We start from the raw sequence: 71879 nt of genomic DNA, 5'->3' as shown, positions 1-71879 counted from the left end.
TTATGCCACTATGTCATTGAACACTGCAAAAGAGCTTAGAATCTGCACTATGTCATTTTCAATTCTGCCTAGGCTGGCCTTGAACTGCTAGGTTGTAGATCTCCCGTACATTAGCCTCTGAGTGGCTGGGGTCACAGACAACTGCCTCTGCAGGAACTAAAACAAGCTTGGTTTCCTTCCTTGTCAGCCTTCCTTCCCTCCAGCCTCCATGCAGTGTATTTTGTGTTTCGGCTTTGTTTTGGGTGGTGGTGTGTATGATGTGTCTGTCTGTCTGTTGATCTGTCTGTCTAGGGACAAAATCCAAAGCCTTGTAGACACCAGGCAAACACTTTCCACCACTGAGGGCACACCGAGGCCATGTTCTTCACAGCGGCTTTCCTTCCTCACTACTGAGGAAATGTCTCCCTTGTGCAGAAAGCACATGGAAATTTACTTCACTGGGCTAAAGGCCAATTTCTCTACATAAAATTGATCCGCGTGAGGGGTCAGGCAGACTAAATAATATAGTTTCTTATAATCCAAGCATATGCAGAACTCTTAGAAGTTTAATTGAGAAGAATCGAATTTGTTCTTTTTGTATTTGAGTAGACAGATCTGTAAGAACAATAAATCCTACAGAAGGGAAAGAGGAAGAGGAGGAGGAAAAGGAGGAGGAAGAGGAGGAGGGAGAGGAGGAGGGAGAGGAAGAGGGAGAGGGGAGAAGAGGAAGAGGGAGAGGAGGAAGAAAAAGGAGGGAGGAGGGAGAGGAAGAAGAGGAAGAGAATGAAGAGGTGAGAAAGGAAGAGGAGGAGGGAGAGGAGGAAGAGCAGGAGGAAGGAGAGGAGGAGGAGGGAGAGGAGGAGGGAGAGGAGGAGGGAGAGGAGGAGGGGAGGAGAGGGAGGAGAGGAGGAGGGAGAGGAGGGGAGGAGGAGGGGAGGAGGAGGGAGAGGAGGAGGGAGAGGAGGAGGGAGAGGAGGAGGGAGAGGAGGAGGGGGGAGGAGGAGGGAGAGGAGGAGGGGGGAGGAGGAGGGAGAGGAGGAGGGGGAGGAGGAGGGGGAGGAGGAGGAGGGAGAGGAGGAGGAGGAGGGAGGAGGAGAGGAGGGAGAGGAGGAGGGAGAGGAGGAGAGGAGGAGGAGGGGAGGGGAGGAGGGAGAGGAGGAGGAGGGAGAGGAGGAGGGAGAGGAGGAGGGAGAGGAGGAGGGAGAGGAAGAGGAGCTGCCGCCAACAGAGGGGCTGGAGAGTTGGCTCTGAATTAAGAACACTGCTCTGGCAGAGGGCCTGGGTTTGATTCCCAGCACCCACATAGTCACTCTGAACATCTGTAACCCCCAGGGGATCTGATGACCTTTTCTGGCCTCCACAGGCATCAGGCATGTGCAGACAGATATTCAGGAAAACACTCCTACACATAGCATTTTTCTTGTTTTTGTTTTTGTTTCCAGACAGGGTTTCTCTGTGTAATCTTGGAAGTCACTCTGTAGACCACACCGACCTCAAACTCAGATATCTGACTGCCTCTGCCTCCTGAGTGCTGGGATTAAAGGCATGTGCTGCCACTACCCAGGTTTAAAAGAATAATTTGAAGCTAGTAGAAGAAGTGCTTAATTAAAGGAGGCAGTAAACTAAGGATGGGGAAAATGAGAGGACAGGAGATCAGAACACCCACGTGCATCGGAACCATATATAACTGGTTGGCACTGGAGAACTGACAGCTAGCCCTGTGTTGTATGGCTTAGAGGAGGCCAGGAAAGGTCTAGCCAGATGCCTTTGAATGTGAGTACATACTGAGAAGAGAAGTTTTCACAGCCATTAGAATATTTGGCAAGAAATAGCAATGGGTTCAAAGAAAAAAAACTAAAGTGATATAATATATCTTCCAAAAAGTCATATGAAATAAAGAGGGAAAGGCTGGAAGGAATACAATCACAGTTTACAGCTTGGATAGGCTGTGAACAGTTATTGTAGAGTTCTAACAATGTAAGCTCAATATGGATTTAACTGAATTGTGATACAATTTATGGGAGATGTGGAAAGACAGAGTTCTCCACTATGGTCTAGGCAAGACCTTTGCTCCCTGCCACTGTTCCTATTCACCGTCCTAGAGCATGACTTTAGCCCCTAGTTCTTTCTCCCACCCCCACCCCCTGCTTAAAATCTAGGTCGCCCAAACAATGGCCATTGAGCTTTGAGACCAATTCCTTTCTTCTAAAAGCCATCCTTGTACTATCTCTGAAGACTACAGAGGTGCTTCAACTAATGTCCTATAAAATATTTAGGTATCTTACATAAGACTAGATACTGATAGGAGCTTTTATGATGAGGGAGAGGAGGAAGGGAGGGGGCAGAGAAGGAGGGAGAAGAAGGAAGGGAAGAGAGAGAGAGAGACACACACACACACACAGAGAGAGAGAGAGAGAGAGAGAGAGAGAGAGAGAGAGAGAGAGAGAGAGAGAGAGAGAACGATACAGAACATTTGTGGCAGTCCAGGTCAGCCTAAGGAGCAGTTGGTTCTCTTGCTTCCCATCTTGTCTGACACAGCATCTCTTGTTTGGCTGCTGTGCTGTGTATTGCAGACTAGCTGACCCTAGAGCTTTCTGGGATTTCTTCTGTCTCTGCCTTCCACATCCTTAGGACTGCTGGAGTTAAAAGCATGACGAGCACCACCCATCCTGGCTGGTAGGTGAGTTCAGGGGATTGGAACTAAAGTCCCCAGGTTTGCGTGCCAGGTGTTTTTACCCACTGAGCCATCTCCCAGGCTTTCAGGAAGATGTAGTTGAGTTTCATCTACAAACTATATTGAAAAAACAAAACAAATAAACAAACAAATAACAACAACAACAACAAAAACTGAAGTAAGCAAGTTGGAAGGAGTGGATCAAGAGAGTTAAATCCACACCTAGGAGAAGAGTAACTCAGTAGGTGAGGGCTAAACTGACAAATCCAAACAGGGCAAACTTAAGATAATTATTAGGATATAGGAAGATTAAGTGATGAGCCGGAAGTACTAAAAGCTGACAGTGACTGTATGTGGGAGTGCGTTGTTATTATTACAGTCTTGTCAGGTGGTGGCGGCCCACACCTTCAATCCCAGCACTCAGGAGGCAGAGGCAGGTGGATCTCTAAGTTCAAGAGTCAACCTGGTCTTCAGAGCAAGTTCCAGAAGAGCCAGGGCTACACAGAGTAAGCTTTGTCTTGCACAACAAAAACAAACAAACAAACAACAGGAAAGCAAACACTACTGGAGATAAGAATAATTTTTCGAGGCCAGTCTAGTCTATGGAGTGAGTAGAATTCTTTTTAGATTCTGGTTATGCAACTTGGCTCTCCTTCTCTTTCACCTCGATGTTCTCGTCTGTTCACCTTGTCTTAATCTGCTTTCTCCTCACAGTGGCCTCATATCTTTACTCTTTCCTGGCCCAAACTTCCACTCGCCACCCCCGCTTTGTCTCTTTTCTCACCCTAAGTTTCTCTAAGTCTTGACTGACACCCACCTTCGTAAACATTCCAAGCGACTTAGATTTCTGTGTTAATTTTCCAGGTGCTGAGCTGAAATCATTTGGACTGCACCCGAGCCACCTGTGCACCTGGTCAATGCTCTCTGTTACAGTGGCTGAAGCAAACCTTGAAGCCATTCAAAGTAACTTTAAAACTATGGTAGCGTTCATCCCAGCAGTGTGCTACTACCGTCATCAGTGACTTGGTGTTTTCTAGTGAGATTTATAACAAATTCTAGAAAGTCAGCCAATGAGTGAACTCTTTAATCCTAGAGAAATACAGATTAAAGTTGAATGAAGTAAGTCTATTTTAGCTTTAAAGATCTTCCTGTTTCCCCCTTTGATACTATAAGTTCAGAAGCTTTTGAAATTTCCATTCATATGCCATCAATCCACGAGAATTAAAAAAAAAATGGTGGCTGTTGAAGAATTATATCTTTAAAGGTGCCAACACTTGCTGAGAAAAATGTTTAAAGAGTGGAAACACTGCTTGTCCCAAATTAAGCTTTCTAAACGAAAAACCTAAAGCCAAAAGAGTGCATAGAGTTCTGTAACCTATTTATAATCATGGCTGGGAAATTTGGATTCATACAAGCCTGTCTTTATTTGAAATGCAGCTTAAATAAGGAAAAGCACACACTTCAACCCCACATCCCAGCCACATTTCTCCCTAACAGAAAAGGGTCTTTCTTGAAGGTTTTTCCAGGTTTACCACCTAATAGTCCGTCCAAAAATAAGTGCTTGAGAGCTGTACTAAGCACATTCAACAGCCCAGCAAACATCAGTCTGTGAACTGGGCTCAGCTCCCCCAGAAGCCTTGGCCAGGCCCCCCACCTACATTCTCCAGCTCCTAATTAGAAAGCTAATTAGAATTCCAGATTTAACGGCTAAATAGAGAGGGCAGTCTAGTCCCAGGCCAGGATTCCTTGAACATCAAACAGCTCCTCTGTCCTCTGTTGGTTCAGTGAGTGTGGGAAGAGAGCTGGGCCCTCAGGACTGGTGACCATTTGACATGCTGGAGGGGCAGCGGCATTTACTTTCCTTTGTATGAGAGGAAAGGTCTGCGGAACGGAATGCAAATTTGGAAAAAAGAACTTTTAAAAACCACACCAAAACATGACTTAGAGTTTAACTACTTTAAGGAAAAAGAAACATATCTTTTATGAATTCTGTTATTGCTGTGGCGATGGGAGGGGACATGAGGAGTTCCCTTCAGGAACAGTTCCTGGTTCCAGCTAGGCAGCCTCTTTAAGTGCAGGGCGCCTTCTTTAGTTACCATGGCAACCAAAATTAGAAGGGCTTTTGCAACACTAACAAAAACCATCTCCTGAAGTGCTTCTGTGAATCACACTGAATGCTGATGATGCAAACTGTGTATACAGATTTTCAAACATTTTTTTTAAAAATCCCTATTTCGATAAACAAATACCCGTTTTACATTCCCGTTTGAACTCGTCACTTGGAACACATTTTTGTTCCTCTGGTTTTGCTTGGTTCCCTTCTGGATAGCCCAGGCCCCAGAGTGCAAATGCGATTTGTTTAGTTTCCAAACTTGTCTGAATTACACGGTGAGCAGCACTTAGAATGTGATTCATTTGTCCTTATTTTGAAATGGAATGCGTGTGTGTGTGTGTGTGGTTGTGGGTGTGTGTGTGTGTGTGTGTGTGTGTGGTGGGGGGTGGAGGTAACATAGAACACTCTTGTCTACTACACTTTGGAAGGGGGAAACTGGAAAGGGAAGGGAGAGAAAGGGTGAGGTAGAGGAAGAGGAGAGTCCATCTTTTGCCTCGCATTCGGAACCAATGGGTTCAGCTTGTAGAAGGCTTTTTAGAGACTCCTGTTTAAGTCTCTTCCTGGTTGTATTTCCAAGTCTTCTCTACTCCCAAGTTCTCTCCTCCTATTATAAAAATCCTAGAGAGGTACCCAGGAAGAGAAATGAGGTTCTTCCTTACTTTGTTGGATCTTCCCAAAGAAGCGCCTTTCTCTAGGGAGGATTCTGGTGTATGGTGTCCTTGAGGGTTCATGTCACCACCACTCCTCTCTGAGGTCACAGCTCTGAGAAGTTACTTATGTCCACACTCCTAATCCAGGTCACACAGGTGCTCAGCCCTAGTTACAAACTAACGGATTTGGGCTGGCGCCTCGCTCTTGTGGTCCAGAGAACCCCTGTGGGCATACGAGATGCTAGGCTGCCCTCTGGTTCACGTGTGGGAGCACAGACAGACACGGGTGACAGCACGGTGGACACAGAGGGGTGCACGCACGCGCCCAGATCAGGGCACCCTATACAGGGGCAGGAGCCTGCGCCCTGGTGTCATTGTCCCCTTCTGTAGAGTGCTGATTGACCTGGTGGACGTCCCTAGGAGCACTTAACCTTTTCCTAACCCCACTTCACCGTCACCGCAGACCAGAACTCCTGTCTCCTTTTTCTCTTGAGATCCTGGAGAAAAGCCTCTTTTTAGCCACGCACATCTGCAGCCCGGAGATGGCAAGGCTAGAGTGACCCAGGCGCTGGCGACCAGCCCTGCTTACCTCGGTCCGGAGGCCGCCTGGGGAGCTCGCTGCGCGGCCAGGCGAGGCACGCAGAGTGGCAGGCACTGGCACAGGCTCGTGAGTGTCTTGGGGCGCAGACGTCTGGGTCGTTCCTACGGCTCTGCTAACTGGGGTGGGCAGCAGATCTGACCCACAGGGCCGTGGCAAACCCCGCTGCCTGTCTGCTTCTGGCTCCGCCACCAGAGCCGAGTGTCTCGCAGCGTCCTAAACAGGACCAATCCCGAGCGGGGGGCTGGCTCTGGGGAGCAGGGAAAGGAGACTGGATGGTCACCGCGACGCGAAACCGGCCTCGACCTGGCAGGCTGGTTTCTATGGCAGCCAGGAAGGAGGAGCGGAAGAGAGGGGAGTGTGTAGTTGTGTGGCAAGGGGGACACCCACTGCAGACTTTCCGGGAGGGGGTTTGGGCCTAGAGCGACGATGGGAAGCAGAGACAGAACAGAGAGACTTAACACCTTGCCTGAACAGCCCTTGCGCACGCACACTCCCATTCCGTCCCTCTAAGCGACCGCGACACTAGCCTGAAATCCTTTCAACAGAACTGAGACTTCCAGCAAAACACGGCGACAGTTCCTCCGGGTGAGTAGCAGGGCTTAAGCTCTGCAGAAAGAAGTGCTTGTCTCCCTCTGCCCGGGGCCCTTGCACACGTCAGGCCTAGTTTTCAGGGTGCCACCTAGTCGCGGCCCTCTTGTTGCTTGTCTACTCCCTGCTGTGATATCCTGGCAGGTGGTAGGTGCCAAATGCTCTTTTCCTAGTTTACGACCTAGGAAGCCAAGTCATTGGATTGAGCGTAGAGCTGGGAATTTGATTCAGATACCATAGATCAGAGAAGACAATACCTGGAGTTAACTTGCTTTCTTTAATAGAGGAGGAAACCGAGTACAGAGTCTCACAGATGGTTTAATGGCTGAACCAGACCCAGGAGTGCAGTCTGTCCACTTTCTTGATTACTGCTCACCCCATGTATCCCTGGATGCCAGGGAAGAATTACGTGAATCAAGATAACCGAGCTCTAAAATTCTTATGAGGCAGAAATTGGGGGTCTAGAAGTCTGTTTTGTTTTTTTTCTATTTGTCAGACAGTGTATTAATAATTTTATATGGACTAATGGCAATCTGAGTAGCTCTGGGTTAGCAGATAAGGAAATTGAAGCAAAGACAGATATATGCTTCAGTTAAGGTCCCCAAGCTGGGGCTGGAACTGGAACCCAAGCACTGTGACTTCAGACATACTCAATTTGCTGCTGCTTCTCAGTGCTCCTTAAAGGGGTCAGGAACAGCAAGGGCAACACCAAAAACCTTGGACAGCTCCATGCACTGGCAATGTGCAGGGAAGCCAAGGGACTCTGAAAGGACTGCTTACCCAACCCAATCAATGAAAAGGATTCTCTATCTCACAACAAACAAACAAACAAACAAACAAACAAACAAACAACCTTGAAGTAGTGCATATGGCCAGTCTATTTTCTTTCTATAACAATAAGATAAAATAAAAAATATCACATTAAAAAAAAAGATTGAAAAGGCCCTTTGAGTCTTGAAACATGACAGTAAATGGGATAAAATTTTATAGGAAATTTATATAGAAATCTAGGTCCCCAAATCCCAGATCAGGCATACAGCTACAGTGGCAAAACTCACACACCATGCCCCCACAGAGCGAGGAAAAATGTCAGGTCAGAAATTGCTTCACAAGTGTGCTTACCGGGCTTCATTCTGCCAGCCCCTTCCATTTTCTTTAAGTTGTCACACTAGAGCTCAGTTTTCAACCTTCCTAATGCTGCAACCCTTTAAGACAGGTCCTCATGCTATGGTGACCCCCAACCATAAAACTATTTTACCGATACTTCATAACTGTAACTTTGTTACTAGTATGAATCATGATGTAGAGATCTGTGTTCTCCAATGGTCTTAGGACACCCAGGTTGAGAACCACTGTGATAGATTCTCCTCCTTCCAAATCAGATCTGTTCTCCCCTTGGCATTCTGGGACTCCTCAGTCACAGATGAATGGAATACATTTGATTTCCTCCACTTGAAAGACATTCTTTCTCCTACAAAAGTCTACCCAAAAGTAGATTACAATACAACACTATGTGGAGCTCTGACTTAAGAAACAAAACAAAACAGTCTTGATGGGTAATACAGGCTGGACTTGAACTCAAGGTTGTCTTCCAGCCCCAGTCTCCCCCAAATTTGGAATTATAGTCATGTGTCACCACACCCATCCAGCCTTTAAGAAAACTCATGACTATAAGGAAACATTTATCACATATTGAGTGAGCAAAATTTGGAAAGAGAAAATACAAATTTGTGATTCATATCTGGAAATGCACCTCACTGTGGGGGCAATTGCCAATGACCTCAAAGTTCTCCTTTTTCTACAAGGGCATGTGCATACTTCATAAAAGTATTTTCTAGAAAATATTTTTTCAAAAGAATTTATGAATCTAAGGCCCAGTCATCAGTGTAGGCAGGCCTGTGATTCTTGGGGAACTCAGTGAAATATGGTTTCTAACCTTTAACTTTCCTGTCGACTTGGACATGTTAAATGTATGAGACACTTGGGTCTTTCTTTAAGAAATACTGTGGGCTAGAGAGATGGCTCAGCGGTTAAGGGCACTGACTGCTCTTCCAGAGGTCCTGAGTTCAAGTCCCAGCAACCACATGGTGGCTCACAACCATCTGGGATCCAATGTCCTCTTCTGGTGTGTCTGACAGCTACCGTGCACTCACATAAAAATAACTCTTTAAAACAAAAGAAATACCGATAATGGTTAAAAGGCCATCTTAGCTCTAAGTCTTTACTAGCTGGTGACACCTTTGACATCAAACATCAGTTCCCCCATCTGTAATCTTGGAGCTGTTGGGAGAACTAATGGGATGTTTCTAGCAACAATGTATCAACCTGGCCAGAAAGCCTGGGAAGTTGAAGGATGCGGTCAGTGGCTAAGCGGGCTGCGTTCACCAGTGTCTAAGGAGTTGGGATTCAGGTATGTTCAGAATTCCCTCCACTTTTTTGTGCACTTGCTTTTTAGGGGCAAATAGGGCCAGTCTACTCTCATTCTCCAGTTATTAAGTTACCCAGGATGCAGCCATGCTGCATGTGAACCTGGCCATTCAACTGGACATTCCCAGCTCATTCCCTCTTAGGTGACACTTGACAAACCTTAGAAGAGAATCTTACAATCTCTAAGATTGTAAACTATTATTCCACGGTTGAATTTGCAACTCAAAATGATTCAGCCTGTCCCAGGAAATTTATTTTGTGTACAAATTTAATTCTGTGTACAACCCAAATCTAAGAACTCAAGTCTTTACAAAAATCCAAGTATTTCCAGAAAATACTTTTGAATGGAAAAGACAGTACTGGTTTGGGCTGAATAATCAATTACTTTAGTTATTTTCTTATCAGTAGCTCTACAGTCAGAAGTTTGAGCTAAGGGTGTCAAAATGGTTAAGTTCTGGAAATGGCGATTTAATGGGCTGCAGATTACCAATGTCTTATTGAATCCTCACCTGGCAGAGGGAGGGCCAGAGCAAGTTGTGGAGTGTCTTATATGACTTTACTATCACGCACAAGATTAGCTCTATTTTAATGACCTAATTATTTCCCAGAGGCCCTCCTAATACCAACAAACTAGGAACAGTGATTTCAGTATATGAACTGGGGGTGGAGGACACACCAACATTCAGTCCCTCAGATCACTTCTCAGCCCACCCCACCCCAGATCTCCAGTGGGTATAATATTATATATGGATATAATATGTATAGATTTTTTCCTGTCCTCTGTAGGTTTTTGTCTTTATGTGACAGCCGAGGTAAAGGCTTCTCATGGATTTTTCTCTGATTTATCACTTGAATCATAGCTAATCCGCTGTCCGACCCTGCAGCCTCTGTTACTTTGAGAATAGAAATACAAATAAGACTGGGAGGGAAGCGTCCAGATGCCCATGTCTCCATTTTCTCAGAAGGGAGACCTGTGAGGTTTAAAAGTGAACGACTTTTTCATAACGATTAGTGTTTAGCGATGTCATTTGTTCTTTAACTTTACAAGAACCTTTTAAGAACTAAGAGTGGGCCAGGCATGGGGGTGCATAACTTTAATCCCAACACTCAGAAGGCAGGGGCAGGCAGATCTCTGAGAGTTCAAGACCAGACTGGTCTACATAGCAAGATAAAGGCCAGCTAGGGCTACCTGGAGGGACCCTTATCTACAAAATCCAAATGAAACCAAACCAAACAAAACCAAAAAAAATAAAAAGTAAAAAAAAAAAAAAAAAAACACCCTAGAACTGCTGTAGTAATGAAGCATTTATGTGAAGTTTATCATAATTTTGTTCTAACTTTATTATCTTTAAAAATTGTTTACTTGGGGAGCAAGGGTTATGCACATGGAGGTCAAAGGGTAGCTTGCAGAAGTCGATTCTCTTCATCAACTAGGTAGGACTGAATTCAGGTGAACACGCTGAGTCGTCTTGCCAGCCCACTTGTGTTTTTAATACAGTCAAAGGCAAGCAAAATTTAAATTGAAAGAATGGAAACAATTGTAGTAATCGCCCTTGTCTCTCCTTTGTCCCTTATTCCTCTCCTCCCTCTCCCAAGGAACCTGGAATGCTTTTCATCTAATGTTAGGTTATTTCTGATCGATGAGTTGGGGTGGCTTTAATTTTTTCTCATTTTGAATCACGTGATTTTTACTTTACCAAGTGTCATTCAACAACAGCGAAAAGAAAGAGGACACAGTGACTAAGGAGGGGCCAGTAGCCCCTGTTGAATTCTGATATTCTAGGTGGTTTTATTTCAAGTGATTTGAGGGGCAGGGCACATACACACGCCTACGAGGAGTCGTAGATCAATGTTGGATGTTCTCAATCTTTCTTCACCTTATTGAGACAGGATTTCTCACTGATTCTGGTTGTTCCACTAGCGTGGCTGACTAGGTACACCCCCTGGGAACCTCCTGTCAGTCTACCAAAGAGGATGCTGGGAATGGGCCACCACGCCTGACTTTTTATATGGAAGGTGGGAATCTATACTCAGGTCCTTGAGCAACAAACGCTTCACCGTTGAGTTAATCTGCCTGGCCCCCAGGTGTTTACTTTAGCTGCCCTGACATTTAGCTCTGATTTACATAATATTGAACAATAAAATTTCTCACTAAAATTAAGATACAAGTAAAACCTAGAGAAAAAAAAAAACCCGATACTGAGAAAGGGCATGCTAATTCTCACTGTGCAATCTGAGTTTGCCTCCGTCCTTACTGCAGTGGCTCTCCTCAGGACCCTTCCCTCAGCAGAGCAGGCAAGCACCCCATCACTGGTTGGTTGTACTCCCAGCCTCTCAAGCCAAATATACCAATTAGTGTTGCAGGGAAGTCAAGCTTCCTTTTTTGAGCTCCTAGCAGCAAGCTGAAACTCTAGGCAGCTGCTGGGAGAAGTGAGATAGAAGAAAGAGAGAGAAGCCGTGTCTTCGGAGTTTAGGCCTGGGAAATCTGGCAATGGAGGTTGACAAGCAGTTCCACAGCAGAGAGAGGGGCTCCAGTGAAGGAGAGAAAGCTCAGAATGACAGGAAGGATACACTTAAGCTTTTGGGCAGTGCCCAAGAGAAAAAGAGAAAGGATAGCAGCTGCACCAAGGGAGGGACTGCTGGGAAGGGAAAATACATTGTATCTATCACTAAGAGGAATGCGATAATTGTTCCTCCAGCATGTTTAGAGAAATTTTGGGCCAGTTGTCTTTCTTTAGGCTGGACTTTTGGACAAGTCCCTGATTTACATGTAAGGGAGGAAACAACAACGTCTCTCCTTTAGAGACCAGCTCATGTTTCCTAACAGGTTCAGAGACACTTTTCCAGGAAGCCTAAGAAGAGGTAATCATGCTTTCCTTCCTAATGTTTGCAGAGAGAGGACTATGAGGGAAGGGTCTATCCTCAATGGCTTCTAGCTACCTGATGCCCTCTCAAAAGCTGAGACCTTAAAAATCTTTTAAGGGACAGGCAGAAACTGACAAACTGTATAATCAATTCTCACCACAAAATCCAGAGATCCAGTTCCAAAGCTGTTCACAAGAAGGGGTTAGTGTCTGGACTGGGGTTTCAGTCACACACTCAAGTATGGCTCCCAGGAGGAAGGGCTCATTTAAGAAAGTGAGATAACAAGAAACAACAGCTCCTCTGTATTCTGGCCTCTGGTCAGGACAAAACTGTAGAACATTTCTGTCTTCTGGCCAACAAGAATTAGAACTGCTAGCTTTTCCCTAAACCTGCCCAAGCTATTTCTTTTCTTTTTTTTTCTGGAGCTGGGGACTGAACCCAGGGCCTTGCGCTTTCTAGGCAAGCGCTCTACCACTGAGCTAAACCCCCAACCCCCAAGCTATTTCTTATCCTTGGTGAGATACTTTCTTATAAACGACATTGGCTATTACTCACAACTGAACAATGAAGAGCAGGAAGAGGCTCTAGATTAGACAATGAAAACTATCCAAAGTACTTATTAGGTAGTTAATTTTGCTTGATTTTATTCTCAGTAAGCACGGTTTCATTTGGACTATGGCTCTCAATTCAGTACTCCATCCATAGCATTCCTTAATTACAGCTTTACACAAGTTACTTTTCTAATACAGATAGGCACACACACCAGAGTTAACCATCAGCTATATTTTAAGTAAATCCATGCACTGACATTTAGTTCTTGACAGGTCTGAGTTAACATTTTGTGTCTACTGCATTGAATTACCCAGCACCAAGAATGTTACTAGTCAACTAGAATGGTTTAATTTTTAATGTCTTATTGCTCTCTCTAGCATTTCCTATCTTTGTGGCATTTGCATTTCAAGAACGTAAAAACTGCTGAGATGATATATAATGTTCTTGCTTGTTCTGAATGTTTGTGACTGTCACGATCTGGTCATTATATTCAAAAGCTGCCACGAACAATCTACAGTAGCATGTGGTCTTTTTTTTTTTTTTTTTTTTTCTTTTTTTTCGGAGCTGGGGACCGAACCCAGGGCCTTGCGCTTGCTAGGCAAGCGCTCTACCGCTGAGCTAAATCCCCAACCCCGTAGCATGTGGTCTTAAAGAGCTTCTCAGTTACTCCAGGACTGAAGATACAGCTTAGTACAACACTTCCATAGACACACGCGCGCACACACACGCACGCGCGCACGCACGCGCGCACACACACACACACACACTTCATTCCATTGGCTAACCAAATGCTTCCTTTGGGACTTAGGTCCAGTTGTTCACCAAGTGACTCCAGACCCAACAATCAGTGATTTCAATATCTGGGAACTCATTTAGTAATTTGAACTCCCAGGCACTAACCTAGACCAACAGAATATTCAAATCTGGATATAGAACCTAGCAAGACTTTAAACTCTGGTAACTGCTAAGCTACTGCCTGCAGGCTACTAAACTCATCTACCTGCTCACCAAACGCCAGTGCTTCAGAGATAAACGCTGGGAAGGAATAAAGCTTCCTTCCCCATCAAAGGCCACCTTAAGGGCTTGAGGTATAAGCATACAGAGGGAAGCACAGTGGGGCCACGGGCAGGCATGGTACACTTAATCTGTGTCATCTGAGGCAGGTTTCCCTTTCTTCCTTGTCAGTAACAGCTTTACCTTCTTGGGGTAGTACCCATAAACTTGTTTAGACAGATGAATTTTCTCCAATAAAAGCATCATCTTACATATCCTAAATAATGACCACCAGATATTCTGGGTTACGTAAATTAAAAAACATTTGGGAGTGACATGGGAAGAATTGCAGTTTTCTTTACAATCTGGAATGCCAGTAAAAGGGGGATTCACAAATGGGACAGCTGCTACTATAGATGGCATAGTCCCAGGGCAAGGAAATGAGAGTCTGACAGCTTAACTGATCTTCTATCTCTTCTACTCCCAGCCCCATTAAAAACTGGAGTGGATTCCAGAAAGAAAATGAGGGTTTCCGCTTATGCTTTGTACAATCTGAAGTAAAGAGGTGTCTTAGAGGTAGAAGACAAAAAAAAGAGGTGTCAGAGACAGAAGTGTGTGATTGTATACACAGGTGATTTATAACTGACAGCTATCATTACAATAAAACTTTTCTTCCCAGGTCACAGTTTAGTAGAAATACCAACACAGAGGTTATTTCAACTAAATCATATCTTACATCAAGAAGAAATATGCTGCCTTTATACTTATTGTGGAGGAGGGACTGTTTACAGAACACAGAGGAGGTTAGATGTCCTTTAAGTTCTGACTAGGTGATAACGGTCTCTATAGTCTGACACGGATTCCTACAGCACACGTCAAATTACACATGAACTACACTTTGCCTAGGTCTCCTCCAACACAGAGACTTCAAAGACCCCCCTCTCATTTTCCCGCATCAGCTTTAAGACTTTCAAGTGAGCTCCTCAATGACCATGTTTTCAATGAAGACAACACATGCTAAACAGCAGATAGAAATTAATCCACGTTTTAAGTGAGGACTACATTTAGGCCTCATTTGTTGCTGGTTTACTCAACATATAAAATGTGATCTAGTAAGCATGTGATCTTTGTAAGCATGATCTTAATATTAAACTGAGTGATATAAAACACCTCTTCAGCAAACGTTTGTGATTTGTTACCATTTAATTCCACAATTACCAAAGTATTGCTTGAGCTGATCTCTTTAAAAACAAGTAGAAAAATATGTTTAAAATAAATAGGCACTACTGAAAACACTTGTATGTCAATAAGATCTACAAAGATATAAGTAACGTGTGTCTGGCCTTCCGAGCAAGTCTTGGGTCAGGAAGTATGTGACAACAATCTTGTATCTTAACGAGCCATGTTTACCACAGTCACAAAAATATATCAAGCATCTCCAAACTGATAACTAGCGAGGCCATCGATGGCTCGGCCAGTCAAGAGCTCTTCTTTCTGGGGACCCAGGTTTGCTTCTCAGCACCCACATGGCAGCTCACAACCAACTCTAACCACCTTCCGTGTTTGGGGAGGGAGTCATCAGGCACACACGGTGCACAGTCATACATACAAGCACAACACCCACACACATAAAATTAAAAAATAACTTTAAAAAGAGTCATGAACACATAATTTTAAAGTTTACTTTAAAATGTAAATTATCTCCCAGTATTTAACAGGTAAAGAAAATAGCATATTGATTTTATGTGGTTGTTATATTTTTATTTTCCAAGTAATACTGATTAAAAATATTTACACAACTACTTTTAAGTCCACAGTTTAGCACTCTTATTTGTATGGCTTTAAAAGTTATAGCACAAAATCTTTACATTAAGGATTGGGGGGAAAAGAGTCCACTCAAAACAAAGCCTGATATATTATATACATACGTTTCCTCTGTACTTTATTTAAATACATTAATTTTAAAATGATGCTCAGCTAATCTTTTCCCATCTGGTGGTAAAATACTAGTGCAAGTTCTCATCAAAATAAAGTTTACCACAGATGGAAATGAATTTTTTCCATTGAAAATGGCCCTTTAGCCGCCGTTAAATGAAAAATTTTCAATGTAACTTAAAGGAAAATGAATTGGTAATTGTCATTTTAAGCAAAAATACCAAGTACCAGAGCACTTTACGCTGCTCTTTAACACACAAACTTTGAAAGAACCAGAGATGTTTTTCTGAAGTTTTGTTGGTTTTTGAAAAGGCACAGGGTGGTGTTTTTTTTTTTTTTTTTTAACATTCTAGAAATTCTGCCACCACCGTTTCTGTTGTGGGGACAGCATTTGTAGCCACTAGTTAGACAAGAATGTTGTTCAAATTAAAGCTAGCCCCCAACTATTAACTGCACAGTAACAATGCACTTCCCTCATGCAGCCTTGTGTTGCCTACATACTCAATTTTTAAACATGCATTAGAATACAAATGTATGTATTCTAATGGTTTTAAGTATGATTTTATAATATGCAAAGAATTTAAGGAGAGACATGACCTGGGGAAGAGGACACGGAGACCCTTACCACAATGAAAATAGATGCATTCGGACCCAACTATATAATAAGAATATAATTCATTTAAGTTACCAGAAATATACTTCTCAAAGCTCCCACTCATTATGAGGAATATTCCCACTCTGTGGCATTAACTGGAAGGATATCAGCCTGTTTCCATAGAAACAGTTCAGCACAACAGAAATAGTTTAACTTTGGTCCACTTATTTGATAGCTTACGATCACACTGCCCATCAGTTTACCCCAAATGTAAATTTAGAAAGATCACTGCTATTTCACTCTAAAACGGGCATAGATGTCCTGCCATGCTCCACTTTTACAGCTTGGGAGTGCTCTCCTGGTTTGGTCTCTAAGCCCTCAGTGTCTTCGTACTCTTCCATGGCAGCATCTGCATGGTTAGGTTCTCTTTCCTCTTGGCTCATCATTTCAGGGGTCATGTGATCCAAGTCAGCTTCTAGAAGCTCAGTTTGTACTTCAACTGGCATCTGATTGACCCGTTCAACGTGAAGCTCTTCAACATGTACTTCAGTACCTTCTTCAGTCTGGATCCGACCCACTTCCAGGTAACTCACTTGGACCTGCTCTGGAAGCTCACTCATTTGTGAATCATGCACTTGGCCGTCTTGGAGCAGATCTGGATGAACTTGTTCTACAGTTACTTGTGCAGAATCCACTTGGACCTGAAGCAATGGTAACACATGCACTTTCCCAACTTGTTCTATAATAGTCATTGATGTCACTGGTTCCGTTTGTAAGTGTGTTTCTACTGAAAGGACTTCTTCAGTCACTATACGCTCTGAAATATTGTGAGCATCACTAAGATGCCTCCTTAATTCATTTCCTTGCATAAACCACAAGTCACACAGAGTACAATGGTTGGGTTTATCTCCAGTGTGTATTACCAAGTGATCCTTGAACTGGTCCCAGCTGTTAAATACACTGTTACAGACCTGAAATCACCAAACACAGTATGTTAATGATAACTGTAATCATACTGAAGTAAATGCGGGTACATTTATTCTCTATAAAATACACTAATGGGTTGAAGTTAGTTCAGTAGTATCTGCCTAGCAATCACAAGGCACTATACTTGGTTCTAATCCTAACCGTCAACAAATACAATAACCAAATAAAACAAAAAACAACAGCAAAGAAATCCTCACAAAGATACACTAATACGGGTTGAATGCTGAACGCATAACTTAGTGGGGAAAGTACTTGCGCAGCATTTGGGAGGCCCTGTGTTTAATTCCCAGTACCAGAAAACAAACCAACCAATGACAAAACACTACCATCCACACAGGTGAGTTATTACAGAACCATTTTAAATATAGTTCCCAGGGCACCTAGTGCAAAGCTACTTCACACACTTGGTTTCACTTGATCTTTCAGCCCATACACCTAACAACTGACTAAATCCTGGGAACACTCCAGCATTGCTCCTGTTAAATATCCAATATAAAGTGCCAATATCATAGTTTATCCCACAGTTTCAAGATTTAGACCCATTACACTATTTGGAACAAAAAATATACTAATCATGGAAAACACAGTTCTATCTTTTTCTGCCTTTCCTGCCCCTCTCCCAGAAGCTAATGACTGTTCCTAAGGTTAAAAATAATTAATTGTGGGCAGGTGAGCTGGCTCAACAGGTAAAGGCAGCACTTGCCACCACATTGGGAGACAATCTCTGAGCTCAATCCCTAAAACCCACACAGTGAAAACAGCACAAACTCCTACAAAGTCTCCTCTGATGACAAAGCACAGCTGTTAGTCAATAAACATAAACAAACACCCAACCTACTGTCCCCAACCAGGAGTGGGGTGCAGGCCTCCGCATTTGGGAGAGACAGGTTGAAACCATAATTCAGCTACAAAATCAGCCTGGCCTGGAATATGACAGATTGCCTTTTAACTTAAAAAAAAAAAAAAAAAAAAAGAATGAAAAGAAGGAGGAGAAAGAAAGAAAACCACCTACCAAACTTGACAATATTGTCAATATTGATCATCTAGGGCTGCTAATAACCTGTATTAAAACTTTACTTCGGTCTTTCTGAGGCTCTAGCTTTCCTGAGATGCTGATACACCACTGCGATGTTGTGTCAAAAAAGCATTTGAGACCCCTAACCTACCCACACTGTAGGAACTAAAGGCATGCCCAATCCTTTGACACTGCAACAGGAGGACACTGCCATCTTCTAAGTTTACATGCAAGAGCTGTACAAGTTAAAAACAAGGCCCTTACTGTTTAAGGATTTCGGTTTTGTTTTGGCCCACATTCATAGCTGTTCTGGGGCGCAGGAGAGTATCTGTTTTATCCAGTATTGTGAGCGCATGCTTCTCTAGGAGCTGAGGCTTGCTGCTTACTTACTGCCCAGCGTCACAAGAGAAGATCCTACTGGGTTTCACTAATTCAGGAAAAGATCAGATTTCAAAATTCCAGGAATGGTTTCCAATGAACACATAGTGCTTTTTGCACTAACGTCATGTCAAAATCTTCTGAGTCAATCCCATGAGTCAAGGACTATTAATTATCCAATACTCTGCACTTCTAATGACTGTAGTAAGTAAGTTCCTCTTGTGAAAACAAAACATACCCACACATACCTGGCATTCATAAAGCTTCTTCCTTCCCTTTTTTGCCCCTACTCCAGTTTGGCATGCAGTGAGGTGACATTTGAGAGTGCTATTTCTAGCAAACCGCTCATGACAATTTGAACATTCAAAAGGTTTTTCACCTATTATAAGAAAAAAACACATTGAAAAACTGAGAACATGAGCAAAAGCAAATATGAGCTCACCTTTTTATTTTATTATTTTTTTTCTTTTGCAGTGCTGGAAATTGAACAGCAGGCTCTGCCTATGCCAGGAGACAACTTACCACTGAGGCATACTTCTGGCCAACTTTAACATCATTCTCTCTTCTTCCTTTTTTTTTTTTTTTAGACAAAGTCTATTATGTAGCTCTGGCTGTCTTGTAACTTGGTATGTAGACCAAGCTGGCCTCCAATTCAGAGATCCTTCTGACTCCGAGTACTGGGATTAAAGGTTAGTGTACCCCACGCCCAGCTCACATTAATTTTCGTGTGTGTGTGTGTGTGTGTGTAGGGGGTGGGGCAGGACTTGTCATGTATACTAGCTGGTCATGTATACTCTTACGGTCATTCTTCTGAGTGTGTCTCTACCTCTCCAGTGCTGAGATTATGGGCATGTGCCACAACATAAGGCTTTCCTTTTTCTTTTCTAACAATAGTCTTTACTATGTTCCCCAGGCTGGAAATTAAACTTGTAATGTTCATGCCTCAGCCCCCAGCCTCCCAAGTGCTACAATGACAGGCAAGAACCACATGCCTGACTTAATTCACACATCCTCAAGAAGGGGAACACTCATGGTAAGTCAGATCTGGAAGTCACATGGAAATATAGAATTAGCGTTTCCCTAAGCGTTTTCCCCCTCTTAACCACATTTTAAGGGATGACAGTAAAAAGATAAGGACACAGAGGGAGCCACATATCCACACTCTCGGGATTAGGAGACGCTGACTCGGGAAGATCCTGAATTTGAGACAAATTTGGGCAACACGGCAAGATCCTCTCTCACAAAGCCAAATGCGCAGGGGCATGGTGGTGCCTTTAACCCTGGCACCAGAGAGGCTGAGGTTCAAGGTCAATCAGTCCCACATAGTGAGGTGACCGCTAACAAAACTAAAAACAAACAGCACATAAAATGGCTTTGAACATTTTCATGAAAATAAGTGCAAAAACCTGCTTTAAAAAGAGAGGGGGGTTGGGTATTTAGCTCAGTGGTAGAGCGCTTGCCTAGCAAGCGCAAGGCCCTGGGTTTGGTCCCCAGTCCCGAAAAAAAAAAAAAAAAGAGAGAAAGAGAGACACACACACACACACACACACACACACACACACACACACACACACACACAGACAGAGATAGAGAGAAAGACCCAGAGAGAGACAGAGAGAGAGCGCCCTGGGACACTTGTGCAGCAGTGCACTTCAGTCAGAAGCACAGAAGTCACTACATAGAAATGAGTAGGGAGAAGTAGCTAACTACGACTCCCAAATCTCTGGCTTAGCATGCTACCTTGTACCAAGAGCCCCTCTCTTCATTCAAATGAAGTCTGTAAGGGTATGCTGGGAAAAATGATGAATTTAGGGTTTTTGGTTTTGGTTTTGCGATTTAGCACAAAGCCCTGGGTTTAACCCTTAGCACCATACACATTCAGTGTGGTGGTGCAGTCGTAACTTAGTACTTGGGAGGTAGAAGCATGTCAAGGTCACCCTGGACAATATATTAACTCAAGGCCACCTGGGCTACATGAAACCGTCTCAAAAAATGAGAGGCTAGAGAGATGGCTCAGTAACTACTCTTCCAGAAGACTCGGGTTTCATTCCCAGCACACACACAGCATCTCATAACCACCTATTATTTCTAGTTCAGGGGATCTGCTGCCCTCTAGCCTCCGTGTGCACACTTACATGCAGGCAAAACATTTATACGTATAAAATTAAATAAACAAAACTAAGAGATTGAAAGAGAATTTAAAAGAAATTCAGAGCAGAGATGCCCAGGAGATAATTGTACAGACAATTCTGGACCCAAATACAATGGATTGATATATAAAGAGGTTGTTTTTAGTGGCAACGAATACTTCCGGTATGGAACAAAATTCTCACAGTGTGCTATACAATTACAAAATCCTGAGTACACGCTAGTGAGAAAACACCAAGTAGATGTTAACAGTAGAAAAACAGAAATGTGACTGACAAACAATACCAAGGAAAACTAGAGAAGACCGAAGCAGTGGGATTAGGAGCCAGGCTTACCCAGAATGGAGAAGTTAATTCTTTCAATTAACGCCTGGAAGTAGGACTGAGGATGAGGCTCAATGGCAGAATGCTTCTCTGGCAGCACACAAGGCCCCCAGGTTCAGTTGTCAGGAACACAGACATGTACTCACTTTTCCTTTTACATTTTTACAATGTTCACTTTTTATTTAATGTGTACTGGTGTTTGCCTGCACATATGACTGTGTGAAGGTGTCAGATCCCCTGGAACTGGAGTGACTGGCAGGTGTGAGCTGCCACATGGGTGCTGGGGACTGAACCAGGATCTCAGTAAGAGCAACCAATACTCTAAACTACTGAGCCACCCACCTCTCCAGCCCACAAACTCTCTCTTTAAAAGAAAAGGAGTTGGGAGTGCACTGGAAGAGGTCCCTAATCAACAAGAAACACCATTTGTTGACTTTCAGTGGGAGAAGGCAGGGGAAGAGGACAAGGTGAGTTATAAAGACGGACATAGTTTTGGTAGACGTCTTTGAAGAAGAGCAAGCTGTTGGAGAGGAAGGCAACATGAGCAATGCTAATGCTAAAGTGGAGTGTAAGGATCTGGAATACAACAGCGGGAATCTGGAGAAGAAGTAGGAAAAGAGACAAATCAGACAAGAGGCCTACTCAGTTAAGGTTAGAGACCATTTTCTCCAGCACTGTTCACTAGGAGTAAAGAGTTGCAATAATTCCAAGATGAAGGCTGTTCTTAAATACAAGTAGGACCCCTCTATGCAAGAACAGACATAACAAGGCTGAGGCTAAGATGGAAATCAGAACTATGATAATACACTGAAAGGGATGGAGGAGCTGAAAGCCTTGGAGGTGGAGGGCTGGAGAGTCAAAGACAGCATAGTGTTTGCAGAGAACAGGACTAAGACTTCAGTGCCGAGGAGGTTCTGGACGATGCCAATATACTTCAGCAGACTGACACAAGTGATCAGGTCACTTGTTCTCCTAATGAAGCACAGCAGTGTACAGTTGCCACATGAGGGAAAAAATAGTTAAGAAACTTTGAGAAATATGTTCAACACATTATGTTTCAAAATATGGTTATGTTTTATTAGTGTGTGATTCTCATTACCAATAAAACTTATAAGCACAAATTGTTACAGCCTTTTGAAAAGGCAATGCTGAGTGCTTGGGAACATGACTCAGTACAGTGCCAGCTATGTAAGCATGAAGACCTGAGTCTGGTTCACCCAAGAACCCAGTGTGGAAGCACAGCTGTGACTCCAGCCCTGAGGTAATGGGGTAATAGGGTGAACACAGGTAGCTCCCTGGAGCCAGCCAGCCAGTGTGTGACCTTCAGGGGCAGTGACAGACTCTTGTCTCAAAAATAAGGTGGAGAAAGACACCTGAAGTTGAGCTCTGGTCTCCATAAGCAGGTACGGGCTACACAAAGGAAGAGAGGTAGAGAGGGAGGCAAAGAGGAACAAAAAGGAACATGGCATTTGCCAAGATTTCTTTAACTTGGCAATTATTTTCTTACAAACTAAATGTCATAGACAAGATGGCTCAGCACTGGCTGCTAAGACTGATGGACTTGATTTCAACTCCTGGAACCCAGACAGCAAATTGTTGTCTGACTTGCACACTTGTGGTAGCAAGTGCAAATGCACATATATGCAATAAGCCTTTAAAAGCATATCACAGGAGCATACGTAAAAAGATAAATGTGCAAGGATGCTTACAGTGGCAATCTCTAGCAAAAACTTTGTTTAGAGCCAGAATCACATACCCATGCTAAGAGTAGCTTTAGTGTCAGTTTAGTAACTACAGAAGAAGAAAATTAAACCTCTGTAAAGTGCTTCATTTAAAAGAGTGTAAGCAATGTATCACTGCACAAACCTGTAATTCCAGCACTCAGGAGGCTGAAGCAAAAAGATCAGTTGGGCTACAAATGAGAATTTGCCTCAAAACAAATTCCCCTGATATTAGACAGGCATGGGAGCACATGTCTTTAATCACAGCACTCAGGAAGCAGACAGGAGAATCTGACTTTGAGGCCAGCCTGATCTACAGAGTGAATTCCAAGACAGCCAAGGGCTACAAAGAGCAACCCTGTCTCTTTCAACCAACCACCAGAGTCTAAATGATGAAGCATTTGCTTATGCTTCCTCATGTTTTCCTAGAATTGTGTGTGTGCTTATGATGGATCATGCAATAATGCAAGGGAGACACCTGAAGGCTGGAGGCACACACTCTACCCCAACCCCGGTGCTCTGCATGGCAAAGCAATGCTCTCCCCTCAGTTATCCCCTTAGCCAGAAGCTGCTTTTAAGACATCTGCTGAAGTAGGAGGTCTTACTTTTCCCTGCATGGCACTTCAACTGTGTCTACTAAACAATTAGCTTAGTAAGCCTGGTGAAATCTAGAAATAGCCAGGTGACTTTTTTTCCTTTTTCAAAGACCCGTGGACTGTTGGTTATTAGAGTGCTTTCACTCTTCTCTCTCGTCTTATCTGTGGGACAGCTGCCATTAATTATCCTTAAAGCAAAAAAAAGGGGCCTCAATATAAAGTGACCCACTATGTTTGTCAAACTGGCATTTTTCAGGAAGGGAGCCAATACTTAATGGTGACTTTTACTTTTGGCACCTTCTTGGAAAATAGGGAGCCAACTACTTAAAAACATGCTGAATTTACCTCAAGGCTCCTTTTCAAAATGTCAAGTGGACATGGTATTTTCCTTTACCCCATGCTGGCTTTCACTTGATGTTTCCTTAATAAACCCCAGTCAGCATCACTCCAACACAAAGTTAGGTCTTTCAACTTCAAGTCTCAGCGAATCCTGTGCACCCTGCCCCACTCCACCTGCTCACTTCTGCTGCTATTACCTCTTCTCCTGTTCTTTAGATTACTGTAGAAGACTTCCCATCAAAAGCCAGCAGCTTTTACTCCACATCCATCTATTTTGCCAGTAACATCTCTAAATCAGAAATCTCTAAGTAGCAAAGCTAATTAAGTCACTTCAGTCATCTCACATCATTTTGAGAGTAAGAAGAGACATACAACATAAAGTGCGTCAGCCCCGTGCTTGCTCTGCTAGGAGGGAAAAACTCCCTTTTCTTCTCTCTTGCTGTCCCCACCTACTTTGCCCACAAACCACTTCAGACCCTGTGTGCTGCCCAGTGGCCTGCTCTAGCAACCTCTTGGTATTCCTCTACTCTGACCCAACCCTTTGTCATCTATCCTCCTACTAGTGATGGAAGGCTTTGCTTTCACACTTCCCTGACTCTGTGTCTTGTTCTGTGTTTGAAAGCCTGTTTCCAGGTTAACTTCTTCTCCTGTGAATCATCATAGTTGAAGCTGGATCTGGAGGAGTGACACATTTTCTGACTCTATCTGATTCTTCTATTTCAATTAGTATACAAACAACTCTGGGCAGTGAGACAGCTATTTAAAAAAAACAACAGGGGTTGGGGATTTAGCTCAGTGGTAGAGCGCTTGCCTAGCAAGCACAAGGCCCTGGGTTCGGTCCCCAGCTCTGAAAAAAAGAAAAAACAAACAAATAAACAAACAACAACAACAACACTAGTAGCTGTCCAAATTCCAGCATCAAAGAAAAAGATGGTGTATGCATGTACCTATGTTCCATTTCCCGTATCAACACTCTAAATAGCCTTAATCACTATACGTAACAAGCCTCAAGCACAACTGTCCAGAAACCTAACACTCAGCAGCTCACGGTGGCTGCTTTTGCCATACTATTATAGAGGGTTTAGAGCCTAGCAAGAGACGAAGACACTGGTACTAGGTCCTGTGCTTGACTTAGGAAATCTAGTAAGAAAGACTTGGGGAGTAAAAGCAAGGAAAAGGAATCCAGTGTGTGTGTGTGTGTGTGTGTGTGTGTGTGTGTGTGTGTGTGTGTGTGTGTGTGTTGGGGGGTTGGGGGAAGAGGATGACACAGAACAATGGTGGCCAAAGAAAGGCTTCCTGGAGTCTTTTCCAAAGTGGGATAACTCTTAGGAGAAAGAATATTTCTCACCCCCTTGGATGTCCACTAGTCCTGACACATTTGCCATTAAGAGAGGTGGAGAGAGAGACAGACATAGATGACTATTTTTCTGGGTCAAAAATATATTACTACTGGAAATGTCTGCTGCACAAACAGGATACGAGCTTGAACCCCTAAACTCCATGTAAAAATCGAGGAAGGCAGTGTGGTATGTAACTTCAGCATCTGGCTAGGAATGGGGAGTGAGGGCAGGTCTCTGAAGCTCCCTCACAAGACAGTTTTGTTGAACTGATTAACTTCAGGTGCAGTGAGACTCTGCTTCCAAAAATAAAGTTGAAAAGAAATACTGGGAAAAGGCCTGTCGTCTCTGGCTTTCACACACTGGTGCACAAAGAGCGTACATATATCTACATGCAAATTCAACACCATAGAACACAGTACATTCTCCTAAAAGGAAGACTATCAATGTATGCTCCCTCAAAAAGAAAATATATAAAAATGTTAAATTGCTTATAAATGTTTATCTATGTAACACGTTACATGGAAAACAAAAGAATAAATTCACATAATTAAAATTTAATAATTCATGGTACTTAGCAAATAAAGTATAATCTATTTTACATATTTCTTTAAAGAATATAAAAGCGGGCAAGACATAAAAACAACAGTCATCTTAAGGCTGGCACTGATTTGCATGTAAAGCATCAGTTATTTCAAGCAATGAGTATGCCAGAAAACACAGAGGGGAAAACAGGATTTAGATTTCAAGTGAATGTAGGAAAAAACAATACTCAAAACATAAAGTATGTGCAGATTACCTGTATGTTTTCGAAGGTGTTCTTTAAAGTGTCCAAAGTGGTCAAACTGTTTCTCACAATACTGGCATGTGTGAATTTTTTTCCCAGTTCTTTGCTTCTTACTTACTCCACCTTCTTCAAGGTGGTAACAGTTTAGGTGGTGTTTCCATGCACTCTCTCGAAGATACCTTTTATTGCATATTTCACACTTGAAACTCTCAGTGGAGTGTGATTTCATGTGTTCCTTAAAATGGTAAAACAATTTAAACGAACGGTTACATTTCTCACAATGGAACAAGTCCTTCACATGTGACAGCTGAAGTTCCACAATTTCAATACCTTCTACCTGTTTGCTTATGGGGTCAGATGCACAGTCATCTTCGCTAATCTGTCCTTTGCTTTCGCCTGGACGGTACTTGCTGGTGATATCTGCCAACAGTGCTAGAGCAGAGTCATCGGAGGAGCCTGTGCTCTGTATGTACTTTATAGACTGCTTGCCAGAAGCCATTTCCTCCAAAGCTGCGATGCCTTCGTCTTCTACTTCAATTGTGCCTTCAGCAATCTCCACCTCGATTTCCACAGGTTCTGATTCTGCAGATGGCAAGGACTCGGTGATAACATTGGAAGTTTCTGCAATCTTTCTTTTTTTTGCCTCATTTTTTCCTGTAGTAGTTTCCTCTAATGGAGCTGAGTTTTCTTTGTTCCTGAAATATATAAAGTATAGGTTAATTTATAAAATCAGACTTCTCTGGAAAAAAAAAACCAATAAACTAAATTTATATGGAAGGCAGAAAACGAAATTAGGCAGCCTATACTGATCAATTTTAAGATTTCCCTAAAAGCTGTAGCAATCAAGACAATGACATTTGTCAAAGTGTAGCTATATGAAGGTTAATGAACAGTCAACAACAGACCAGTACTTATAAATGTCTGAAAAAACACCCTGCATTTTCTTAAAGGAAAAAAGACACTCTTAAAAATGGTGGTGCTAGAATATCTGGTATTAGAAAATAAGCTTCAACCTTTAAACTCATACCACTTATAAATAATAACTCTAAATGGATCACAGACTGAAATGTGAGAACTAAATAAAATCCTTAAACTTCTAGAAAACAGAGGGAAAAGTTTTATCACAGGCCCACTAAGCTCTGCCTCCCCACTGCCATCTTTTATGTTAACATTACAGAAAAGCTAAGGTATTGTGACAAAAGCATCAAGTATCCAGGGTGTGCTCTGCAAAAAGTAATTCTGGAATTCAAACCTGAGCCAAGCCAACATGATCCACATCTAGAAAAACAGAGAGAGAGAGAGAGAGAGAGAGAGAGAGAGAGAGAGAGAGAGAGAGAGAGAGAGAGAGATGAGCTGCATGTTGTCAAGAAGGCCCACAACCTGAAGCAGACCATTTCAGAAGTTTTCACCCTGCTGCTGACTGAGGTGTTTACCCTGATGCTAACTTAGGCTGAAAACATGGCAAGCAAGAAACACGCAGCTTCTAGGCTGCTTGAAACCAAAAAGCCATGTGCCTTCCTGGCAGCGTGTCACCTTCCACATCTCTGTCTCTACCTTCTCTCTTCCCCTCTATCTTGACTTCAGCTGCTTTAAGGAAAAACAAAACTCATGGTGGAGCAAAAATCTCCTGACAGACACACAATAGGGACTAAGAGCAATCCAATAATGTTGGAAGGAACTCGGGCAAAGAGAGGCAGTCTCTACTCAAAGGTTTTGGGTTTTAGACTTGACCCTAGTCACAGCTTCAAGGTACAACTTCTCTGAAAACAATTAGCATGCTGCTGGTCAGGTAATGAAATTGACACCCAACTGTGGAAAGTTAAGTCTTCCAGTCTGAAAGTTCCATTTTCTATGTGAGTCAACCAGACTTTGTGACTAATATGGTAAGGTGTCCAGCAAGTATCTTTCTTTGGTCAGTCAAGAAATGCTTAATTTGAAAGCGTGGTTGGCCTTTTGTTCTATGTGCCTAGCCTCGATGGCATCTGTGAAAGTCAAACTAGACATAGAAGTGATGCTTTCTAGACAGACGTCTACACTATCATCACAGTTCCAGTCAACATTCTTTATGATTTATCTTGCTATATTTTTACTGACACATGGCCTGTTGCTAGTGGCTTAACTATTTGGTGAGCTAACTTGAAAGGCATGGCATGCTGAAGGCAGCTACTTCAAAAGCTACAACAATCATAGGTAAAACAGTAGTTTTGGAAACTTCCTGAGTCACTCATTACTTGTCCATGATGAATGGCCGTTCTCTAAGAAGACTAACCAGCAGTGGAAGCAGCCTATTAAATAAGCAAGCCTGCTTTGCCCAGACTGCCACTGTTAATGCCTAGAGCCAAAATTGTGAATGTGTTAACACAAACTGGTCTTGAAGTGTAGACTTCATGCCTGACTTCTGAGATTTCCTAAAAGGTTGCCTGTCTTATAGCATCTCGCTCACAAGCTGACACTGCTCTAGGACCTGTGTGTGGTAGCTTCACCCTGATGATATTCTGTTCAATTCAGATTACTCTTGTGCTACTCCAGTCTGAACAGCTAGCTGCTTCAGGCCTCAGACTATGGCCCATGAAAACCACATTATGTTTGGCTTCCTAGATTATCTAATCTGAAGATAGTGCATCTATCTTTATCACAAAACCACTATAGTAACTGGATAACAGGAAGGCATTAGTCGCTTATGCTTCCTACTTCCAACAGATAATGCTATTTGAATTCTTACAATAAAGGCCTCAAACACTGACTCAAAATGATTTCACACTCCACTTCCCTCACCTCCTCCTTGTCCAAAAATCTGAGTAAGGCAGGTTGGTCATCAAGTTCAGCTGTCCCCACAAAGGGATCATCTCTTCTCAGCTGCTTCCTGAGTGATGATGAAGACAAAAAGGAGGGGAGGCTTATATAAACCTAATTAGAAAACCAGGATTCTGCCTTGAATAGTCTTTGACATTATTTTTTCCCCAATAGCAACTATGGGACAATAAAGTTGGTGTCTCTTTCAGATATGGGCTTACAGGATTCAAACTCAATTATACTTTAGTGACCTGGATTCTCTTATTAGAATCCTATATCACAGGAATAAAAAACACTAGACCAAGCAGCACATTTATAATGGCATGCATGAGGCCAAGTGGGAAACATAACAGGTCACTAAATTATATAAAAGTGCATTAATATTTTCCATGCACGATCTGGGCAGGAGTGGATAACTAGAAAGGAGAAAATTACACTTGCTAAACTAGGACATTAATTTTTGTGGGGTAGAGGGAAAGCAGCAACCCCAGGAGGTATGTGGGAGGGGGAAACATTACATCTTTCAGAACAACCCAGGACTCTAACATAGACAACTGCCACAGAGCTGATAGTCAGCACTCCAAAAACTACAGTTACAGTCAAGTATTCTCTTTGAACTGCAGGCAATGTCAACATGTTTCTCTAGTGAAATAGGCCTTAAAATTTGTAGGTAGAAGGTAGGGAGATGATGTTTACTCAAATTCCGTTAATAGTAGTATTAAATAAGCCTAATATGAGGAAAATTGAATGGAGTAGGTCACAGTCCCTACTGGTAGATTTATCACTTACTAATGAAAGGCAATTATGAGAAAATCCCCACAAAGCCAAGATAATACAGAAATAAGAATATTGCTAGCGAACTCTTCACAGATCTCTTATGCTGTTGCATGATCTATAAGCAGATACACAGACAACTCTTTGTATCTGTTTTCAAGGTTGTTTAATATATACTACAGCTTAAAAACAAAGTCTGCTTGTTTCGGGATGGAAAGTAGTGTCCACAACGTTATCAATAAATTTCAAAGCAACGATGAACTTAAGTAACTACTGTATACATATGTGAAATTCTAGAAAATGTAACTCATATTTAACAGTATAGTATTTGCTAGTAATTAAGACTGAAAACGGAGGACTAGATTGCCACAGTCATTAAGGTGATAGAGGTAATGGTTTTATGGGTATGTTAAAACTGCATCTTTTTAAACCTTTAAAAAAATCTTTTTATAAGATGTATACATTTTTATGTATTTTGCCTAGATATATGGTTACCACAAGGGTGGGAGTGGCTGCAGAGGTCAGAAAGGGGAACAGATTTCCTGGAACTGGAGTAAGGAATGGTTGTGAACCATGTGGGTGCTGGGAACTGAACCCAGATCCTCTGCAAGAGTAAGTGCTCTTAACTGCTGAGCCAAGTCTCCTTTAGTCTGTAACTTTATATTTTATGTGCTGCCTACCATTTTAAGCCAGAAGAGGTCATCAGATCTTCTGGAACTAGATTTATATATGAGTATGAGTCACCACATGGGTGGCCAGGTATCAAATCTGGGTTCTCTGGAAAAGCAATGCTCTTAAGCACTTAGGCACCTCTCCAGCCCCTCAAACCACATACTTTAAATAAGGCTTAGTAAGTACAAAAGCAGCACATGTTTACCATATTCAGCCTTATTAAAACTCCAAAAACAGGGCTGCTGAGATGGTTCAACGGAGTTTGATCCCCGGGACCTGCACATAACCAACTACTCTAATTTGTCTCCTGACTTCTGGCATTTGTGCTACCGCATACGCACCACACACACACACAATATTCAGGGCACAATGACTCATTTATATCCAGAGATGGAACAGATGCTAAGAAGCTATATGGCTTACATTTGATTCTAGGGATCCAAGTGGTAGCATGTATGAGCCCCACTAATGAATAAACACTTTAAAATGTTTGCAAAGTTTTTACAAGTAAGCCTCAGCAATACTCAGTGTACTGGTGAGAATGCAAAAAAAATGCAGTCCCTGTGTACCAGCAAAGCCACTGTTTCCAAAGGTGTACACATTAAACTTTAAATGTTTACCAAATGTTATCATGCCCACTAACTTGTATAAGTGGCATTGCTCTAACAGTGAAACCCTGGGAAAATAACCCAAGTCTCATACTATCATTTACTCTATGAACTACTGCGAGGCAATAAAAATGAATGCAGTAACATCACATTATAAACAAACCACTGAGATGTAATACTAAACGAAAAATAGCAAACACTTCACAAGGTACTCAAAAAATTAGCCCACAAATTGAAAACTGTGCCATCTATACACAAGCTCAGCACACATCTTTATTTTGCTAACCAGTTTTAGGTGTCTGCCAGACAAGACTGTATGTACGAGGTGTTAGAGAGCAGAATGGATAGACACCCAGTTCTTTTTGAACTGTTAACTGTGAACTGTCAAATCAGCTAAGGAATGTGATTGGGGTCTGGAAAGAAGGCTGAGAAAAGCACTAGTTGCTCTTCCAGATGACCTGAGTCTACCAGCATTCCCATGCCAGCTTACATTAAATTTTCACTCCAGTTAAAATTCTTCTGGTCTCTAGAAATACCTCATATAAAAGGTATAGAGACAAACAAGAAGGCAAAACACCAATACACATAAAATAAAAATAAAGATTAAAAACTGTTATTTACTGACAATTATAATTCAATTTATCGCCTAGACTTTTTCCCAATCTCATATCTTGACTGGCTATACCAGTGAGTTGGAGTAAGTCATCTTGTTCTCTAAGGGAAATGATCTATAAAACTGTGCTTGTGGGCATGCTAATGGCCTATACTAAATCATCATTTGAAAAAACAGGAGAAGAAATGGGAAAACCAAATAGTACCAAGAGATAAGAATGAAGAAGTAGTAACTCATACATTTGGAATACAATTTGATAGACTCATTATATGAATTTTACAGGCATTAATTTAACCTCATAAACAATTCAATGTAGGAAGTGAAATGATTTTATACCACGTGACATGAGTCCAGTGTCAGAACTGGGGGGATGCAGAGCAAGGTTGGAGCCCTCAGCTCACTGCTCTGGCATGGGAAGTGCTGAGAGACTTGTTCACTGTATCCTTTAACATCTTCTGAATGCCTCTTAGAGGAAATTCTGTGGGGTTTTGTTGTTGTTGCTGTTTGTTCAAGACATGACTTCTCCTTTGGTAGACCAGGCTGGCCTCAAACTCAGACATCTGCCTGAGTGCTGGGACTAAAGGCATGGGTCACCAAGTAGTAACTCCTTAGCAATGATTTCTTCTCATGCAGGGACAGTTCTACTGAACACTGTGTTTTCCCCTTCCCTTTGAGGATTGAGATGGAGATTTACACCATCTACAGAGTATGCAGAGTGCATAACGGGCTTATATAAATACATTTAGATTGTAATAGTTTTAATGTTATAACTCTAATAGTTCTATTGGCCCCCATTGGCTGATAGATTTGAATGCTTAGTCATTAGGGAGTAGAGCTACTTGAAAGGGATTAGGAGCTGTGGCCTGCTGGTGGAACTCTGTCACTGCTGGTGAGCTTTGGGGTTTCAATGCTGCCTGCAGATCTAGATGTACAACGTTCGCCTGTGTGCTTCCATGCCTCTGGCTTTGACAACAAATAACTAAACCTCTGAAACTTTAAGTCGAACAACATGACTTCTTTTAAAAGTTGCCATGGTCGGGCTGGGGATTTAGCTCAGCGGTAGAGCGCTTACCTAGGGTCAAGGTGGGTTCGGTCCCCAGCTCGAAAAAAAAAAAAAAAAAAAAAAAAAAAAAAAAAAAAAAAAAAAGTTGCCATGGTCATGGTGTCTCTTCGCAGCAAGAGAACTTTGACTAAAACAGCCCTTTATTGCCTTACTCTTATCTGGCCTTATTTATTCTTATTGACATTCTTAGTTTAATCCTGATTCAAATTCAGCAAAAGAATTTCTGGGACCCAGAAGCCACCCCAAAGAGCTGCCTAGACTCTCTTATTACATACCAGAGATGGTACTTTAATCTTAGGAGCTCTTACTTGAGAAACCAAATCACTATCCAGATGTTAGCTGCAGGATGTCACTACTTAATGATACGACAGACATACTCTATAGTCTTAAGTAACAGTGTCATTAGCATTCCGGAAGAGATAAACAAGTACCTGACTTCAAGTGCTTTAATAGCTTCCAGCATTTGTAGAAACTCTGCTGCTTTCCACACATCATTGGCTTCTTCTTCCCCTTGTATCATTAGCTTTGCTGTGTATGTGAACTCAATTAAGTGTCGAAAAGCCATTTTACTAACACCTGTAAAAAGATGCACATTACTATTAGTTCACATTAATTCAAACTTCACAATGCACGGTAAAACAAAACAAAACAAAACAAAACAAAAAAACCACTTGGAATTTGATTTCTTCTCATCTTTGAAAATTTTCAGAATCCTTTCATAGTATCCTTGTCACATTTCAGTACTACTTATCAAGCTAAGATCTCATGTTCTTCTTTGCAGACTGATAAGCCCACTCCGGCCCCCATCCCCTTAAGGTTTTAATTTACTTAAAATTATGTATATGTGTCTGTATAAGCCAGAAGCTCTGGACCTCCTGGAGCTAAACTATCAGGTGGTTGTGAGCCACTTGATATAGGAGCTGGGATTTGAACTTGGGTCCTTTCGAAAGCAATATTCTCTTAACTGCTGAGCTACTTTTCCAACACCCATCCCTTAACTATGAATTTGACAATTTCAGATGGTCATATGAGGATAGTTTATCATTTATCTTTAACTGGCTTAATTTAACATTTTCAAGGTTTATACAATTGTTGCATATGGCAGAATTTTTAAAGGCCAGTATTCTGTTTTGCATAAGCACAAATGTCCCTTACCCATTAGCTTGCTAATGACATGTCGGTCATTTCCATATGCTGGCCGCTATGAATGGTGCTAAAAGAATGTGGGCATGCAATTAGGGAAAACCTTTAGTGTGTTACTGTTAGTGTGCCTGCAGAGGTGAGCTGTGGGGTCCAGGAACTGAGCTTAGGTTGTCAGGTTTGCACTGAATGCTGATGCAGCTTGCTGGCCCAGGAGTACAATTCTGTTACACAGATGCTCAGATGTGAAGTTACTAGATTCTATGTGCTATGGCTTAAAGATGAAATAATCCTCCCAAAGGCTCATGTGTTAACAGCCTGGACCCCAGCAGGTGATGTTACTTAGGCTGGATCCTGAGAATGCTTATTCAAAGCTGGATAGGCTATTAAAGAGATGGGGCTTAAGTTTTTCTATCCTGTGGACGTTGTGCAGCTTTTGTCTGTATACATACGACACCTACCTGTTCTTCACTACACTCTTCTCCAAGGTGTACTTCTATGAAAATATTATACACTCATTCATCAACAGAAGCATTTATATGCTAAATAGGCTTAAGTTGCAGAGTAAGGGCTCAATGTATGTTGAATCGAATTTTAAAGAAGGGCTGGTCAGAGAAAGGTCCTTCTTGCTTTACAGCACAGGCTTCTGCTTCAGCACCTGCTCTCTACGCCAAGGTCCTCTGTCCTACCACAACCTCTAGCTCTGAGCCAAAGCCAATCTTCCTGGGAAAACTGTTCAACACATATGGGGTTTCCACTTTTAAGTTTTTATCCTTGTTTTCCACGGCAGCCACACTTATTTCCAACTTCTCTTCCTGCACCTGCCTTCTGCTTTCTTGACAGCCCTGTTCACGAATGTATGCAATATTCTCTAGATTTGACTTCAGTAAAGTGGAACATGCTTTATATACTCAATGGTCACTTATTTGTATTTCTTTCTTGAGAAATTTCTACTTAAAGTCTTACTCTGTTTTTAAATAATAGTTTAAAACTTTTAACTGAGTTGTCTGGGTTCTTGTCACATAGATCCTTGGTGTGTAAATACCTCCTCCATCCCACTTCTTGTGTTCTCACTGCTCCCTTCCCTGTGACTATGTTCTTGTTGCCTGTGACAGCAAATGTCATACTCATGAGCGCTCTGAGTCCCACTGTACTGAGATGTAATTAGTCAACACGGTACACCACACTGAGCTTGCACAGACACAAGTCTCACTTGATCTTTTAATTAACATGCTAGCAGATTCAGTTTCCCAGTTTCTGCATGTTTATGTGTATACAGAATGAGAGTACACACGCAAGTGCGGAGGACAGGACAATGTTTACATTGTCCTCCTTCCACCTTGTTTTGAAGCAGACATTCTTTTGTCTGTCACTGTGCTGTGAATTGGATAGCAGGCTAGCTGGCCAATTCTCTGGCTTTCGGTCAACCTCTATTCCAACACACTTTGAAGCACAGAGATTACAGATGCTTGCTTGCTACTCTATCTGGGGTTCCAGGAATCAAATTCAGAAAGGCTTTCTTTGCAAGCTGTTTCTTTGCTGAGCCATCTCCCTAGACTTTTTAAAAAAAGGTCTCACTCTACAGGCAGCCTTAAACCTGTGACTACCCTCCTGTTTCAACCTCCAAGTAATGGGGTGACAGGTGCCAGCCACAATGCTTGGCTAGTTTCCTAATACTTTACTGACATGTTTTACATATTCATAAAGATAATGATGTTCAGTTTTCTTTTTAAATTATTTGTCTATTTTGCCAAGGTATCAGACTCATACTGGTCTCAACTGAATTTGGAAGTGTTCAATTCTTTTTAAACACTTTTTACTTATGTGTATACATACACAGGTGTCTGCAGAGATCTAAAGAAGCTATTAGATCCCCTAGAACTAGAGGTACAGACAGCTAAGAAAACTCTGACATAGGTGCTAGGAACGAGACAGACTCATTCTCTGAACGATCAATCTCTTCAGGCCTTTACTCAATTACTTTTAAAAAGATGGCATGAGTTCTTTAAATGCTTGACTGATTCACTAGTGAAGCCATCTGAGTCTAGACTTTTCTTTCTTAGGAGGGTTTCTGATAACTAATTCAATCCTCACAGGAGGTTCTTCACACTGTTTCATCATCATTTAGTAACAAAACTTCAGTATATTCCATAGGCTCAATTCTGCAACTGTTTTGGGAAGTTACTTTATAGAACTCTTTTCATTGTAACTTACTTGCAAAGATAACTTATGATCTGTACACCTCTGAGTGTCTAACAGGGCTTCCAAACACACAGGACATACAACAAGAATAAAGTTACTTTTGACACTAAGTGTTTAGTCCATGCATGGTGGCTCACACCCTTGATTCCAGCACCTACCAGGCAGGAGGGCCTCTCTGTGAGTTAAAGGCCAACCCAGTCTAACAGAGTGAATTCCAGGCCAGCGAGGACTACATGACATAATGAAGCCTGTCTCAAAATAAAAAACCCTGTTTTTACAAATCTTATCTTTCAAGTTTTGTGCTTAAAATCTAAATAACAAAATGATACTATTTGTCCGCCACTAATACTAGATAGTTAAAAGGATACTTAAAAGTACAAAGAAAAAACTTAATAGAATTTAATAATTTCCAGAACAAATGCCCAAGTCTAAACTGCAAACAATATAAACTGTTAATCACTAAACTTTTATGTTTGTCTCATTTACTTTATATATCTAAATGTGGCCTATAATCTATATACATGATACTATGTAAGCAAACTAAAAGTAACCAGATCAAAGGCTCCCTAATTTAATTTTCATCTCCTCACTGCCTTGGTTTTGCTTTGCTGAGGGGTGAAATGCAGGTGGCTTCTCTCTCACATGCCAGGATACCCACTCAAACTCAATCTTGCTTCTCAGACTCGTTTTATCCTGGAGCTCAAACTGACCTCCAATTCACAGAAATATTCTCGCTGCAATTTCCTTATGGGATTACAATCAAAATCACCAGATAGACACCTAAGACTAACAGTAACAGAATGTCAAAAGTTGGTCTGTTCTGCCCCCATCCCTGAGCCAACACTGAATGGCAGATGTCCTTGAAACACTATAAAGCTGCTTGGCTACTATATACCAGAGGTAAATACAGAAGTCTTTCAGGATTTTTGACTAAAAGTTCCAAAGTACAAAAGTCCTTTCTAAACATATTTAAATAGTTCTCTAATAAAATTAGGTACTTATTTTTAATCAAACCCATAGATAACACTTATCATATATCAGGCATGGTATCAAATTACAGATCTTTATGTCTATAGTATATTGATTAAATGATTAAAAGCTAGGTGCAAACCTATGTAGCACGACTCCCAGGTCTATGAAAAAGACAGACTTTTCCTGCTCCTCTGAACATCCCTGGTCTTATTCACTGCTGGTCTACATTATTAAGTACATTCAATTATTCTTCCGCTACTAAATGAAAGCCTTGGCCATCTATCTGTAGAAAATTCTACATGGTACATGCTATCAGAGGGCTGGAGGGATGGGTCCACTGTTTCCAGATCATCTGGCCTGCCTCAATTTCTAGCACCCGTTGGCAGCTCACAACTATTTCTAATTTGTTTCAGAGGACGTGACACCCTCTTCTGGCTCCTGTGGGCATTCCACACATGTAGCTAACATACATACAGTAAAATATTCATATGCATATGAAATAAAAATATGTCTTTTTAGGGAAAAAAACAAGCTATAAGAGCCACACTCTAACTTAGAACTTGGACCACTGCCCTCTTGAAAACTGGGCTTACAGACATTTTTCTCACATAACACACACTACTAACATCCAGAAAAAACAAAGGTTGATTAAAATCAGAAAATGTTGAAGTGAAATACAAGTAAAATTGGAAGGTTTAATGTTTCTTTGTTTTTCTGTTACCCTTGCAAGTCCTTTCTCTAGCCCTTCCCAATTTGGATTAATCAGAATCACCTATCCTATGGGCTTCAAGCATGGTTCCCTGATCTTTACACTCAACCCTAGGAATGTTGTTTGTTTAGCTTAATATAAGCACTTAAGGGTTTTTTTGTTGTGTGTTTTTGGTAACCAGTCCTAGAACAAAGCACCTACCTTACTAATTAGCTGATATATATCAACCTGGCAACTCCTGCCCAGGTAAGGGAGGACAGACAATATGGTTGTGAGAAATATAATCGAGTATTTTAGGATTAAAACATTCTCACTAATCCTTTATTCCTCTTGGTGGAAATATTCAGAAGTGGGGAAAGCAATTTTTCCTAAGAGATTATCTAAGGAAAATGTTAAAGCGCACTTAACCTCAGTCTTCTCATGAAGGCACAATTTTGACATTCCTCCAGTCTGGATTTTAAGAGAAATTCATACTCGAAACAACTTTTGGCTGGGTGTGGTGGCAAGTGCCTAGCAATTAGGAGGCCAGCCTGATCTATACAGTGAGTTCAGGACAGCAGAGGCTATGTGGAGATCCTGTCTTTAAACTAACTAAACCCTACAATTTTTAATGTTTAACAGGTCCTTTGCTGGCTTGTTTTTGACAGTTAGGGATGAAGTTTTCTGGATATAACAGAATTGCCAAAAGAGAAATTTTAGAACTGTAGTTTCAAAAGCAGAAAAATAATGAATTTAGAAAATTAGTCAGTCTTTCTGAATTAGGGACTAGGTGTCCCTGAAGATAATATATGGATAAAATCTAAGTCACAAAGCTGAACATGTATATAACTGGCTTCAGGAGCAACAATTTTTATTCAAAGCCAAGGGAGGATGAAGCTGTATTTCTAGTCACAGATATTTTTATCAAGAAGCCACAAGTCACTGTTCACATCGTACAGACAGGGTTCTAGTTCCAACTGGAACGGAGAAAACACAAGCACACCCCACCCCATCTTGTCACTGATTCAAACTGAGGCTCCTGGGGAGAAAACACAAGGACTCTGAAAAGAGTTAACTAGAAAGGGAAATCAAACTCAAATAGCACAAAGTCTTAAGGCTTTCATTTTTCCTTCCAAACATCTTGGATTAGACATAAGGAAAGCCCAAATCTCACAGCTGAGCAATGGGTATAAACAAAAACATCTACCAGAAAAATTTCTAAAGAACCAAGAAAGGTAATAAGAGGTATGTGTGTGGGGGTACTTGGTACTATTTTCTCCTCTCGGCAACACTCATAATAAGCTGTAATTCTAAGTCCCATACTCTGACAGCAGTACAACGTTTGATGGTTGATATCTTGTTGTAGCCCGGGATGGCCTCAAATTTCCCTTATTCCCAAATTTCCTTTATTCTATAAAGATTTTGAAACTAAATTCAAATTGGATGCATAGCCAAGAGGGTGTCTGAACCCAGACAGGTTGACTGCATGCTAAAGCAAACACAAACAAAAGCAGTCTCTAAAGGATAAGAGCACCTACTCATACACCAAATGTCCATGAAGAGGAGGAAGAAGCAGCTATCATTCAAGGTCTCTAATAAACAGTAAAACCAAGACCCAAATTCAAGTGTTCTAATACATGCCCAGAATTTTACAGCAGGTGACCTAGGGAGAAAACAGCAATTTCAGAGTTAAGGATTAAATGATAAATGATAACCTTTTTATTTTCTAACCTAAACCTGGCTCAATAACAAGAAAAGGTATTTTCCATTTGCAACTCAGATATTTAATGTGTATGTGTATTGCTCTATAATGGATGTAGGTCAGAGGTACTGAAAGACAGAAGGAAAAATCCTTTCTCCGGTGCTGCTTTCTCAATTAGCAACAAGTACTTGAGCCTGGGCCAGGGTTTAGAGTGTTAGGTGTGGGGAGGCAGCTCAGTGAACAGGTGTGAACAGTGCTGAACAGGTGTGAGGACTGGCGTTCAGACCCCCAGAACCTATGCAAATGCTGGGTAGATGCAGCATTCTGCCTGTGGTTAGAGCACTGGGAAGATAATGGCAGGGCTAGCTCAACTAGCCAGCTCTGGGAGCCACTGTGAGACCCTGACTCAAGGAATAAGGAGGACAGCCATCAAGAAAGACAATGCTCAGGAGTACCCCCTTCCCCCAACACACACACCCCTTTCTTGATATCCTTCATCTAGTAGAGTCGACTCCTCCCTGAAATAGACTAAACCTTATTCTCATCACAATACACCACCCATACTAATGGTCTCTGTAATAGTTTTGCACTCCTTCTTTTAGACTGTTGCTACATTTTCAAGTACTTCAAGGAATGCTGTGTTCATAAATCCTTCAGCTCTTGATCTAGCACACTACATAACACAATAGGTAATCAATATGATAAATAGCTCCCACTTAGTAAGCTTTGGCACTACACCACATATGCCAGGTGACAGGTTTTCTATGCGCATTATTTCAACTAATCACTGTAAGCCAATTAACCTGCTTTTAAATGAGAAGAAAAATACACAACTGAGATGAAGTAACTTTTTAGCTACTTAACCAGCCTCAAGCTGATTGACTTGGCAGGCAACAAAAACAGTGTTACCTAGGCAGCTAGAGTCTCACTAGCAATCCCTCAGTCTGTCCAGTAGGCCTGTGCTGTCTCTCATACATAAAGAGTAATTCATCTGCTGATACAGTAACTGAAATGTACCAAAATGAGAGTTATAACTTTCCTATACTCCCCTAGGTATCATTTTTCCCCTAAGAGAAGTTTCTTAGCAACTCACCCACAATAAAGACTATGTACTAAGTAAAAAAATCCACAAAACCTAGAAACTCTGAAAGAAGATTCTGATTCACAATAGGCACATGTATTAATTTCTAACTGCTTTTAGAATTTGATGGGGCATGGGGGTTAGCACTGTAGTAGCAAAAGATAAAAGCATGACAATTAACAGAACAAACTAAATTACATACTGTAGGAGCCTGATCCCTATACGCAAAATACCGCCACTTACTTTTCAAAAGATTAACATGAGCCCCAGATAAGGCACAAACCTGGCACTTGGCCCAATATTTAGGGGAAAAAATGTCAATCATTTGCTTTCAAAGTAATACTTAAAAACTGATGGCCCCTTCTCTCTGAAGCATTATACAACCACCAATTTCTTTTTAAGTTTATCTTCCCTAGCCACCCCCCCCCAATACTATGACAGTCCATTTCATTTGTACCCACTAATACATCACTACTTCTGATAGTATGGAGGATCTCTTATGTAAAATAAAATATCTCGGGGTTGGGGATTTAGCTCAGTGGTAGCTAGGTCCCCAGCTCTAAAAAAAAAAAAAAAAAAAAAAACTCTACCATTTATAATATCCCTAAAACATAAGGCCACTAAAACAAAGATAGTAGTTTCTATTCATGCATGCTTTGAAAAAGACAGTGAACCTGGTTTCAGCAATGGGCCAGATTTGTTAGAAACCAGTATCTATCACTCCAAATACTCTCCAGAAGGAATTCTCAAGTAATAAACAATGCATCGTGCTCACTTTGGCAGCACATATACTAAAATTGGAATGATGCAGACAAGACTAGGTAGCCCTCTTAGAAAGGTTGACATGCAAATTCTTGAAGCGTTCCATAGGTTTTCAACAAAATCTGAAAGTCCGAGTGTGTGGTTTCATGTGTGTGAGGACCTGCTGAGGTTAAAGACTGCAAAAACAACAACTGCAAAACCAAAACCAAAAAAAAAAAAAAAAAAAAAAAAAACAATGCATCTAGTTGTCGACCAGTAACTATTGGTATTTATTTCCCAGGAAGCCTTGCTAAATCAACCAATTAGTTTTGCTAAATACTCTATGGAAAATACCACTTACCTTCAATTTCAACCAAAGGTTCTTGAGTGAACTCCTGAAAGAATTTGTAGAAGAACTTACTGCAGGCAGCCAGAACAGCTTTGTGGGCCTTAAAATGGTGTCCTAAACAGGGGATGGGGCGGGATAGAGAGGGGGAAAAAATTATACACTGGCATCAAATCTAAGTTAAATTATGGAATGTATGCAGAAAACCTTTCTTCATAAATATATATTCATATATTATTACAAAAAAGTCAAACCATTTGTTTCAATTTTCTTTGGATTATTTTAATTTTAAACATGAATCTAAATCTTCAAAGACTTCTTCGGTTTTCTATAAAAGCTAGTTTATACTAAGTAACAGATTTCTTCTAGCATTTTCTGTTCCATTCAATTGAGTAACAAGGTGTATTTAACCCCTCTGAAACTGCTAAACATGGGCTGGAGAGCTGGTTCTGTGGTTAAGAGCAACAGATGCTCTCCCAGGGAAGCCAGGTTCAGTTCCTGGCACCCACAAAGGCAGCTCACAAGTGTTTGCAATTCCAGTTCCAAGGGATTTGACTCGCTCTTCTGACCTCGAGCGTCAGCCATGTGGTGCACATACACACATGTGCAGGCAAAACACTCATACGCAGAAAATAAAAGTGCTAAACATGACATTGCAAAAGTTTACATATCATTTAGAAAGAGGTGGAATAAAATCCAAAGCCAATGTGCCTAATATACTTTTAGGCACAGCACCTACAAACTCCCATTATGAGGAACATCTTGTCTTGAAAGCCAATTTTCACTAATTAAAGAATCTTAATCTGTATTTGCCTATACAAGGAAGACTAGCAATAGATCCCAACCTATTTTTTAGGTCACTCATAGGGGTTACGAGGGTAGCCATGGTCTCTATTCCACTTTCCTTTCCACACCATTTTGGTAAACTAGAATGAAAACTTCCCAAACGATTCTTGTGTTGGACTCCTCAAAACAGCTTGCTAAGAACAGACTTATTAACAAAACATTGAGACTGCTTCCTTGTCTGACCAAACATTTTGGAGGTATTTTCTCTCTCCTCCAGGCACTTCTCTTAACGCTCAAGCGTACAATTATAAAACTTGAGCAGGCTGCAAGAAGTTAAAACGTGATGCATATCCGACAAGATTAAAATCGAGACTAGCCAACCAGCTTTCTGCAGCATGGTCTACGTGAGCAACACTGACAGGCGCCCTCCCGGTTAAGATGCAAACCCCTCCACAGACTTTGGAAGTGAGCCCGGATAGGGTGGGTACAAAAAGGCGGGCAGTGAGAGAGAACTGAGGCTCCAATTTTCTCCTCTGCCCACCTACCCTACCCACCGTCAACAATCAGGGTGATGTCTGTAAACCGGTCCTGCTCCCGTTGTTCATTCAATCGGTCCAAGATCATTTTATGATGTTCAGGAAACTCCTGAAGGCATTCCATCGTTTCTTCAGCCTCCATGGCCGTCGGGGTGCTCTACAAAAGAGGAGCATGATAATGTACACCCATGAGCTCGGGTTGACACAAAACCCCTACAAGCAGAAACAAAACAAAACCCAGGAACCGGGGAAGAAGGGGGAGGGGGAGGCCGAGAGCAAGGCTGGGGAAGAAGAAAGGCGAGCCGAGCGGCCGCCGCGCGTCGCGGGCCGGAGCCGCGGCCGCGGGACTGCGAGCCTGACCTAATTGGAGTCTGGAGACGCGAGCTGGAGCGGGGTGGGCACAGTGCCGGAGGCTCAGGGCGCCCGGGAGCGCAAGTCCGGCCGGGGAGGACCCCGAACAGCCTCGGCGGCCTCCCAACGGCCCGCCAAGACTTCCGCCCGGCTCAGGCTGCCGCAGCCCCAGCCCCGATCCGGCCCGCGGCCCACAACGACTCCCCGGGTCGCCTCTCCCTCCGGCGCCCTCCCTCCTCTCCCCCCCGCCCCGACCCGGCCGGCACTCACTCAGGGAAGGAGGAGCGGCCCGGGCCTGCGCGTCACTTACGTCGACGTGCTGCGTCATCGCGGCGGACGCGGACGCACCCGGAGCGCCAATCCCCCGCAACGCCTGGCCACGCCCCTGCGGCCCTGTGGGGAGGAGGGAGCTGGGGGGGGGATTGGCCTTGTTGGGAGGAGGAGGGAGCCCCCGGGGGGATTCGGTGCTCCCGCGTGGCGGGCGCCCGCGTGCGAAGGTTCCGTGGGCTGCTGCGGCTTCTCTCGATAGAGCAGGGCAGTCTCAGCACTGGAAAAACTGAGGCCCTCGGGCGCCGCGCTCCTGCAGCCGGTCTGCCCCACCCGGTGCTTTAGCTGCACTTCCGACCGCGAACTCCTAGAAAACTGGCTCAGCGGCCCGGGAAGCTTATATTCCGCGGCCCCGCCCAGCCCCGCCCCCTTTTCGGAGCCGAGGTGGGCCCTTCTCCTCACCTAGCTGGCTTCGGCTCCGCGTGCCTCTCTTTCCACAATCTCCCCTCCCATGGCGCAGCTGCTCCGGTACCCAGGCAGCTCCTCGCCATCCATTTTCACCTCCGCGGCCGGGACGCTCGCTTCGCAAGGGTCCGGCCGACGCACTTGCGCCCTGGGCTCGGCGGCCGCGGGGGCGAGCACGCTCGGGCGCTGGGGATCCCGCTCCCCAAGGTCCGCCCTACGGTGGCAGCACGTGTCTACGGATTCAGAGACCCGGTTTGCCTGGAGAGATCCAGTTGTGATTCCTCCTTCGCAGCTCTCCACGCACCAGTCCCTAAAGCGGCTGCCAGTCAGTTGCACGTGGCCGGCTCACTCACCCATTCAAGAAAGGCTCGGCTGAGGGTAATGCTCTGATAGTTAATGTGTAGTGATCATTAATCCCTCACGGAGTTGGAGAGTTAAGACTAATGGAAAGTCAAATAGCTGTGTGCGAGAGTGGATGTGATCACTTCAACAGCTACGTTTTGAGGCAATGCCATAGTAGTCACTAGTTAAGAAATGGGGGAAAAAAACCCGCCGAGTTGGGCGAGCACACGTACTTTCTACATTCTGACAGGTTCAGGTTGAACAGCAGGACTCGGTATTACTAACGAGGTAATCTGGAGCGTCCAGGAAAGCCGCCAACAAAGCGGTGTGTGTTCCAGCCAAACATACATAGCACATGCAGCTTCGAAGGTCAGAGTGTTCCTTTTGCTGGGACAGGCACGCGACAGCCTTTTAAGGGTCCAAGATATCTGATCTTACCATTTTAGGAGTGGAATCCTTGAAAGCCCAGCAGGAAGAAAATGGAGATGAGAGGAATCATGAGGGGACAACTAAGTAGACATGATGTCAAAGAAGTATTTAGCTATATGAACCTCTTTAGGTGAAAGCACTAAAGCATTGGTGGGTAATTTATGAAGACTCTTCAAGAGTGATCGATTAGCGCCTTGTAGATTGAACTGGTCTACTGTATGCCTTTAATATTAGGATCATTATTATTACACGCACTTTAAACATTTTTTAGATTTAATGTATATGATTGTTTTGTCTGCATGTACATATGTGTACCATGTGTGTGCCTCTTGCCAGAACTGGAGTTAGAGATGTGAATTATCACATGGATTCTGGGAATGGAAATGTAAGAGCGGCAAGTTCTCTTAATCGCTGAGCCATCTTTCCAGCCCGTGTTCACGCTATTCTGAGGACAAGAAATTACGTATAAAAACAAACTTTGTCGGAAATTCTAGTGTGTAGGTCTGCTTCCCTGTATGTTTAAGGTGGTTAAATGGGAAACACTTCTGTCCTTTTTAGAGTTTGAGCTTCCCCAACACAACACTTTCTAATATCTTTGACTCTGCTCCTAACATTTATTTATTTATTCGTGTATTTATTTAGAGAAAGGGTCTCTATGTAGCCCTGACTGGCCTGGAATTTGATATGTAGACCAGGATTGCCTCAGCCTCCCTGGAATCAAAGGCGTGCACCATTGCCCTGGACATAGCATTCATTTTTGGATACTTGCCTAGTCGAAAGTTTGAAGCCCCTGTGCTTAAAGCATCCAAGTGGAAGCAACAATGTTTATCCCTTGAAAAGTATCTGTTTATATACTTGAAAATAAAAACGTTGAAAGGGCTGAGAAGTGCAGCAAGAGACAGGTGAGAACCCAGATAAGAAGGCCTTGAGAGAAGAGTATTTCTAAGGCTGGCTACTGGAGATGGCTCTATCTCCAGAAACCCACATAAATGCCAAGTGGGTGCAGTGTTTCTCCTATAATTCCAGACTTGCAAAGCAGAAATGGGATTCCCAGAGTGAGCTGGTTAGCAAGACTAGCCTTATTAGCAAGCCTTGGGCTTGATTAAGAGATCCGGTCTCAATGAATAAGGTGGAAGAGGGGTGGAATATGATTCCTGACATGAGCCGGGGTGCCCACACATGTGCAAAGAAAGATACAGTGGGGTCAGGGCACACAAGAGCTGTCCAAATGTGCCAAATGGCCAAGCTGGACAACTGGGAATTTTGGGGGGATGGGCTTTATGTCTTGGGCATCCTTGTGACGGACCTTAGTAATAGCAGATTTAGTGGAGTTATTGGTGGAGAGAGACACTAAGATATCCGCATTCAAGTAGGTTAAATAATTAGTCTTTTACTAGCTGCAATGGCAGATGTACTCCTATTAAATAATAGGGAGTAGGCTCCAGGTGTGGTGACGCAGGCGTTTAATTCCAGCACTTGGGAGGCAGAGGCGGGCGGATCTCTTGAGTTTAAGGCCAGCCTGGTCTACGCAGTTCTAGGATAGCTAGGACTCTATAGAGAAACTGTCTCAAAAGGAATTAACTAATTAAAAATCTCAAAAATATTTTATAGTTTCTGCAAATCAGAAAACTAGCTGGATTTTCCATCATCTCTCACTGGCTTTAGTCAAGGTATCAGCTAGAGCTGCTGTTACCTGTTAACGTTCATGATCACTATGTTTCTTTCCTATAGAAACAACAGAAAAGGGAAGGAAGGGGAGGTTTATTTTGGCTTACAGGTTCCAGGGGTGGGGCACCTAGGACTGGATCCTTTCCGAAAGCAGGAACATGAGGATTCTGGTGAAGTTATAGCAGCAGAGAAGGAGCAGACTGCTAAAGCCTGAAGCTGATGAGGCTATAATCCTTTGGCCTACCTACAAAAGCATGCCTCTCAACCCCATAGTTTCCTTTTTCCCCCACACAGGACCACCCAAGGACCAAGTGTTCAGATACACAAGCCTTGGAGGGCTCTTGACATCCAAACCATGCCAGCACCTCAGGGTTCACCTGGGACAGGTCCAAGGTCAAACAAGAGATTCTTTATAGAATTCTGTTTCCCCCATCCTTAGACTAAGTACAGGTTTTTACACAGCTTCTCTTCAGCCCAGGCTCTCTGAAAGACATGACAGCTACATCCCAGCAGATAAAGGAAATGAGAAAGTAAGAAGGAACAAGACAGATCTTTTTGTAAAAATCAAAAATCTTTTTGTAAAAGCTGCTTTAGTGAGCTGTCTGTTACGATAAAGAAATACCCAAGAGAATGGACTCAAGAAATGCTCGGGCATATTTAAAGCTGTAGAGACCTAAGTTCTCTGTTAGCCACATTGCTTCGGGTCCTGAAGTGTGGTACGGTAATGCTTTATGGTGGGCTTAACTGATTCTCAGCTTGTGGATGTTGGTCTTTAAGACTGGAAATTTTGAGTTAATGGAATATCTGATAATTTCTTGAGAGCTAAGGAAGAAGACAGGACAGGGACTGTAAGGGGCTTGAAGTCCGGGGTGAATGTAGTGTTTGACATGAACTGTTATGCCAAGGGTCATGGCCTCGGGCTCTTGGGAAATTGGCAAAGCCTTACCCCGTATGGGTCAGGCTTGGAATTCGCAAATCTTTCCTGTGGTCTAAGTGGGAATGTTGACAGTATAGGAGTATTTCTGAGTGACTGATGAGTGTGAACAAACCAACAGCTGCCTCTTCCTCCTCCCTGATGTTTACAGCCTGAGACTGCTGCCTGCTGCTGTCGGGGAGTGAGGGGAGAGACACAACACTATGTATCTCCTTGCCCCAGGTAGGGAGCCCATGACAGACCAAAAGTACAGATACCAGCAAAGTCCAACGTGGTGAACCAGTGCGTTTTATTGAGGTTATGTACAGAGTATGGGTGAGAGGGTTACAGGAACCAAGACAAAATGGCTTCATGCATCACCAAGGCCCACTCCAGCATGGGTCACAGCTCACAAAAGCTGGGAAGCCTGGAGCGTAGTGCACAGCCTATAGGTATCTCAACGCACGCCCTTTCCAGGTGTCTCGGTTAATCACCACCCTTTTCAGTCAGCTCAACTAGTTCTGCTCCCAGGCAGCTGGTCTCTTGGCTGCATATTGGCTTGTTTCCTCTGAGAGGGACTCTCAGCTTTTATTATTTACTCTGGCAGACAGGGGCCTGTGAAAAGGAATGTGGTCTTTTTCAGAGATGCTATCTTGAGTTATTTACCTTCCTGCTTAAGGAACATCCCTGCAGGATGAGATGTTTCAATCTTGGAGTATAGAGGAATTTTAACCCAGCAACATGTCTGCTCTGGCAGCCAGGGTGCTGGGTTAAAATTCCTCGACCTTGGAGGGCTCTGTGATGAGACACTTTACAGGGACCTGCCACCAGAAGACTAGATAACCTTCCCCATGGGCATATTAAACAGGCTTAGGTCTGGATTGCTTGGTAGTTGGTAGAACTCAGAGTATGCCCAGCCCATCTGACCCCAGCTTTTCAGTGTGGACATATATCTGTTCTCTGTTCAATCTCTTATGGCCCCAGGGATGAACTTGACCTTCTGATCCTCCTGCGTCCACCTCCCAGACGGCTTTAAAGGCATGCACTGTCATAACCAGTTTTATGAGGCACTGGCCATTGAACTCCGGGCCTCGTGCACTGTAAGCAAGTGCTCTGCCAACTGAGCTGCATCCACATCCGTGATTTAAAACGTCTAAATGACTTGGTACTTTTGTTGTCTTCCATACAACAGCAAGTCCTGGGGACATCCCGATGCCCGAACTCTCCTCCTCTCCGTGTCTTTCACTTCTGAATCTCAATATTGTAAATACTATGGTATTGTTTCATGTGTATTCACTCAGATTTCATATTCAAAGTTGGCTCATAATTTCCCTTTTTTGCTATCCCTCATTCAGTCTCAATCTGTATTTAAAATTTGCATTGTTTTCTTTCTATCTGCAAATTCTTTTTAGTACTTCCTTTAAGATGGGTTTAAGATGGTGGCACACGTCTTTGATTTCAGAACTTGGAAGCAGATGGAGACAGATTTCTGTGAGTTTGGGGCTAGCCTCGTCTACATAGTGGGTTCCAGGCCAGCTAGGGATTCACAGCGACACACTGGCTTTAAAAAGAAGAAAGATTTAACAATGACAAAGTTTACTTCTTTTTACTGGGAACTTTTTATTAAAAAATACCTATGACAGTAACCTCAAATGCATCTTCTAAACAGTGCCTTTAGATGAGGCCTTCACCTGGTTTGCTAAAAATCCCAAATACGGGCTGGAGAGATGGCTCAGCGGTTAAGAGCACTGACTGCTCTTCCAGAGGTCCTGAGTTCAAATCCCAGTAACCACATGGTGGCTCACAACCACCTGTAATAAGATTGGATGCCCTCTTCTGGTGTGTCTGAAGACAGCTACAGTGTACTTATATATAATAAATAAATAAATCTTAAAAAAAAAATCCCAAATACAAGACACTGTGCAGTGCTTTTTCTTTTTAAAAATTTACCGCTCTTTTATGTGCATGTATCTGCATATGCAGTGTGTGTGTGTGTGTGTGTGTGTGTGTGTGTGTGTGTGTGTGTATGTGTGTGTGTCCACAAAAGCCAGAAGAGGTCAGCTGGAGTTATAAATAGTTATAAGCCACCTAACATAGGTGCAGGGCACTGAACTTGGATTCTCTGGAAGAGCAGCAAGCACTCTTAACCACTGAGCCATCTCTCCAGTCCCTATTGAATTTTTTTAAAAGGCAAAATGAATATTAAAACCCCTGCTTCTAGGAAGTCGTACTGATTCCCCACCTCCTGAGAAACAACCGAGAACCCTGGCTGTTACATGAGAGAACAAACATAAAGAGAGTCTGGCAAAAACAGAAGACACTGATCCTGGGAGCCTCGGAACCTGACAGCGGGTTTCCAGCTTACTTGTTTGCTTCCTGTATCCAGACTTTCCACCAGCAGAGCTAGGAATGAACCAATGAGCACAGCCAAAAAAAGCAAAACAGAGAAAACTAATAAAAATCTGCCCTGTCTGGCTAAAACAACAGGAAAGGAGGATTGAAACTTTTAGAAGAAAAAATGTACTGCTCAGGCCGAGTATCACAGAAACAGGGCCTTGGCTCCATCTGTGCCTGAGTGCAAACCAAACTTTCTACCATGTCTGGATTGTGATGCAGGCCAAGACTCCCAGCTGCCTTCTGGGAGTTCCCTCAGCAGTGGCCCAGTGGAGAATCGGGACATTCTTTACCCAACAGCAATGAGAACGCCTTCCCTGTGGGTTCAGGGCAGACACCTGGGCACCCAGAGCACCTGCCATTGCCCAGTGTTCACTAAAGCCCTCTCCCTGAGTGTCCATGGAGACTAAGAGGGGAACCTGGGCTTCTGCATTCATCTAACAGTAACAAGGCCCTGCCTCCTTTGTAAAAACCATGTCCTCAAAAGCCTGTTAAATGTGGGGGTTTAAATAAAACTGAGTTTTATAATAAGAAACAGAAGCTATGGGGCTGGGAAAATGACTCAACAATTAAGAGCACGTGTTCTTAAAGAAGACCTTGATTCCTAGCCTCTACGTGACTGCTCACGACATCTAGAACTCTAGTTGCAAGATACCCAATGCCATCTCGTGACTTCTAAAGGCACCAGACATGCACAGGATACACATACATACAAGCAGGTAAAATACTCATATTCATAAAGTAAAAGAAAACTTTAATTTTTTTTAGAAAAGAAGTTCTCAAACTAATCGTGGAAGAAAATAAACACATGTCCACAACGGAGTGACAAAGATGTTAGAATTAGCTCAAAACAAAACACACCAACCCGTCAACCATGGTAAAAATGGCTCCAAGAAGCAACCATGAACACATGTGAAATTTAAAATAGAAAGCTTGGTAAAGAAAACATCAAAATGGAATTCCCACGGTGAGGTAGCACACGCCTTTAATCCAGCACTTGGGAGGCAGAGGCAAGCAGATCTCTGTGAGTTTGAGGCCAGCCTGGTCTACAGAGTGAGTTCCAGGACTGGCAGAGCTACACAGAGAAACTTGTCTTGGAAGGGAAAGAAAAAAAATTAATCCCAAACTTTGAATTTTAGAACGGAATTTGAATGACAGAACCAGCAAGAGGGCTCTGCACTGACCACACAAGCTTGACAAAGTTGCATCTGATTCCCAGAAATCCACATTTTTAAAAGTAATACTCTTTTAAAATTAATAGTGAATGGATCCAGCATTTAAATAAATACTTACATTTAATGTCTGCTTTTCCACAAGTCAGAATGCAGTTTTCGTAGCTAAGCCTCAACCTTTCTAAAACATGTGTGAGGTAATAATACCCTGTGAAGAACAAGTTTTGAAGGTGCAGAATTGCCATCTCCCACTGCTGCCAGTGTACTGTGGATGAAGCCATCCACTGGGTATGGTGCCTTGAGTCAAATGTCTCCTGTTGTCTCCTGATTCTTGGTTTGATCTTAGTCATCTGTCTTATGCCCCTAAATAGTGACTGGGTCCTACCAGACATTCAGGAAGTATTTGTTCACATTTGCCTTTACTAAGCTCTTTTTAGAGTGATTCATTTGACTTCTGAGAGTCAAAAATACTCCAAAATTAATTAGCTGTTCAGTTGCTAAGACTCCTGGAGCTCAGAATATTCTGCACATGATTTTGAGACTCTATACTTCTGTTACTAAGCATCCAGTACATGTCTCTAGTACATGCTTTTCTTTCACAGTTATGTAAGATGATTCAAACTTCTCACAATTCTAAACCAAATACAAGGGATGTGAACATGTTGGGGCAGCAGGACAAGTAAACACAGGAAGTCTCTACCTCAACTCTTGATGCCATGCACTGCCGTGCAAGGTAAAGAAGGAGCTTATTCTACCAAGGGTTCTTCAGTCACCACAGACCTATGCTAAATCAAATGAAAGCTCTAGGAAGATCCAGAAACATTTTAGCTGTCCCAAGCTTCTTCAGGCCAGAATGTGAAAGGCTGGGTTTTTGGGATGAGAAAATTTCTCTGAAACTCAGCTCTGTGTTCTCCTTCTCTTTGCTGCTGCACTGTAATCTCCCCTTGCTCTTGCTTGGTGTACAGTGTAGACCTTGTGTTCTTCACCTTCCCATTATAATAAGTTCCTAGGACAACCAACATAACAGGAAAAGGACTGTTTTGGTTCACAGGTCTGTAGGTTCCAGCTCATGGTTGATGGGCTTCATTGCTTTGGGGTGTGGTGTTGGTGTAGGACGGATAAAGCAATATATTATGAGGACAGGCCAGAACAATTGGGCAATCTCTTAAAAATTGCCCCTACCAACAGGCTCCATGGCCCTTTGGCGAATGGGCTTTGGGGGACATTTTAAATCGAAACCTTATCAAGCACTGTCACTCCAGTTCAGATATTGATGTCCTAACTTGTTGCTCTCTTGGCTACCTCAGCCACCTGAACACCGCATCTTGTGAATATATCAAGTCCACTTCTTTTACCCAAATCATACACTTGGTTGTTGATACTCACACTTTCCCCTTTGCTGAACTCTTCCCTTTCTCTCTCACCTGTACAGCCAGCCAGCATGTGCTCATTCCCCACATGCTGACATCAGCCAGGAGAGCCACATTCACAAGCAGCAGTTCGATAATGCAGCTGAAAAGTCCCCATGACCGAGACCTGCCATAGCGCTCTTAACATTTATAGCACTATATAACTCGTGGGTTTGTGGCGACACTGGTGTAAACAAATCTGCAATTCTAGTCGTATCAAGATACAGTGCATATCACTGTGTGATGCTTGATAATAAGCAACTGTTTCTGGTTTGTGCACTCTACGTGCACACGTGCACTCTACGTGCACACGTGCACGCACATACACACACACACCATATAACTTGGCATATGCGTGGTATAGCACCTATATTTGTGTAAGTGTAGTCCATGGTGTTTATACAATTGCAGAATCACCTTTTGCCAACTGTTGGGTGATGCATGCCTGTACTGTCAAGTCTTGTTGTTTTGGAATTTTTTATAACTTCAAAGTGATCAACTAATAGTCTTCCTGTAAAACTGTTTGACAGTTCCAACAATTACCTGAAACAAATTGTGTAAACCTGTATGAGACAGGGTACTATAAAACCTCAGACTGTATGCTGTCCAGATGTCTGAGTACAGGCATAGCAAAGATGGACAGGAATGAAAACAATATAGGCAGTCCTGGTGGTGTGATTCTGTAATCCTAATACAAGACAGGCAGACCTAGGAGGATCCAGACTTCAAAGCCTGAACTGAGCAACCTATCGAATGCCTGCCTCAGTTAAGTTATGGCTTAGTGCCAGGAGAGTGCTTGCTTGGCATGCAGAAGGCCTTGGGTTCGATTCTCAATAACACAAGGAAGAAACTAAGCAAACAGCAAACTATCGAAGTCTTAACACTTTCCTCTCTCTTTTCTTTGTTTCTGTCTCTTTTTTTTGAGGCTAGAGTCCTGCTGCTGTGGAATCATGGAGTCAGGCTGGCCTTGAAATCCTGACAGTCCTCGTGCCTTCAGTTCCCCAGCGTTGGGATTGCCATGCCAGGCTAACACTAGACATCCTAGGGTAGTTAGATCACAGTGTTTCATTTCCCTTCATTTAAAGCCTTTGCGTTTCCCAGCTGTTGTACATGGCACACGTGCTGTCACGAAATGCAGGCTCCATAAAGGAATCATGATTGCCCAGAACATAATTGTACTTACTCAGTAAATATTTGCTGATGAAATGAATGTATAATATAAAAATAAAATGGAGGTAAAAGTGTGTGTTAAAATTGCACTTCTTCCTCTTTCCGGATATTTTATTTTAACATACTCTTTTATTATAAATTAAATGTCTTTTTAGTTTTTAGTGATTTATTTTCATTTTGTGTGCATTGTTGTTTTGCCTGCATCGTATGTCTCTGTCAGTGTCAAATACCCTAGAACTGGAGTTACAGTTCTGAGCTGCTATTGTGAGTACTGGGAATAGAATCCCGGTACTCTGGAAGAGGATCCGGTGCCAACTTCTGCCCCATCTCTCCACTCTTAACATACTCTTTAGTCTTCTCTTTGGACTGCCTATGAGTTGCAGTAACCATGGCAGACATACTCCTAGAGGTATCCAACTGTTGGTGTTTTTCTTAAAAAACTGTGTTCTGGCCATTCCTGTCACTTTGCCCAATGGGACATTCCTGGGTCTGTCTATCCTAAATGAATGTTCTCTTCTTCTGTTGTGGAAAGCAGCACTAACTTTATCTACTGAATTTGGAAGCAGGGCTGGTGACCAAGCTTCACAGGACGTCAGAACACTGGCGCCTGGCTCACTGCTGCCCTCTCACGGTTTATTGGCTAGGGCGGCGGCGGATCACCGCTTTTCTCCCACCAGCAGGTGTCAGCAAACCTTCCGGTCAAGAGTCTCTCACACTGAAATTGTTAGGACTGCTGAAGCCACCCGAGCCCTCTGTCCTGCCTGAAAGGCTCCGAAATAACAGAATGTGAAGGAGGATTGTTAGGCCCCTATCAGGAGGATAGGGCCTGAGGTGCAAAGTTTGGGCGCTCAACTTCCGTATGGGTTCTCTGTGGGTATGCAAAAAGAAGAGAGAAAGGAGTGTGGACAGACTAGGTTTCCCTAAAGGGACCCAAAGCCACAGTTTTTTTTTTTTAAATCTATCTGTCTGTCTGTCTGTCTGCCTGCCTGCCTGCCTGCCTGCCTGCCTGCCTGCCTGTTAGATGGGGTCTCACTGTGTAGCCTTGGTTGGTGTTTTTGGTGTTTGGCAGTTCTGTTTGTAGTCCAGCTTGGCCTTGAACTCAGAGATCTGCCTACCTCCACCCACCTCCACTACACACACACACACACACACACACACACACACACACACACACACACACACCCAGGTGTTGGAATGTGCCACCACTCTGGGCTTACTCTTCAAATATTCAGGATTTCCTAGTTTGTTTTTGATGCTTGGGATTCAACTCTAGGTCCCCCTGCGTGCTACTGGCTCTACTACTCAACCTAAAACAGCCATCAGAGGATGTGGCAAGTGTGGCAAGAGGAGGTTCTGATTTTATATTTCCCATGGCTTCTCTCCCTCCCAGAGGCACCCTTGAGCCTGATACAAATGTTCCTAAAGATGAACCAGCAAACCAACTGAACATACACACTGGCCAAAAACAATCTGCACAACATGGAATTGACAATATCTTGGGTTATTGAACGCCAAGAGACACACCCTGGTTCTGAATGAAAGTCTTCAAATCCCGCCATATGTAACCAGCACTCTATGCCATTTGGGATGCTTCATCTTCATTTTCAACTTCGCTTAGACTCATTTGGAAACACGCCTCTTGGCCTGTGGGAGGGGCGAATTTTCAATGAGGAGTAAATACACCCTGAGTGTTGGCACACTTGGCCCCTGGACGGATGTGCCTGGGCTCCTCTCTGTGTATGTTCTCTCACATTGCTTGGCTTCAGAACCTAGCCTATTAGGGTGTTAATGCGGGGGCTTAGGACCCAAAATACAACACCGTGGCATTTGAGAAAAAAGTAGAAGCCAGACGGTTCACCTCTACATCTTTCCTGCCTCTCTACCGAAGAACAGAATTCTGCTCCCTGAAGCAGGGGCCCCACTATACCTTCTGGATTAGTATCTCATAACTTCCCTGATTTGGGCAGGCTCTGGTCCCCCGCTTCCAAATACAGAAAAACTAATAGTCTTCATTCTCTGCCCTCCAGCTCTGCATAGCATGGGGTTACTGTTTCTAAAGACTGAGGCTGAGGAGTTTAACACCCTGGATAGTTGTCTAGTATGAATTGTCTGAAAACTTCTGGGCAGAAGCCACGTTTGTATATGTGTATGTTATATATGGAGGAAATATGGAGGTTGGAAAAGAAAATTAATTTGGACTTTGAAAAAATCTTCCATACCCTGAGGTGTTTGTTTTCTGAGGATTTGATTGTCAATTTAAGCGTCAAGTTGACTGGATTAAGTAAAGTCAGAAGGGCGTTGTGGTAAACGTGTTTTCCCAGGGGCAGAGGCAGGTGGATCTCTGTGAGTTCAAGGCCAGCCTGAAATACAGAGTTAGTTCCAGGACAGCCAGGGCTACAGAGGGAAACCAAGTATGGAAAACCCAACCCCCCAAAAGAAAAGAAAGAAAGAAATACCTGGAGGTTAGTGAAACTAATGTGAATGATACTATTTCCAGAGACAATTAGATCACGAGGGCTCTGGCCTAAAGATTCACGGTATGATGGTACTGTAGAGAGAAACTGAAAGGTTGCGGAGGGTGGGAGGTGACATTGCTAAGTATGTCACTGGGGCCATGTCTTTGAGAACTATACCTTCCCCCTACTCCTTTCTGTATTTCCTTTCCTTGGATGCCCAACAGCATGATTTTTATTAAAATGATATTTTAGAAAGGTATTTTATTAAAATAGTATTTTATTAAAAAGGTATTTTAGAATGATTTTTATTTAAAATGGTATTTCTAAATATAAGTTGGGAGATGCTGAAGTCTCTTTACTTTCACGAGATTCTTCATTCTTTTCCCCTGCAGGAACCATTTTCTAGGAAAACAGCATCTGGGAATTGGTGAAACTGATGTGGCAAATGCCAGTGAATGTTATCTTTCTCTTTATTATAAACTGACTCTTCTATACCTTGCTTGGTATATTGGAGCCAGAGCTTTGCAGAGCCCCATTCTTATTTTTACCAACGGTGTTTGTATTGGGCTTCCCCTTGGCAGACATTAGAGGGGACTTTCCAAGCTGCAACAGAATGCACAGATTTACTCCTTCCTGTTGGTGCATCCTGGAGGAACATTCTTACCTTGGGAAGGTATACCGGTCAGTCAGTTATTCTTCATTATAAGACACCAGAAGCCGGATGCTCGCAGCCAACCATTGAACTGAGAATGGAGTCCCTAATGGAGGAGTTAGAGAAAGGATTGCAGTAGCTGAAGGGGTTTGCAACCCCATAAGAAGAACAATATCAACCAACCAGACACCCTAGAGCTCCCAGGGACTAAACCACCATCCGAAGAGAAGACATGGAGGGATCCATGGCTCCAGCTGCATATGTAGCAGAAGATGGCCTTGTGGGGCATCAATGGGAGGACAGGCTTTTGGTCCTGTCAAGGCTGGACCAGTGTAGGGGAATGTCAGGGTGAGGAGGTGGGAGAGAGTGGTAGGTGTACCCTCAAAGAAGCAGAGGGAGATAGCAGGTTTCTGGAGGGGAAACCGGGGAAGGGGATAACATTTGAAATGTAAATAAAAAAATCCAATAAAGGAAAAATGTCAAGAAAAACAAAACAAACAAACAAACAAAAAGACACCAGAAGCATCTAGTCCACAGTTTGTGGAGGCCAAGCAGCATGTCACAGGACCTGGCAAGGAACACCCCTCAACCCCCCACTTTGCTGCATTACATCTTGGCTAGAGTTCCTGTGCATCTGTCTGTCGGGCAACTTTTGCCATGATTTTAAGCCAGCAGGATTCACTCATGGAATCTCCACTCCCATGACCATGCCTGATCTAACCATTTTCCAAGGCCACACTAGGATTAAGTTTCTATCTGCTTGATACCATTAACATAAAACGTTTTAAATCCATCCAAGGGTGGGGGAGAGAGAGCCATGTTCAAAGCATAGCATGTGTCTCCTAGATGATTCTTTTTTTTTTAATGTGTAAAATGGAAGGATTTTATTGTGATTCATGTAAGAAACCATATTTATATCTGCTAACCACCTAGGAAACACGAGTCAGTACTACTGATTCACATACTCATTTTGAATTGAAGGAAGATGGTTTTGACTACATTTTCTAATATAATTTGCAATGATTAGAATTAGCATGTTCTCTTAAACTTCTGTACTGAACCACAAATAAGTAGGTATAGTTTGTTCACTGGAACCAGATCTGAAAAAGCTTACAAACTTTCCATTCATCTCCCCTCTTCGCTGTTACTCTGCCTCCCTCCATCGCCATGCTGAATTCCTCTCATCTTCCACATCATTTCCAGGGGAATCTTGAGGCAAGTATGTCTGTTTGTTCCCTTGAAAGAACTTGGACAAGCCCAGTTCCCCGGGTTTTGTTTGGCAGGATAAGTAAAAATACGAGTAGAATTCCGAGAACCTAAATTCTGGTCTCCTTGCATCGTAAACTATAGACAATTCCTTCGTAAGTTCTGTAGACACCCATTTTAACTGCAAGACTCTGTGCTTGCCTGGCCTTTTGTCATTTAACTTCACTGTTATCCTGGAATTTACATAAGCAGAGTTCTACTTTTACAGAAATTCACTTTCAGAGAGGTCAAACAATGCGGCCAAGAACCCACAGGTACAGCATGCCAGAATGAACCAAACTCATGTTACTTCATTTGAGATTCTAATACTGGAATGTGTCAGGCTCCAGAGTTTAAGTGAATGAATCAGTAACTTTCTAGGTCTCTTCAGGGATTTATTTTATACTTCTACTGGCTACTTTTTCTCCTAGAATGAAAATAGGTATAAATGTTTGGTTATCAAATCGGGTCCTCTTATTTTTAGGTGTTCATTCATATTTCTCTCATTTCTAGATTAAAGGAAGTTATTTGTTCAAATAGTCTTAAGTATTGCCTCTCAGAAAACTTTTCAAGTTACCTATTTCTATTTGTCAAGAGACAGCTAGTAGGTCACAGACACTAATAATTCTTCTAAAAAGTTATTTCATATTTAAAACCAATTTAAAACATTAAAAACCCTCAAGGATTTTTATTTTGTTGAGTACTAATATATATTTTTCTTCCTTTGCACTCAGTTTCCTCTCTTTCTTCACTTGGGAAATATAGTCACTGTCTCACTGCTGATTATCTGTCCCTAACACAATGCCAGTCTTATAGGAGTCAGGAGGGAGGGCTCTTCTTTCAGTGTCTCCTCCAAAGAACAAACCATCCTAAATTGGAAAGTGAAACTTAATATTGAATCAGTCGGGCCACATGATCAATACTGCTGACATATAGCCAGGAACTACACATAAATTTAAAAAAAAATTATATGAACAATCCTGAAGAGGTCAAAGAGCTATCCAAGTTATGGCCCTCAATCACAGTAACTTGTATAGTTTATATACACGAAAAACAAGGACTCGGAGCTTGGGAGCGCACACAGGAAATTGTTTTGTGATTTTCTTCACTTTGATTGTATTGCTTTCCTGTCTTTAGGAGGGACAATTTTGACTTCAAAAGTAACGAAATATTTGAGAAGGGAATTACATCCTTCAGTTCTAAATGGTATTCTTGGACAATTTTCTCAGCAGTCCATGTCTCTGGAGAGAGTTTATGGTTATTGAGAAGGGCCAGTGCTTCTACAACAGTGATCTTGCCTTTGGGAATGTCCATGATATCCTTGTCAAAGTGATCTCCTATCGGCAGTCTGAATTCCTTTGGTTCTTGCTGTGGTTCAATGGTTTTTACCGGCAAGGAAGGCAACAGATCTTTGGAATTGACATATACATCTCTTAGTAAGGACAACAATTGTTATCTTTCCTAGAAACTTCTTCCTCGATTCTGGATACTGACTCAGGTGCTCCTGCAGGAGACTGTGGGTAGAAGGGTGCTTGGGTGCCATGGAGGGCTTCCTCTCGCAGATCTCCTGCTCCGCTTGCTTCTCCACGTTGAAGTTCCTGAAGGCGACGGTCATGTGAGCCCCCATCTCTACCTCATGATGCCCTTAGTTCACTATGCATGTGGGGAGACACCGGTGCCCTAGATGATTCTAAGCTAAGGTCACAATATGAAGATTAACCACCATACATGGCATAGAAGATTGGTTCTCTACAGAGCTTAGCAGAAGGCTGGCTCTTGTCCGCATAGCAGCTTTCTTTTCCTAATGTGTAGAAACAACTTCCGGTCCGTCTTCTGGATTCTGCGGTCACTGGTACACATGCTGAACAGGCAAAAAGCCATACACATATAATAAAAATAAGTAAAATATTAAAAAAGCAAAACTAAGAAATTATTCATTGTAGGCTTAGATTGTTCGAAACCCAGGGTTCTTAAACGCTTCAACCTCCCTCTAGCCCACCTGCCAGGGGTAGGGGAGAAAAATGTAACCATGTAACCATGTAACCATAGGACAAGGTGGGTGTGGACCTGTTTAAAAGAAGTTCTTTGGGGGCAATTCCAATATTTTTGTCAGGATATCAGCAGTGTAGTCTAAAACATCAAATGCAAATCCATAGCAGCAGCTCGATCCAGAAGAAACTGCAGGAGTCCACGGAAGCAGTAAGAAGCAGTCGTAATACCACGAGAAGCTCCCTGACATGCTTCTCTCAACAAAACCATGACATGTGAAGATCAGCAAAGACCAGCAAAGCATCCCCTTATTGTCTGTGGGTTATATTTTTTTCTAAACATCAACACACCCTTACAAGTGTTTATTACAGCATGTTTAACATGCTTTCTCATAATACATGACACAACTGAGTCTCCAAAGGAACCAGAAATTTCCACCCCAACGTATTTAAAAAGTTTTAGACTTCCCTACTTCCCAGTTCTGTTTGTTTGTCTGTGTTTTGCTTTTGTTTTTGTTGTTTGTTTTTTCAAGACAGATTTGATTCTCCTGGAACTCCCTCTATAATGAAGCTGTCCTCAAACTCAGAGACTTGCCTTCCTCTGCCTTCCAGGTGCTGGAATTAAAGGCGTTTGGCCATCGAGTCCAGGCTCCCAGTTCTTGTTTTTGTAACCATGGTGAATTCCTGGTGCTTCCTACCCTTACCTATTTCCCTTCTCCTCCCTCTGTCTGCGTTGCATGGTATTGACAGTGACTCAGTGTTGGCTTTCACTTGGGAGAGTGGGGCCTGCACTTGGTCTGGGCAACCTGATGAGTGTGGCCCTGGTGAAGGCACTGGTAAGCCATTCCAGTGTGTGAGAGCTGGCCCAGTACCTTTAAGTCTGTAGCATGCGGGAGAGTGGGTCTCTCGCACCACGATTGGACAGCACAGATGGAGCTGGTTCTGGGGAGGCAAGGGTGCGGTTGAGTGGCCTAAGGTCATGAGAGCAGGAGACCCTGCCTCCCCAGATGGCAGCATTGGATGGCCTAGGTGAGGCTATGCTGGAGAGCTCGCCCTGGTGGAGTGGACAAGAGCGAGCCCACTGACAGCTCAGCTACTACCCAGGCCTAGATCCAGGGCTCTGAGTTGGCCCAGAAAATCTACATCGTCTGTGAATAGCTAGGGAAAGGGCCAGTCCTGCTGACCCAAAGCTGCAGGATCTCCAGGGCAACAGCAGGGTAACTGGGGGGAGTCCCGGTGAGGATCCAGCAATGCTGATGTCACAGGAGCCAGAGACTTTGAACCAGACCAATGCCTCATTGCAATGCAATGAACATTTGCAAGTGAAGATGCATGGACAGAGGGATGTACTGTGGATCACACTGACACACTACAGCTTCCACGATGAGTGTGTGTGTGTGTGTGTGTGTGTGTGTGTGTGTGTGTGTTTTGTGTGTATAGGCTACAAGGGCAAATGGCAGATATGGGTGCCAGGAAGATAAGCAGGACTGGAGTGCTCATGGGAGACTCACAAAAAAATCAATAAAAAGTTTAAAAAAATTTTTTTGGCTTTCAAGCATACATTCATTGACCAAGTAGTGATAGCACCTGCCTTGAACCCCAGCACTTGGGAAGCAGAGGCAGACGGATCTGTGAGTTCCAGGACAGCCAGGGCTACACAGACAGGGGTGTCTTGAAAACATAAAACAACAACAACAACAACAACAAAAAATACATTCCTTATCAATACAAATGTACTGGTCTTTGCCTGAAATGTAATTCTAGGTATTTGGAAGGCCAAAGCAGGAGGGTGGGAGTTTGAACTTGAGGGCAGTGTGAGCGGGTCTACAAGACCTTGTTTCTGAGGGAAAGACATTGGAGGAGAAGAGAGGGAATATTTAATTATATCTTAAATGTTATTATTGTACCACTTAATATCATTTACTTCATAAGATCCTGGACCCAGAAGTGGCTCTGTGGGTAAAGTCATTTGGTGTGCAAATGAACCTCAGTTCAGTTTCTAGAACCCACAAGGTTACCTCAGTTCAGTTTCTAGAACCCTCAATACAAGGGATTGGGCCAACTATCAGAACTTGTCCTCTGATAACTACACATGTGCTATGGCATGCACATACCTGCCTTGCCTTCAATACACATACCATACACACATACATAGATAACGGGAATAATGAGTGTCTAACATTTGTATTGTTCTAAGACCCCGAAGTGGCCTTACCTCAGGAGCACAATGCATAGAACACAACTTGACAAGGGAGCGATGCAATAGCAAGAGGTTTAATAATTAAATAATCCAAGTACGTGGGGTTGCTCACCCACGCAGGGAGAGGCAACCCGAACCCAAAAAGCACACAATTTTTATTCTTTACAGAGGGCAGACTTCAGCAACAGGGTTAGCTGGCTCATTCTCATTGCTGAAACACAGGACAAAGGATCTTTTCAGGTATTGGCTGGCCTGCTCAAGGGGCTGTTCTTGGCTCAATTAGTCACTTTCCTCATCCAGCCCCACACCTGGCCTTGGAAAATCACTGGGAAAGGGCTAAGTTGGCAAATCCCTTAGATGGGGAGGAACTGGGTGGTCGGGCAGGGTCAGGATGACATTTTGTGGTTGTTCTCAGGATTTACCACAGGGAGGGGTAGGGGGTCTTTCTGAGAACAGTTATTTTTGTTTTGTCTTAATTAGGTTGGCCTTGGTCAGTGAGGCCTGGTCATTCTGACTACTAAAACTTTGTCATAACATTAGGAAACCTGATGTCAGATGTATTTCTCAAAACCTTGTTTTTACAACTTTGTTTTTCACATCTATGAAACTTAATTTCTTCATTCCTCCCTTTTTCTTTTGTCATGGTTTTAATCTTAAAATCATAACTCGACCACATCACTAGAGATGGGCCTATATTGTTGCCCTAACAATACGTTCTCTAATAAGCAATAAACCCGAGTTGTGAACTAAGGGGAAGAATTGAACCAGATTTCAAACCAACTTTGCCTTGAGCCCTCTCTCTTTTTCTTTGTTCTAATCCCTCTCTAATCTTAGCTAAATTGTCTTTAACCCTTCCTGAGTGATCTATATAAAAACAACATTCTTCTCTTAATGCAACACACAGGCCTCCTTTTTTAAGGAATAACAGGTCTAATCCTCTATTTTGAAGGACCACTTCTGAGAGGGAGGTCAGGGATTCTTGGAGGTCAGTTAAAGTCTTTTCTATTCTTTCTATACCTAAGTCAATGGCAGTCCTCAATTCTCCATAAGCCTTGTGTTTCAGGGCAATGGCAGATGTCCCTGTAGCTGCCCCTGCAGCCCCCAAACCCAGTCCCAAGATAATTGCCAGAGTAATCACCAACTCTCTTTTGTGCCTTACTAAGTCTTTATAGCATCAGGGTCCCAATAGTTCAGTATGTCTTCATAAAGATGGTATAACAATCTAGGCACTATCTGAACTAACACACAAAAGTCATGACTGTTATTTAGAACTTCCAAACTTATACAGGTTGTGCACCTGAGGTAAGGTCACAACAGCTCCTGCGGGGTCTTACAACAGTATCATTCTATAGTACGAGGAGCCCTTACACTATCAATCCACATTGTTTGAATTTGCTCTGCAAAATATATAATATATATGTATATATTCATAACTGGGAGAGGGGATGGGAATCTCTATTATATAGTCCTGAAACTTGATTTGAAGACCAAGCTGGCCTTGACATCTCCCTGCCCCCACCTCTTTTGCCCCTATCCCTGCCCTGCCCTTGCTTCTGCCTCTCCAGTATTGGGTTTAAAGGTGTGCATGGCCACACCTGGCTATCACTTGAAAATTTTTTTTTTAAATGTCGTTTGAGAACAGTCAAGGCTAAACAGAGAAACCCTGTCATGGGGGGAGGGGAAAGGTCAGGGTATGGTGACTCAAGCCTATAATCCCAACACTAGGAAGGCAGGAGAATTTTAGTGAGCTTGAGGTCAGCCTAAACTCGCTGCCTCAAAAAATAAAGAGAGCGGGTTGGGTAGTACACACCTTTAATGTCAGGATTTAGGAGGGAGGTTTCAGAGTTTCAGCTTCAGGCCAGCCAAGGCTACAGAATGAGACCTTGTCTCAAAATAAATAAAGTAAGATAGAGATTGAATGTCAGGTCAGTGGTATATGCCTTTAGTCCCAGCACTTAGGAGGCAGAGGCAGGCAGATCTCTGAGTTCAAGGCCAGCCTGCTTTACAAAGAGTTCCAAGACAGCCACGGCTACACAGAGAAACCTTGTCTCAAAACAATGAGAACAAACAAAAAACTACAAAAGAAAAAAAAAAAAAAAAACAGAACAGTTGAGCAGTTTAAGCAGAAAGGAATTTACTAGAATATATACGACTGGATTTTTATGAGAAGATGAAGACAGACTTTCCCCTGAACTTAAGAAAGATGCTCCTGACCACAGGGCAAACTGAAGAAGACACCATCAGAAATTAGAAAGACCTGAGCCAGCACACCAGGCTTTTTTGAAAATACAGTTTACAGTGTCCAGCTCAACTGTGCTAGTTCCACATCATCTGACATAATAGATTTCAGTAACTTTAAGCTCACTTGACAATAGGACTTTGTGTGTGTGCTTTAGGGCTCGATCCCAGCACGCAGTAGGAAGAGGCAGGTAGTGTGGATTTGAGTCTAGGCTGATCTACCTACTATGTTCCAGGTTACATAGCCAGACCTTGTCTCAAAGTTCCCCCACCAAAACACGCAAACCAACCAACCAACCAACCAGAACCAGAATACCAAGAGAGGAACAACACTGTGATGATTACTGATGGCTGATTTGACAGCTAAGGGGTCAATTAAGCACCTGGAACCAACCAACCAACTCTCAAGCTGCGGAACGCCCCAGTGAGAGGTCTTTCTAACCTGAATATTTGAAACAAAAGATCCATCCAGAATCTGGGCTATACCTTCTGGTGGAAGACCAGATAAAAGGACAGGAAAATAGGGCGTGGTGACACACACCTTTAAACCTGCCACTCCAAAGGCAGAGGTGGATTTTTATGGCACTCCTTCGCTGGTTTCCAACACAGACTGAAGACCAGCAGCTAGCCAGGAGTTCTCTGGGCCTTCAGCACCAGATTAGGAATATCAAGAGGCTCCACTCTCCTGGACTGCCAAATTCTCAGCCTTTCCAGCGGGAGACAGCTATCGTTGAACGACCTAGTCCGCATCTTGTAAGTCGATCTAATATTTATTTTATCATATCTTTTATTTCAGAGAGACCTGACTAATACTATAGCTATCTTCTGTGAGCACTACCTAAAGATTAACATCTACTAGAGAATGTTCACATAAAAAGCTATCTTAGAAAATTAAATCTGACATTGGCTTCCCTTGCAAAGGTATTTTAAAAAATACAACACCTAGAGAAATCAGACATGTTGGGAGATCATGCCACTGGAAAGGCATGAAAGAGATCTTCATCTCCAACTAGCTACTGACACCTATGCCGTTGCCTCTTGTTGGGGGTTGTAGTTTTTTTAATTAAGTTTTAAATTAAAATATGATTAGTCAGGTGGTGGTGGCACGGGCTTTTAATCCAACCCTTAAAGGCAGAGGCAGGTGAGTCTATGAGTTCAAGGCTAGTCTGGTCTACAGAGTGAGTTCTGAGACAGCTATGGTTACTCGGAGAAACTCTGGTGGTGGGGTGAGGTGGGGTGGGGGAGGGAGAGAGACAAACCAACAACCACAGACGTGCAGTCCTCCAGCTCCTTGGTCCCTGTCGAACTCCTAGCCTCCTTTTCTTTAGTTGTTGTTGTTGTTGTTGTTGTTATTATTATATATAGAGATAATATATGTGTATACATATATTGTATGTATATATACAGGCTGAGTTCATTCAGTGGATGCACGTGGTTTTCAGGAGTGAACACCTTGAGTGGGATCACCAATTAGGGAGCTCCTCCGTGAGGGAAGATTACTTTTCCCTGTGTCAGGATTCCTTCATTGCAAGTAGTCTTTTGTCTAGAACTAGGGCACTGAGGGTTTTCTCCTGTCTATAATATAGACATATTATGTTGTCCTGAAAGACCAAACCTACTCCATCTTTGGACTGGCCTCCAGCTTTTTTTTTTTTTTTTTTGATTTTAATATTTTTCTCCATCTTTATTAAATTGGGTATTTCTTATTTACATTTCAATTGTTATTCCCTTTCCCGGTTTCCAGGTCAACATTCCCCTAACTTCTCCCCCTCCCCTTCTGTATGGGTGTTCCCCTCCCCATCCTCTCCCCATTACCACCCTCCCCCCAACAATCACGTTCACTGGAGGTTCAGTCTTAGCAGGACCAAGGGCTTCCCCTTCCACTGGTGCTCTTACTAGGCTGTTCATTGCTCCCTATGAGGTTGGAGCCCAGGGTCAGTCCATGTACAGTCTTTGGGTAGTGGCTTAGTCCCTGGAAGCTCTGGTTGGTTAGCATTGTTGTTCATTTGGGGGTCTCAAGCCCCTTCAAGCTCTTCCAGTTCTTTCTCTGAATCCTTCAATGGGGGTTCCATTCTCAGTTCCGTGGTTTGCTGCTGGCATTTGCTTCTGTATTTGCTGTATTCTGGCTGTGTCTCTCAGGAGAGATCTACATCCGGTTCCTGTTGGCCTGCACTTCTTTGCTTCATCCATCTTATCTAGTTTGGTGGCTGTATATGTTTGGGCCACATGTGGGGCAGGCTCTGAATGGGCGTTCCTTCAGCCTCTGTTCTAAACTTTGCCTCCCTATTCCCTCCCAAGGTTATTCTTGTTCCCCTTTTAAAGAAGGAGTGAGGCATTCACATTTTGGTCATCCTTCTTGAGTTTCATGTGTTTTGTGCATCTAGGGTAATTCAAGCATTTGGGCTAATATCCACTTATCAATGAGTGCATACCATGTGTGTTTTTCTGTGATTGGGTTACCTCACTCAGGATGATATTTTCCAGTTCCATCCATTTGCCTATGAATTTCATAAAGTCATTGTTTTTGATAGCTGAGTAATATTCCATTGTGTAGATGTACCACATTTTTTGTATCCATTCCTCTGTTGAAGGGCATCTGGGTTCTTTCCAGCTTCTGGCTATTATAAATGAGGCTGCTATGAACATAGTGGAGCATGTGTCTTTTTTATATGTTGGGGCATCTTTTGGGTATGTGCCCAAGAGAGGTATAGCTAGGTCCTCAGGTAGTTCAATATCCAATTTTCTGAGGAACCTCCAGACTGATTTCCAGAGTAGTTGTATCAGTCTGCAATCCCACCAACAATGGAGGAGTGTTCCTCTTTCTCCACATCTGCTGTCACCTGAGTTTTTGATCTTAGTCATTCTCACTGGTGTGAGGTGGAATCTCAGGGTTGTTTTGATTTGCATTTCCTTTATGACTAAAGATGTTGAACATTTTTTAGGTGCTTCTCAGCCATTCAGCATTCCTCAGCTGTGAATTCTTTGTTTAGCTCTGAACCCCATTTTTTAATAGGGTTATTTGTCTCCCTGCAGTCTAACTCCGTGAGTTCTTTGAATATTTTGGATATAAGCCCTCTATCAGTTGTAGGATTGGTAAAGACCTTTTCCCAATATGTTGGTTGCCGTTTTGTCCTAACTACAGTGTCCTTTGCCTTACAGAAGCTTTGTAGTTTTATGAGATCCCATTTGTTGATTCTTGATCTTAGAGCATAAGCCATTGGTCTTTTGTTCAGAAAGTTTTCTCCAGTGCCCATGTGTTCGAGATGCTTCCCCACTTTTTCTTCTATTAGTTTGAGTGTATCTGGTTTGATGTAAAGGTCCTTGATCCACTTGAACTTGAGCTTTGTACAGGGTGATAAGCATGGATCGATCTGCATTCTTCTACATGTTGACCTCCAGTTGAACCAGCACCATTTGCTGAAAATGCTATCTTTTTTCCATTGGATGGTTTTGGCTCCTTTGTCAAAAATCAAGTGGCCATAGGTGTGTGGGTTCATTTCTGGGTCTTCAGTTCTATTCCACTGGTCTATCTGTCTGTCTCTGTACCAATACCATGCAGTTTTTATCAGTATTGCTCTGTAATACTGCTTGAGTTCAGGGATAGTGATTCCCTTGGAAGTCCTTTTATTGTTAAGGATAGTTTTAGTTATCCTGGGATTTTTGTTATTCCAGATGAATTTGCAAATTGTTCTGTCTAACTCTCTGAAGAATTGGATTGGAATTTTGATGGGGATTGCATTGAATCTGTAGATCGCTTTTGGTAAAATGGCCATTTTTATTATATTAATCTTAACCAATCCATGAGCATGGGAGATCTTTCCATCTTCTGAGATCTTCTTCAATTTCTTTCTTCAGAGGCTTGAAGTTCTTATCATACAGATCTTTCACTGGCTTGGTTAAAGTCACATCGAGGTATTTTAGATTATTTGGGACTATTATGAAAGGTGTTGTTTCCCTAATTTCTTTCTTGGCTTGTTTCTCTTTTGTGTAGAGGAAGGCTGCTGATTTATTTGTGTTAATTTTATACCCAGCCCCTTTGCTGAAGGTGTTTATCAGGTTTAGTAGTTCTCTGGTGGAACTTTTGGGATCACTTAAATATACAATCACATCATCTATAAATAGTGATATTTTGACTTCTTCCTTTCCGATCTTTATCCCCTTGATCTCCTTTTGTTGTCTGAGTGCTCTGGCAAGGACTTTGATTACTATATTGAATAAGTAGGGAGAGAGTAGTCACACTTGTCTAGGCCCTGATTTTAGTGGGATTGCTTCAAGTTTCTCTCCATTTAGTTTAATGTTAGCGACTGGTTTGCTGTATATGGCTTTTACTATGTTTAGGTATGTGGCCTCCATCTTAAAAGAAAAAAGAGCCTTAAAACTTGGTCTGCAGCTGAAGTCAAGCTGCACCCAAGGACAAGGAAGGACCCCTCAACTTGTCCTTGGCCTACACCCCAGAGCTACTCCCTAGCTCCTTCCTGGCAACCATTAGTCAAAGATTAGTCTGATTGTTTCAGATGTACTTTCAGACCCTTTGTGATTGCTCACAGTCTCGCTTCAGAGCACCCACCTGTAGGCTTACGACACATACGTATATACTTGCTGGGCTGTACCCCGACCCTGCTACTGCTGCCGCCCCTCACTTCCGTTCCCTATTAAACCTTGTCCCGCTGAGGGTTCTAGGCTGCTCTGTCTTCCCATCCTGCTGTGTCAGGGTTGGGTTGGAGGAGAGCCCATCCTGAGCTTGGAAGTAAAGAGACTGTAATGTGATTACATTAGAAACGGCTCCTTGGTGGCCTCTTGGGGTTCACGAGTGCTTCCTGGCACAGCAGTCCTTGCTCAGGTCTTACCAGGCTGCTGCATTGTTGAGGTATCCTGGGTGAAGCATCCCTGTAATTTCTAGGAGGCACAATTTCATCGCAGATTTTCCGATCCTCTGGTTGTTACAACCTTTCCATCCCTGCTTCCTTTAAATCACCTGAGCCTTGGGTACAGGAGTCGCGTTGTAGATGTATCCATTGAAGCTGGGGTCCCCACGGTCAGTTGTTCTTTGCATTTTTAAAACTTATTTTTCATCGTATGCACATCGGTGTCTTGGCTGCATCTATGTCTGTGGGAAGGTGCAGGACTCCTGGAGTTACAGACGGCGGTGAGCTGCCGTGTGAGTGCAGGGAATTGGACCTCAGTTGTCAGAAGGGCAGCCAGTGCTCTTAACCACTGAGCATCTCTCCAGCCCCAAGTCTCCCCAGCTCCAGCTCTTCGGGAGTTTTGTTCTTTGCGTTTTGACCAGTTGTATTTTTCTGTACTGGTCTCTGCTGGTTGCAAAGAGAAGATCCTTTGGCGAGTGTTAGGAGCTATACTTATCTGTGGGTCCAAGGTTAGGTATTTGGAAGGCAGTTGGAAATCATGCTGGTGTGGTAGTGTGAAGATAGTAAGCTTTCCTCAGAGGTCATAGCCTCACTAATCCCAGGGAGTTGATTTGGTTCCCAGTACCTGGCATGCCTTAAGCCCAATCAGACATCTGTTGGTTACAGCCAAGTATGAATGCCACTGTCACACCTTTAGGGATATCCTGCCATGCTGCTTCTTGGGGCTCATATGCTCTGCAGCCGTACACTGGTTGCTTCTTTCAGGTTCTAGGAAAGCCAGTCTTCAGAAAGGGGGTTCAGTCAGGACCAGTGCATGCTGACTTCAGCAATCAGGACTTACCTTCCACCTCTGGGAGGTAACCACGGGCCTATGTTTGTGAGTCCCTTGGACCACCCTGACCAATTACAAAGGGGGCTTCTCATGCTTAGTGTTGGAGCTTTATTAGATGGTCTGTAGTTTTGAGGGGAAATGTCAGCCCAAGTGACTTAACACCTCTATCTATCTATCTATCTATCTATCTATCTATCTATCTATCTATCTATCTATCCTTATACACTATACACACACTTATATGTATTGTATGAAGTCATAGCTTTCTCTTAGTGCCCCTCCAGTGCCCCTCTTGCCCCTCTCTATGTCTTGACCTCCCTCCCCTCTCCAATTTCCCTCTTCTGCCTTCCCCCTTGTATCTTGCTATTACCCTCTGTAGCAACTCCCTACCCTTTGGGACTGGTTTCCAGAGATTACTCCAGATTATACCCATCTGAAGATTTGAGTTAAGGTTTCACTGTGTAGAGCAGGCTGCCTTCAGACTCACAGAGATCCACATACCTTTGCCTCTGAGTGCTGGGGTTAGAGGTATACGCCGTGGTGCAAGGCTGGCTTCTGACGGAGTCCTTTGGATTGAGAGGTTTGGTAGCAAGGTATATAGATAGTGAAATCCTACTAAGGTGGTGTCAGGCTTGGTGGCGGAAGCCTGTAAAGCCCTGGGAGACTGAGGTGGCAGGAAGGTCACAAGTTAAAGACCTGCCTAGGATGAACAGTTCAAGACAATCCTGGGTGACTTAAGGAGACCAAGTATCCCCCCCCCCCAAAAAAAAAAAGGTGTGTTAAGATAAAGCTCAAAGGTAGGATGCTTACCTCACTGCCCTGGGTTCAATTTTGAGCCCTGGGAAGGAGCACAAGTTTGCATAACTAAACTTGCAAATCCTCATTTGGGCACCAGCTCCTTTCACACCAGGCCCTCACCCCAGCGCCCTGCACTTGGAGCCTGGGGTTTCGGTGTCTGGACTACTTCCTAGTCAGTTTCTGAAACAGAGGAAGACCCTCCCTCCCCCATGCCTGACACCGGAACTTTCTTGTTCCAGGCTTGCTTACTTCTACTTTGGATACTCAACACAGCCACTAATCCAGTTTATCTTCAGTTCCCCTTGGCTCTGGATAACTTCCTCCTGAGATGAGCCTAAGTTGAAAGTCACAGGAGAGTAGCATCCTCTGGTGGAACTATCTCCTCCCAGTTTTCCCTTCGCTGCTCAATGGGTCTAGGACCGAATACTCAGGACGCCAGTGCTGGAGGCTTCTGACCACTCGCCCACTGTCATCTCGAGAGGGATACCATGGATCAGCACCGCCAGATCTGTGTGAGGGCAGCCTGGGATTCTGTAGATCAGGCACCAGAGCCAAAAAACCTGAGAAACCTGCATCTAGAACACTCTGGTCCCTTGACACTCCCTTTCTATCCAAAGCTGGGACAGCCCTCCTGGGACCCCTGGAACTTCACTGAGCAGCCGCCTGCTGAGCCCTGCGGTCTTCTGAGCTGGGCCTGTCCGATGCACAAACCCAAAGAACAGAGCATGCTGAAGTGGGAGAGAGAACAGCCTATCTGGGCTTGCACATCTGCAACGAGGAAGGAGACACAGGACTTTCCAGAAAAACTGGACCCCTCCAGCAAGCCTACCCAGAATCCATCTGTAGGTCCACGTCTGCTCGGCCACAGGACATGGCCTCTTCGGAAGACGAAAGACAGGGAGTTTGTCTGCACTTATCCAACATGGCCTCTGGGGCTGGTGCTGGGCTGTAGGGAAGCGACGAGACACTCCAAGATGGGAAAGCGAAGTCTGAGATATGGGAAAGCTGGGGTTGGTTCAGGGGTCCCCAGTCCTGCGCTGAAGCCAGGGCTGTGGGTTTCTCAGACTCTTGGGCAGTGCTGGGAGTCTCAGAAGAGCAGAGAATGAAGTTGGGGGCCACAGGTTGGGGACAGCATCTAGCCGGGCGCCAAGGGAAAGGGGGGCTCTGGCTTTTTCTAGCTGAGGGGAATAACCCTTAGCTTGGTGGAGGCAGGCTCGATGGCAGAGCTGTAGCTGGGAGCACAAAGAGGTCTTCTACAGGAGAATTAAGTTGTGGCTCTGTAGTCAATGCCTTCTTCATTGCTCTCCACAACAATCTTGAAGAAAGAGACGGTCCAAGGTTCTAAACAGTTTATTGGTTGTTCATAGTAGAAAATGGATGCATACCATACCATACCCTCTTCTCAGGGTAGGCCTACGATTAAATACCTTTTGCAGGGAGGAATGTTTGGGAAGGGAAGCTTATTGGCTAAGCCCTCCAGGCCTCTATGTACCTCATTAGCATGGAGAACTCTGTCTGGAGCCTACATGACCATGGGACACGTTTCTTTTATGCATGTCATGTGTTCCAGTTCAGGAGTCTGGCAGGGGCAGGGAGTCACCTAAGTCTCAGGAGTGTGCCTACCGAGTCCAACACCATCTTCAAAGCTTTCCTCTCCCAAGTCTCCATGTTCCAGGAAAAGACCATGGGAGCCTGAGAAACCCAA

At 43.2% G+C, this 71879-nt stretch overlaps 2 protein-coding genes, 1 non-coding gene and 1 pseudogene across 8 annotated transcripts in view; 1 reads left to right on the top strand and 3 right to left on the bottom strand.

Annotated features, from left to right (window-relative positions):
* Nim1k (NIM1 serine/threonine protein kinase) overlaps positions 1-6263 on the bottom strand; it is a 45154-nt gene extending 38891 nt beyond the window's left edge. Inside the window, exon 1 of the mRNA XM_032898841.1 lies at positions 6006-6263. The gene's annotated coding sequence lies outside the window, so the exon portion shown is untranslated. The remainder of the gene's footprint in view (positions 1-6005) is intronic.
* An 8839-nt stretch (positions 6264-15102) lies between these two features.
* Positions 15103-43514, bottom strand: Znf131 (zinc finger protein 131). Of its 6 annotated transcripts, XM_032898839.1 has the most exons (8): positions 42982-43273; positions 42339-42477; positions 41014-41115; positions 32558-32702; positions 25941-26298; positions 25616-25838; positions 18601-18731; positions 15103-16943 (listed from the first exon to the last, which is right to left on the bottom strand). In XM_032898839.1, the coding sequence occupies exons 1-8, from the start codon at positions 42997-42999 to the stop codon at positions 16269-16271; spliced, it is 1791 nt and encodes a 596-aa protein (XP_032754730.1). In that variant the 5' UTR covers positions 43000-43273; the 3' UTR covers positions 15103-16268. The 6 variants fall into 6 exon arrangements, with proteins under 6 accessions (XP_032754730.1, XP_032754727.1, XP_032754726.1 ...); XM_032898836.1 differs by lacking the exon at positions 42982-43273 and adding an exon at positions 43401-43514 and having other exon boundaries at positions 25616-26298; XM_032898835.1 differs by having other exon boundaries at positions 25616-26298; positions 42982-43274.
* Positions 40679-40785, top strand: LOC116897445. Its single transcript, XR_004387480.1, has one exon. It is a non-coding gene; the product is annotated as a U6 spliceosomal RNA (small nuclear RNA).
* A 14514-nt stretch (positions 43515-58028) lies between the features above and the next one.
* On the bottom strand, positions 58029-58880 carry LOC116895640 (annotated as a pseudogene).
* Between the last annotated feature and the right edge of the window lie 12999 nt (positions 58881-71879).

This window comes from Rattus rattus, chromosome 3 (assembly GCF_011064425.1).
Source record: "Rattus rattus isolate New Zealand chromosome 3, Rrattus_CSIRO_v1, whole genome shotgun sequence".
NCBI classification, from domain to species: domain Eukaryota; kingdom Metazoa; phylum Chordata; class Mammalia; order Rodentia; family Muridae; genus Rattus; species Rattus rattus.
Note: the sequence above shows the minus strand (reverse complement) of the source record. Positions and strands in the feature narration are given on the sequence as shown.

What these genes read in the sequence shown, in the direction of transcription:
- Znf131 (XM_032898835.1), bottom strand. An exon ending in ACACCTTCGAAAACATACAG is followed by an intron (nt 18,732 to 25,615) that starts GTAATCTGCACA and finishes TTCTTATAATAG; the next exon opens with GTGAAAAACCTTTTGAATGT. An exon ending in AGAAGCTTTATGAATGCCAG is followed by an intron (nt 16,944 to 18,600) that starts GTATGTGTGGGT and finishes TGGTGATTTCAG; the next exon opens with GTCTGTAACAGTGTATTTAA.